This window comes from Salvelinus fontinalis, chromosome 6 (genome assembly GCF_029448725.1).
Source record: "Salvelinus fontinalis isolate EN_2023a chromosome 6, ASM2944872v1, whole genome shotgun sequence".
Lineage (NCBI taxonomy): Eukaryota > Metazoa > Chordata > Actinopteri > Salmoniformes > Salmonidae > Salvelinus > Salvelinus fontinalis.
The window spans coordinates 62,089,954-62,162,042 of NC_074670.1; the positions used below are offsets into that span (position 1 = coordinate 62,089,954).

The following is a 72,089-nucleotide window of genomic DNA, read 5'->3' on the forward strand; positions in this document are numbered from 1 at the left end:
TCCATGTGTTCCACTATTCCATGTCTTCCACTATTCCATGTTTTCCACATAGCTTTCAGCACCATGGACAGTGGTGAAATGAGGCTGTATCACAGGCTGTATCACATCCGGCCGTGATTGGGAGTCCCATTGGCCCAGCATCGTCCGGGTTTGGCCGGGGTATGCCGTCATTGTAAATAAGAATTTGTTCTTAATTGACTTGCCTAGTTAAATAAGCACATTTTTTTAAATAAAGCACCATGGCACCAGCACCATGGACAGCAGTGAAATTATATTCTCTCAAAGATTTCAGCACCATTGACAGCAGTGAAACTATATTCTCTCATAGCTTTCAGCGCCATGGACAGTGTTGAAATGATTTTCTCTCATAGTTTTCAGCACCATGGACAGTGGTGAAACGATAACTGCTTGTCCTTGCTGGGGGTTGACATATCTATGGGTGTCTATGACGTGGACAGTACACGTGCACATCTGTGTTTATAGGGTTAAGTAGTGTTCCTTTTTGACTACATTAAATCTATTTAATCACCGACAGCTGGGGCTTTGAATCCCTTCCACATAACTGAATAAGATATCATTTTGGTTCACACATACAATGTAGGTAACAGTAGAGATGCTGTTTTATTACGTTTAATGAGAGTTATTTTTTTATAAAACATGATCTAATTAGAGACGTGAATAAGTTTATATTCCAGTCAGTCTTTACTAAAAACTATAAACCAGAAATGTCAGATGAGGTTTTGCTCTGTACACTGTGTTGTGATTCAAGCCAAACCACAATATTTAATCTTGATACAAAGACCCTATTACCACCCACGCATATGTTGCTGCGATGTGTAACTGTCAAGTTAATATCAAGTAAGTCATTGGCCTTTTGACAAATGTTTTACCTGCTTTGGGTGGCCATACAGTTGAAGTCAGAAGTTTACATACACTGAGGTTGGAGTCAATAAAACTCATTTTTCAAACACTCCACAAATTTCTTGTAAACAAACTATAGTTTTGGCAAGTAGGTTAGGACATCTACCTTGTGCATGACACAAGTCATTTTTCCAAAAATTGTTTACAGACAGATTAGTTCACTTATAACTCATTGTATCACAATTCCATTGGGTCAGAAGTTACCATACACTAAGTTGACTGTGCCTTTAAAAAGCTTGGAAAATTCCAGAAAATGATGTCATGGCTTTAGAAGCTTCTGATAGGCTAATTCACATCACTTGAGTCAATTGGAGGTGTACCTGTGGATGTATTTCAAGGCCTACCTTAAAACTCAGTGCCTCTTTGCTTGACATCATGGGAAAATCAAAAGAAATCAGCCAAAACCTCAGAAACAAATTGTAGACCTCCACAAGTCTGGTTCATCCTTGGGAGCAATTTCCAAATGCCTGAAGGTACCACGTTCATCTGTACAAACAATAGAACACAAGTATGAACACCATGGGACCACGCAGCCCTCATACTGCTCAGGAAGGAGACGCGTTCTGTCTCCTAGAGATGACCGTACTCTGGTGCGAAAAGTGCAAATCAATCCCAGAACAGCAGCAAAGGATCTTGTAAAGATGCTGGAGGAAAAAGGTACAAAAGTATCTATATACACAGTAAAACAAGTTCTATATTGACATAACCTGAAAGGCCGCACAGCAAGGAAGAAGCCACTGCTCCAAAACCGCCATAAAAAAGCCAGACTACGGTTTGCAACTGCACATGGGGGCAAAAATCGTACTTTTTGGATTAATGTCCTCTGGTCTGATGAAACAAAAATAGAACTGTTTTGCAATAATGACCATCGTTATGTTTGGAGGAAAAAGGGGGAGGCTTGCAAGCCGAAGAACACCATCTCAACCGTGAAGCACGGGGGTGGCAGCATCATGTTGTTTGGGTGCTTTGCTGCAGGAGGGACTGGTGCACTTCACAAAATAGATGGCATCATGAAGTAGGAAAATTATGTGGATATATTGAAGCAACATCTCAAGACATCAGCCAGGAATTTAAAACTTGGTCGCAAATGGGTTTTCCAAATGGACAATGACCCCAAGTATACTTCCAAAGTTGTGTCAAAATAGCTTAAGGACAACAAAGTCAAGGTATTGGAGTGGCCATCACAAAGCCCTGACCTCAATCCTATAGAAAATTTGTGGGTGTAACAGCAGTCTAAGTCGTCCTCCTCCTCAGATGAGGAGAGGCGAAAAGGATCTGAGGACCAATGTGCAGCGTGGTAATTTTCCATGATTTAATTCACACAAAACAAGACACTTTACAAAATGACAAAACAAACTAACCGTCACAGTCCTATCTGGTGCAGAACACAAACACAGAGACAGGAAACAACCACCCACAATCGCCAACACAAAACAAGCCACCTATATATGATTCTCAATCAGGGACAACGATTGACAGCTGTCTCTGATTGAGAACCATATTAGGCGGGACACAGAAACAGACAAACTAGACACACAACATAGAATTCCCACCCAGCTCACGTCCTGACCAACACTAAACAAGCAAAAAACATAAGAACTATGGTCAGGATGTGACAGTAAACCCCCCCCCCCCCCCCCCCCCCCACCCCCGAGGTGCGGACTCCGAACGCACCCCTAAAACTCAAGGGGAGGGTCTGGGTGGGCATCTGTCCGTGGTGGTGGCTCCGGCGGTGGACGAGGACACCACTGTCTTTGTCCCCCTCCTTAGCGTCCTTTGAGTGGCGACCCTCGCCCACGACCTTGGCCTAAGAATCCTCCCCAAGGCCCCCACATGATTTAGGAGGTAGCTCAGGACAGAGAGGTAGCTCAGGACAGAGAGGTAGCTCAGGACAGAGAGGTAGCTCAGGACAGAGAGGCATCTCAGGACAGAGAGGCAGCTCCTCTGGCGGCTCTGGCGGCTCCTCACTGGCTGGCGGCTCTGGCGGCTCCTGACTGGCTGGCGGCTCTGGCGGCTCCTGACTGACGGACGGCTCTAGTTGCTCCTGACTGACGGACGGCTCTAGCGGCTCCTGACTGACGGGCGGCTTTGAAGGCTCGTGGCAGAAGGGCGGCTTTGAAGGCTCGTGGCAGACGGATGGCTCAGATGGCACTGGGCAGACGGATGGCTCAGATGGCGCTGGGCAGACGGATGGCTCAGATGGCGCTGGGCAGACAGATGGCTCAGATGGCGCTGGGCAGACGGATGGCTCAGATGGCGCTGGGCAGACGGATGGCTCAGATGGCGCTGGGCAGACGGATGGCTCAGATGGCGCTGGGCAGACGAGCAGTGCAGGCAGCTCAGACGGCGCTGGGCAGACGAGCAGTGCAGGCGGTGTTGGGCAGACGGCCGACTCTGACCTGCTGAGGCGCACAGTAGGCCTGGTGCGTGGTGCCGGAACTGGTGGTCCTGGACTGGAGACACGCACCTCAAGGCTAGTGTGGGGAGCAGGAACAGGGCACACTGGACTCTCAAAGCGCACTATAGGCCTGGTGCGTGGTACCGGCACTGGTGGTACCGGGCTGAGGGCACGCACCTCAGGGCGAGTGCGGGGAGAAGGAACAGTGAGTACAGGGCTCTGGAGACGCACAGGAGGCTTGATGCGTGGTGCCGGAACTGGAGGCACTGGGCTGGAGACACGCACCACAGGGAGAGTGCGTGGAGGAGGAACAGGGCTCTGGAGACGCACTGGAAGCCTGGTGCGTGGTGTAGGCACTGGTGGTACTGGGCTGGGGCGGGAATGTGATGAAATAAATTCAAGCTGAAATAAATAATTCTCTCTACTATTATTCTGGCATTTCACATTCTTAAAATAAAGTGGTGATCCTAACTGACCAAAGACAGGGAATTTTAACTCGGATTAAATGTCAGGAATTGTGAACAACTGAGTTTAAATGTATTTGGCTAAGGTGTACGTAAACTTCCAACTTCAACTGTATATGACAGTAAAGTGTTCTTCCTTTTTTTAGGGGATTTTGCTACAGAAGCAGCATGGTGTTAGGCCCATAGCTCAAACCAGCAGTACCAACCCAAAGCAGCATGGTGTTAGGCCCATAGCTCAAACCAGCAGTATCAACCCAAAGCAGTATGGTATTTGGACCATAGCTCAAACCAGCAGTATAAACCCAGAACACCATGGTGTTAGGACTATAACCAGCAGTATCAACACAGAGCAGCATGGTATTAGGACCATAGCTCAAAACAGCAGTATCAGCCCAGAGCAGCATGGTATTAGGACCATAGCTCAAACCAGCAGTATCAGCCCATAGCAGGACCATAGCTCAAACCAGCAGTATCAACCCAGAACACCATGGTGTTAGGACTATAACCAGCAGTATCAACACAGAGCAGCATGGTATTAGGACTATAGCTCAAACCAGCAGTATGAGCCCAGAGCAGCACAGTATTAGGACCATAGCTCAAACCAGCAGTATCAGCCCAGAGCAGCACGGTATTAGGACCATAGCTCAAACCAGCAGTATCAGCCCAGAGCAGCATGGTATTAGGACCATAGCTCAAACCAGCAGTATCAGCCCAGAGCAGCACGGTATTAGGACCATAGCTCAAACCAGCAGTATCAGCCCAGAGCAGCACGGTATTAGGACCATAGCTCAAACCAGCAGTATCAACCCAAAGCAGTATGGTATTTGGACCATAGCTCAAAACAGCAGTATCAGCCCAGAGCAGCATGGTATTAGGACCATAGCTCAAACCAGCAGTATCAACCCAAAGCAGTATGGTATTTGGACCATAGCTCAAACCAGCAGTATCAGCCCAGAGCAGCATGGTATTAGGACCATAGCTCAAACCAGCAGTATCAGCCCAGAGCAGCACGGTATTAGGACCATAGCTCAAACCAGCATATGAGCCCAGAGCAGCATGGTATTAGGACCATAGCTCAAACCAGCAGTATCAGCCCAGAGCAGCACAGTATTAGGACCATAGCTCAAACCAGCATATGAGCCCAGAGCAGCACGGTATTAGGACCATAGCTCAAACCAGCAGTATCAACCCAAAGCAGCATGGTATTAGGACCATAGCTCAAACCAGCAGTATCAACCCAGAGCAGCACGGTATTAGGACCATAGCTCAAACCAGCAGTATGAGCCCAGAGCAGCACGGTATTAGGACCATAGCTCAAACCAGCAGTATCAACCCAGAGCAGGATGGTGTTAGGCCCAAAGCTCAAATCCGCAGTATCAACCCAGAGCAGCACGGTATTAGGACCATAGCTCAAACCAGCAGTATCAGCCCAGAGCAGCATGGTATTAGGACCATAGCTCAAACCAGCAGTATCAACCCAGAGCAGCACGGTATTAGGACCATAGCTCAAACCAGCAGTATCAGCCCAGAGCAGCATGGTATTAGGACCATAGCTCAAACAAGCAGTACAAACCAAGTGCAGCAATAGTACTGCACAGTCGGAAATAGCTACAGTACACATAAGTGACTGATAGCTATACATCAGGGGGTGCAAAGCATCATGAACACCCCACTAACTCATGCTACCTCAGTCAACCCAGGGCGCTGGGTTATTATTGTATCAGTCACTGAACCTGGGATGTTGGATGCCACTCTCTCTCTCGTAAATATTCATAGCTTTCTGCTCTAATTGTCTGGTTGTCAACCAGATATCTATATGTATCTGTGCAGAAGAGCAACTACTGGCAGTGTATAATTGGTGAATGGGAGTCTGGGAGAGAAAGTTGGGCTCTCTGCATATTCTCGGTCCCATTCGATGCCAGACACACGGATCTATAAGGAATCTGTCTCGGCATTGACCTCTTGGGCTTCTCCCATCTTCTTTGATATGTTGGTTTGTTTAGGAGCTTACCACTGACTGACTTGGTAGAATATACCTTATTGTATCCAGAGGTAGTTCAATAAGATTACACTCAAAAGTGAGGGGTAGAATAGCTTTAGGAATTAATTAACATTATAACAAGGTTCATGGTCTAAGGCACTGCATCTCAGTGCTAAAGGCGTCACTACAGACCCTGGTTCAATTCCGGTCTCTATCGCAACTGGCCGTGATTGGGTATCCCAATGGACGGCGCATAATTGGCCCAGTGTTGTCTGGATTAGACCGGGGTAGGCCGTCATTATAAATAAGAATTTGTTCTTAACTGACTTGCCTAGGTAAATAAAGGTTAAATAAAAATATAAAATTGGCTTACACATGCTGAATTTACCTAAAAGAAGAGGGGCTAGAACAGACGTGTCAAACATATGGGCTACAGCACAGGTGTCAAACTCATTCCACGGAGGGCCGAGTGTCTGCGGGTTTTCGCTCCTCCCTTGTACTTGATTGATGAATTAACATCACTAATTAGTTAGGAACTCCCCACACCTGGTTGTCTAGGGCTTTATTGAAAGGAAAAACCAAAAACCTGCAGACACTAGGCCCTCCGTGGAATGAGTTTGACACCCCTGGGCTACAGGATCCAATCTGGCCCGTAAATTTAAAGAATAACCCCAAAAATATGGGAAAACAAACTCAATATACTTTCAAATGACTACAACCAAATCAAAACTGTGTATAAATTATAATGGACCTTCATTAATACAGGTTCTTGACTGTGTCCAGCTCCCTAATAATCACAGAAATGAAAGCTAGACAGTCAGGGAGAATTCAGGACATTTTTTGCACATTTTGACAGCACAGAAATATAACCCATTTTCTGTGCGGCCCTCCGGACCTAGTTGAAAATCGAATGCGTCCACCGGGGGAAAATGGGTTTGACATCCCCTGGGCTAGAGGGATCGTTGACTGACAGTTCATTCAACTTGTGCTGACAGGGGAACTAGACACAATGCAGAAAGTGATAACTATCTTTGCAAATGAGTTATACTGAGACAATTGGTAATGGGGGATTATGCAATAAAAACCTACGCTATCTGTTGCAATGCTACACAATGGTACAGTGGCTGTACAGTAGCTGGGGTGAATTGAGCTTCTGTAGCGGTTCATTTCATATCAAAGTGTTCCTACTCCCTCGGGCTCGCGGCTTCATGATGCTATTATATGGATGAGCACAAGAACTTGCACAAGAGCATAGAGAGTAGAGGGGACTGTGTGGTGATGTCTACTTAGGCAGAAACTGCTTGAAGCAGAAAGCAAGATAAGCTTTTACTGACTGAGAAAGGAATAGGCAAAAGCGATCCGGGAAGAATTGGGGTACACTGCAGACCTAAGACTCAGCAAGTTTGTGAAATTATACCCTTTTGTGAGGAACTGGATTTTGAGTATCAACCTGGAATTCAGGGACATTTGTAACCCTGAGTAATAATTTCATAGAACGAACTGACATATTTGCATATTCAGGGCTGAGTCACTGACAAACCAATTCCTGAACGACTTTAGAGGATACACAAATTCCATTCAAATTAAGCTTCTTGGGGAATTTAGTCCACCGCCACCTTGTCAATTGATAATGGAGCTGTGAGGACTAATGGCAGACGCTGATGCCTCAGTGACTGAAAGTTTCCTTGAGCAATATACTGAATACAGCAAGGTGGCGGCATGAATGCACAGAAAGGCACATGAGCCAAAAAATGTTCTAGGCCAAGCATATATTACAAACAGTGAAAATTCCCACGAGCCAACCTACCATGGATCAGCACCCAGGTCAGGAAGAGTGCTGAGATTGGCAACTCACTCTGACTCAGTAGTTTACATAAAATATGTGTGTGAAAGTCTATACTACATTAGAATAGGTCATAGACAGTCTATTGTGTGACCTCATATTACACTGATACCTAATGGTCTCTGTGGATCTACTGTAAAGCATCACACAATAGATATTATGCTATACTGTATGGTTTCTAATGCTATGCGCTGTGCTTGGAATATTAATTGCCCTCAAGCATACAGATTAGAGATAGCTAAACTATAACAGTATAATATTTACATATGCATAAGATATTATAATTGTCCTATAATTTTTCACAGTAAAATAGTGTGGAAACGATTGTAAGGGCCTTAACTAAGAGAAGAGCCCTGAGACTAATTCAGGGAGTGTACATGTCTGAGGTTGGAGACGGTTAACACTATTTATTAATTACATGTTTAATAGCCCTTCCAGCTTTCTAGATGGGTCTTCTCTTCCATTTCTCTCTTTCTGTGAGACTCCACAAATTTGTCATGATTTTTTGTGAGCTATCTTCCTCTCTTTCACGCTCTCACACTTCCTCTCTCCCTTCCTCTCTCTCACACTTCCTCTCTCCCTTTCTCTCTCTCTCACACACACTCTCCTTCCTTCTAACTTCATCCATCCCTTCCTTTCTTCTCTCTCAGGTCTGAGCAGAACTAACTTGTTCACTCCTGGCAACCGAGCCAGGAGTCATGGAAAGTTTGGCAATTGGTTCAGTCTGCTCAGCCCAAGCCCTGCATTGAGCCACCCACGACCCCATTGCTTTACGGAAAGTCCCAGTCAGCACACTTCCTCAAGTCCCATACCTCCTCATGCCATGCCGTACTACAGTCACCAAGGCCACAGCCATCAAGAGCGTGGACATTTTTAAAAGACTCAAAAATTGATTCCCTAAGTTATTTGGCAGGTACATATAAAAAAGAAATGAATCAATTACAATGAATATAATCTCGAGAGACCTTAATTTGATTTGCATTTCATTAACTGAAACCCACACCTTACTCAAATTCAGACTAAGGTACAGTAATATGTGAGTTAACTTTGTTATCAAATACAACAGCAATTTTGAGGCTGTTAAACACATAGAGATGCATTACTCTTTAAATCAAATCAAATTTCATTCATCACATGCTTCGTAAACAACAAGTGTAGACTAACAGTGAAATGTTTACTAACGGGCCTTTCCCAACAATGTAGAGAGAAAAATTGAATAAATTATAGAAAGATAATAACAAGGAATAAAGGCACAATGAGTAACAATATCTTGGCTATATACATCGGGTACCAATACCGAGTCGATGTGCAGGGGTACGAGGTAACTGAGGTAGATATGTACATATAGGTAGGTATAAAGTGACTAGGCAACAGGATAGATAATAAATAGTAACAACAGCGTATGTGATGAGTCAAAATAATTTGTGCAAAAAGGGTCAATTCAGATAGTCAGAGTAGCTATTGGTTAACTACAGTGAACAAAAATATAACATGTTTCATGAGCTGAAATGAAATATCCTAGAAATGTTCCATATGCACAAAAAGCTGACAGTATTTCTCTCAAATGCTTTGCACAAATATGAATACATCCCTGTTAGTGAGTATTTCCCCTTTGCCAAGATAATCCATCCACCTGACAGGTGTGGCATATCAAGAAGCTGATTAAAACCCCTTAGAGTCGATGTCTGCAGGCCTGCGGAAATCTAATTAGGATACGCATTGGATATGTCTCAATCCACCGCATCCGCCACTGTCGCACTTCCGCATCCGCGGTGAAAGGAAACAAAGCTAGAACTGTGTTTGTTAGACCATGAGATATCCCGAAAATCGGTCTTCTCACAAAATCGTCTTTAGCAACCGAATGGTTTGACCTACAAAATTTTACCCCTCTACGGAACGATGAAACTTTCATGAACACGATGGTGTTCTCCATTTTGCATTACCCCCCACCACCGTCTGCAGCGTCCGAACAGTTTGGGCTATACACTAATATGACCCTCTGCACTCTGTACTCGTCTGAAGGTCCCAGTACCAGTTAACAAAAATGTATGGAAGTATAAATGGAGATAGTTTAGTGCCTAAAAAAAGGGGATAAATAAATGTAAAAAAAGAAAGAAAAGGTTTCCCAATTTTTTGGGGGGGGCGACTATCTGTAATTACATGTAGTGAATCTTTTATTCAATGCGTTTGTATGGGCTAATTGCAGTAAACCCCCCCCCCCCCAAAAATCATCAAATATTTTTGGTATTTTTTCTTTTATCAAATAGCCAAATGGTCTTCGGTACGACTTTCTTTAAACAATTCCATATAGCTTAGTAGAACCCCACCCTACCCCTGCTTAGAAAGGGCTTGGTTTTAAACAGCATGATCATTACATAGATCCACCTTATGCTGGGGACAATAAAAGGCCACTCTAAAATATGCAATTTTGTCACACAACACAATGCCACAGATGTCTCAAGTTTTGAGGGACCATGCAATTGGCATGCTGACTGCAGGAATGTTCACCAGAGTTGTTGCCAGAGAATTGAATGTTAATTTCTCTACCAATGTTGTTTTAGAACATTTGTCAGTACGTCCAACTGGCTTCACAACCGCAGACCACGTGAATGGCGTCGTGTGGGCGAGCGGTTTGCTGATGTCAACGTTGTAAACAGAGTGCCCCATGGTGGCGGTGGGGTTATGGTATGGGCAGGCATAAGGTACGGACAACGAACACAATTGCATTGTATCAATAGTAATTTGAATGCACAGAGATACCGTGACAAAATTCCAGGTTTTTGTCGTGCCATTCATCCGACGCCATCACCTCATGTTTCAGCATGATAATACACAGCCCCATGTCGCAAGGATCTGTACATAATTCCTGAAAGCTGAAAATGTACTAGTTCTTCCATGGCCATCATACTCACCAGACATTTCACCCATTGAGAATGTTGGGGATGCTTTGGATCGACGTATACAACAGTGTGTTCCAGTTCCTGCCAGTATATCCAGCAACTTCACACATTGAAAAGGAATGGGACAAAATTCCACAGGCCAAAATCAGCAGCCCGATCATCTCTATGCGAAAGACATGTGTCACGCTGCATTAGGCAAATGGTGGTCACACCAGATAGTGACTGGTTTTCTGATCCACAACCCTACCTTTTTTTGAAGGTATCTGTGACCAACAGATGCATATCTGTATTCCCAATCATGTGAAATCCATAGATTATTGCCAATTTAATTTATTTCAATAGACTGATTTCCTTATATGAACTGTAATTCATGTGGACACCCGTTGAAATCAGTGGATTCGGCTATTTCAGCCACACCCTTTCCTGGTAGGTGTATAAAATTGAGTACACAGCCATGCAATCTCCATAGACATACATTGTCAGTAGAATGGCCTTACTGAAGAGCTCAGTGACTTTCAAAGTGGTACCGTCATAGGATGCCACCTTTCCAACAAGTTAGTTAGTCAAATTTCTGCCCTGTTAGAGCAGCCCCGGTCAAATGTAAATGCTGTTTTTGTGAAGTGGAAATGTCTAGGAACAACAACGGCCCAAAGTGGTAGGCCACACAAGCTCACAGAACGGGATCGCCGAGTGATGAAGCACGTAGCGTGTAAAAATCATCTGTCCTCGGTTACAACACTAACTACCGAGTTCCAAACTGCCTCTGGTAGCAACGTCACCACAAGAACTGTTCGTCGGGAGCTTCATGAAATGGTTTTCCATGGCCGAGCAGCTGCACACAAGCCTAAGATCACCATGCGCAATGCCAAGTGTCGGCTGGAGTGGTGTAAAGCTTGCCTCCATTGGACTCTGGAGCAGTGGAAACGTGTTCTCTGGAGTGATGAATCACGCTTAACCATCTGGCAGTCCGTCTGACCAATCTGGCTTTGGTGGATGCCAGGAGAACGCTACCTGCCCCAATGCATAGTCCCAACTGTAAAGTTTGGTGGAGGAGGAATAATGGTCTGGGGCTGTTTTTCATGGTTCCTTAGTTCCAGTGAAGGGAAATCTTAATGCTACAGTATACAATGACATTCTAGACGATTCTATGCTTCCAACTTTGTGGCAATAGTTTGGAGAAGGCCCTGTCCTGTTTCAGCATGACAATGCCCCTGTGCACAAAGCGAGATCCATACAGAAATGATTTGTTGAAATTGGTGTGGAGAGAACTTGACTGGCCTGCACAGAGCCCTGACCTCCATCCCATCGAACACCTTTGGGATGAAATGGAACTCTGACTGCGACCCAGGCCTAATCGCCCAACATCAATGCCGACCTCACTGCTCTTGTGGCTGAATGGAAACAAATCCCTGCAGCAATGTTCCAACATCTAGTGGAAAGCCTTCCCAGAAGAGTGGAGGCTGTTGTAGCGGCAAAGGGGGGGACCAACTCCATAATAATGCCCATGATTTTGGAATGAGATCTTCGATGAACATGTGTCCACATACTTTTGGTCATGTAGTGTATTTCTGTTCAGTATATTTAAGTAACTATTTAGCAGTCTTATGGCTTGGGGGTAGGAGCTGTTCAGGGTCCTGTGGTTTGCAGACTTGGTGCATCGGTATCGCTTACTGTGCGGTAGCAGAGAGAACAGCTGGAGTCTTTGTCAATGTTTAAGGCCTTCCTCTGACTCCACCTGGTATCAAGGTCCTGGATGTCAGGGAGCACGGCCCCAGTAATGTACTGGGCGCTGTAGCGCCTTGCGGTCGGATGCCAAGCAGTTGCCATACCAAGTGGCATTGCAGCCAGTCAAGATTCTCTCAATGGTGCAGCTATGGAACTTTTTGAGGATCTGAGGGGGCCCATGCCAAATCTTTTCAGCCTCCTGAGGGGGAAGAGACGTTGTCGTTCCCTCTTTACGACTATGTTGGTTTGTGTGGACCATGATCATTTCTTAATGATGTGGACACCGAGGAACTTGAAACTCTCTATCCCTTCCACTACAGCCCCGTCAAAGTGGATTGGGGCGTGCTCGGCCCTCCGTTTTTTGTAGTCCACGATCAGCTCCTCTGTCTTGCTGACTTTGAGGGAGAGGTTGTTGTCCTGAGACCACACTGCCAGGACTCTGACGTCCTCCCTGTAAGCTGTCTCATTGTCGTCGGTGATTAGGCCTTCCTCCATCATGTCATCTGCAAAGTTAATGATGGTTCTGGAGTTGTGCGAGGCCATGCATTCATGGGTGAACAGGGAGTTCAGAAGGGGAGTCCACCCCTGAGGGGCCCCCGTGTTGAGGGTCAGCGTGGCGGATGTGTTGTTGCCTACTCTCCCCAAATGGGGGCGGCCCGTCAAGAAGTCCAGAATCCAGGTGAAGAGGGAGGTGAGTCCCTGGGTCCTTAGCCTATTGATGAGCTTGGTGTGGAGTGCGATTGAGATTGCGTCCTCTGTGGATCTGTTGGGACAATATGCGAATTGGAGTGGGTCCAGAGTGTCTGGTATGATAGTGTTGATGTGAGCTTTGTAAAGCCTTTTAAAGCTTTTTTAAGCATTTCATTGCTACCGATGTGAGTGGTACGGGGCGATTTAGACAGGTTACCTTAGCGTTCTTGGGCACGGGGACTATGGTTGTCTGCTTGAAACAAGCTTGTATTACAGACCGGGTCAGGGATTGGTTGAAAATGTCAGTGAAGACACTTGCCAGCTGAACAGCGCATGCTCTGAGTACGCATCCTGGTAATCCGTCTGTTCCTGCGGTCAATGTTAACCTGTTTAAATGTCTTACTCATACCGGCTATGGAGAACGTGATCACACACTCGTAAGGAATAGCTGGTGCTCTCATGCATGTAGTAGGATTCGATCTTTGTCCTGTTTTTGACTCTTTGCCTGTTTGATGGTTCTTCTGAGGGCGTAGCGGGATTTTTTATAAGCGTCCGGATTAGTGTCCCGCTCCTTGAAAGCGGCACCTCTAGCTTATAGCTCAGTGAGGATGTTGCTTGTAATCCATGGCTTGTGGTTGGGATATGTACATGTACGTACGGTCACTGTGGGGACGACGTCGTCCGATGCACTTATTAATGAAGCTGGTGACTGATATGGTAAATTCCTCAATGCCATCGGATAAATCCAGGAACATATTCCAGTCTGTGCTAGTGAAACAGTCCTGTAGCTTAGAATCCGCTTCATCGGACCACTTCATCATTGCACTGATACTTCCTCTTTAAGTTTTTCTTGTAAGCAGGAATCAGGAGGATAGCGTTATGGTCAGATTTGCCAAATGGAGGGTGAGGGAAAGCGTTGTATGCATCTGTACAGGTGAAATTAAGTAAAACAGATTTCAGCTTCCCTGAATTATAATCACAGTTAGTGCTAGCATCGGTTTATGGTGGTAAATAGATAGCTATGAAAAATATAGTTGAAAACTCTTGGTAAATAGTATGGTCTACACCTTATCATGAGGTATTCTAACTCAGGCGAGCAGAACCTCGAGACTTCCTTAATATTAGAGACTGCGCACCAGCTGTTATTAACGAAGAGACACACACCCCCTCTCCTGAGCTTCCCCAACACTGCCATTCTGTCTTGCCAATGAATAGAAAACCAGCTAGAGAAACACAGGATAGGATAGTCTCGAACGGAGCTCATCCACTTTATTCTCCAGTGATTGAACATTCGCCACTAGAACGGCGGGTAGAGACAATTTATCCACTCTCCGATATATACTCGTAAGGTATCCCAAATGCCTGCCTCTATAGCGCGGTCTCCTCCTCCTTCGAGTGTCGGGGATTCGGGCCTGGTCCGCGAAAGTCAATATGTCCTTCACCCCCCAACTCATTGAAGTAGAAGTCCTCGTCCAAATCGAGGTTAGTGATCGCTGTTCAGATGTTCAGAAGATATTTTTGGTCATAGGAAACAATGGTGGAAACATTATGTAAAAAAAACGTTAACATCAGCGAAAAATACAAAATAGCACAATTGGTCAGGAGCCCGTAAAACATCCGCTATTCCCTCCAGCATCAATTAGGAGATTAGATTAATCTCTGTGGTTAAATATCTCTATTACCATTTCAGAGGACAAGCAACAGAAAAAAATGTAACCCACATTTCAGAATTGAAGATGATCTAATGCCCAAAAATCTCTAGGAAAAATCACCCTACGTTCCATAACCTGGAATCTGTAGGGTTAAGCGGGGTGATCATTGACCACATGTAGTGGAACTCCTATTTGAACTAATCAGCTCTAACTGTCACTCAGGTCTGTTGGTTATCTGTGTCCCCCATGTGGAAGGGGGGTTGGGGAGGTAGACTCAGGTCTGTTGGTTACCTGTGTGTCCAATGGGGGAGGTTGTCCCCCTGTGAAAGGTCAGGTTAGATTAGAAGCCAGTCTGTGTGTTATAGGTTACAGAGCTATGTTAGCAGCAGGGGGGCTGGAGGAGGGTGGGGGTGGTGCAGATACAGAATTATCCCCGTTATGTCAGTGATGAGAGAGGATGAGTCATGAGCAGCATAGATACTCACTTTCTTCATCTCAGATGCCATTGACTATCATAGCATTGCTTTTAGAATAGGACAAATCAAGACAAGTGTTTGCCTCATAATACCGTCTCTATGGGAACAAGGCATCTGACTGACCCAAAATAAAAACCTAGATTGCATATTGATTTTGTAATGTGACATGTTTAACAAGACAGGAAGCTGGTAGCAAGCTTATAGCACCATGTTTTAAAGGAATAAGGCAAAGATACCAGACACACAAGGTGATCAAAATATTTATTTGAGAACCAAGATGCCACATACTCATGCCTATTTTACATGTGATGCGGTGGTATTTGACTTCATATTTCCCCAGCTTCACTTGTTGATTTTCTGTTCCAAAGGAACCTTATCTCCTCCAGCCATTTAAATTAAAGGCAGAAATAGAAACATCCTCTAGTGGGCACTGCAGAGCTCAATCTAATTCTCCCAGGCTTTCAAAATAAGGTTAAAGGGGACATCCATGAGAGGAAATTCCATAGGAACCAGTTAATATTAAAGGCAAACTGATAGATTTTGGGGAAAATCAATTTAACCAACACATTTTGGCCCTAAAAACAGTGAATTTCCTGAGTGATATTAGTATACCTTTTAACCACTAATTTGTCATTCTCGATAAACTCACGTGTTGTTATTGTTATGTCTTTGTCTCACCGTCTGGCATGTGTATTCATTCCAGAAACATTCGTCGGCGAGATTGGTTGCCCTGAGTAACCGCTGAAATCTTCCCTCTGTAATGTCTGTTACCATGACAGCAACAGCAAAGAAGTCAAGATGGTACTTATTTGCTTGATAAATAAGGATATATTCATAACATGTTATTTAAATTAATCTATGGTCTAACCCTACATGTAATATAACCACTGAAATTGCATTTTCTTCTGTACTTTCCATCCTCAACAAACCTGACCAGATCTCCTTCTGCTTCATTTATATGGGCCATTTGTCATGACATGAGGTCAGCATCTATCTTGGTTTATTAAGTCGGAGACAAATCTCATATTGAGGAGTCTTGCAACAAAACTCAGAGGTCAATATCCAAACGCATTTCCAATGCATAATTACTGATGGCCAATTGGGAGATTAGGAGATGGTCAAGCCTCTCATGGAGGAAATAGCTGTGTGCCATGCTTAATGTGCAGGTTGCATGTTGGGAAAATACAGGTCAGCCAATGGGAAAGGAGGAACCCAGTGGGCATACGTCGTGATAAAGACGTCTTTTACTGGTTGAAATCTGGTCGGGACATCTTAAAACCAGATCACAACCAGATTAAGACGTTTTATCAATTCATTTACACCAATCTACACAAACGATAGCTAATTTTAAGTAGCTAACGTTAGTTCTTTGGCTAATCCTCCATGGACATGGTATGTTTTCATTTTTACCTGTGGTAACCATTGGTTGTAGCTAACGTTAGGACATTTTGATATGTGTTTAGTTGACAGAAAAATGAGTGTGTGCGTGTGTGTGTGCATGTGACTGTGTGTGTGAGAGAGAGGGAGATACGAAGAGAGAACCTTGTCATGCTAGCTGTGTGTAGGTGTGTGTTCTGTGTGAGAAAGAGAGGGGGAGAGAGATTACGAATAATTTATAGAAAAGATTGTAATCATGTCAACATTGTGTCATGCTAGCTGAGAGAGAGAGATAGAGAGGTAGAGAGGTAGAGAGAAGTAGAGAGAGAGAGAGAGAGAGAGAGAGAGAGAGAGAGAGAGAGAGAGATGAACATTACAACTCTCAACTGCCTTTTTAAATTTCTGAATCTTCTAGCTTGGATGGGAGGAGGGAACAAAGGGAAGTTATCCAGTCTGCCGGCCAAGAAATGTAAATAGCCTATGTTTTTCTGTTTCTCTCCATCTGTCTGCCTGACGGCCAGATTGCTGAGGGACAGCATAGTCAATGTACTGGCTAGGCTAACTGTGAAGACCTTAGGTAATGATTAATCACGATTTGTCTTTACAGTTCCTGAAACATATATCAGTGACCTGATGCATGGACTCTACAGCAGTGCTTGGCCAGCCACTCAGTTACGAATGACTTATTCAGCCACACCCCAGGGAGAGAGCAGAACCACCCCGCATTCAATTCATAGTTACTGAAGGTAAGTTTTGTGTGCAATTATTTATTTGTTCTGTTTGATACTGTTCAACGTGTATTGATTTCTACTAACCAGCTTTGTAAGAACTAGGTTTGTACTAGCTGTGCTGGAATCAATCATGTTTCTTTTTCTCTGCATCAGGTCTCACTGAGACTTGATTCCCCAAGAGATATGCAATTGAATTTACCACAGGTGGACTCTAATCACATTGTAGAAACATCTCAAGGATGATCAATGGAAACAGGATGCACTTTAGCTCAATTTCGAGTCTCATAGCAAAGGGTCTGAATGCTTATGTAAATAATGATTTTTTTATTTTTACTACATTTGCCAAAAAAATCTAAAAACCTGTTTTTGCTTTGTCATTATGGGGTATTGTATGAAGATTGATGAGGGACGGAAACTATTTAATCCATTTCAGAATAAGGCTGTAATGTAACAAAATGTGGAAAAAGTCAAGGGTTCTGAATACTTTCCGTATGCACTGTACAGTATACGAGCAAGTTTCTCATTTTTGAAGACATCTCTGAGCTATAACTGTCAAAAACTGCTTCAACTAGTACCATGGAAATACTTTTAGCCAGCTGAGTCCACAAACTTTCTTCAGGAATGTCCTGTAAAATGTTATTTTAAAATCTCAAATGTATAAAGTTGTAATGCGTTGATTCTCTTCACTGCAGATCTGCCCTCTCACATCACTTTTCAAGAGGGACACTACGCTCTAGATCTGACCCATCACACCACTCTTCAAGAGGGCCACTACGCTCTAGATCTGACCCATCACACCACTCTTCAAGAGGGCCACTACGCTCTAGATCTGAACCATCACATCACTTTTCAAGAGGGACACTACGCTCTAGATCTGAAACATCACACCACTCTTCAAGAGGGACACTATGTTCCAGATCTGACACATCACACCACTCTTCAAGAGGGACACTATGCTCCAGATCTGACCCATCACACCACTCTTCAAGAGGGACACTATGCTCCAGATCAGACCCATCACACCACTCTTCAAGAGGGCCACTACGCTCTAGATCTGACCCATCACACCACTCTTCAAGAGGGCCACTACGCTCTAGATCTGACCCATCACACCACTCTTCAAGAGGGCCATTATGCTAGATCTGACCCATCACACCACTCTTCAAGAGGGACACTACGCTCCAGATCTGACCCATCACACCACTCTTCAAGAGGGACACTATGCTCCAGATCTGACCCATCACACCACTCTTCAAGAGGGCCACTACGCTCTAGATCTGACCCATCACACCACTCTTCAAGAGGGCCACTACGCTCTAGATCTGACCCATCACACCACTCTTCAAGAGGGCCACTATGCTCCAGATCTGACCCATCACACCACTCTTCAAGAGGGCCATTATGCTAGATCTGACCCATCCCACCACTCTTCAAGAGGGACACTATGCTCCAGATCTGACCCATCACACCACTCTTCAGGAGGGACACTACGCTCCAGATCTGACCCATCCCACCACTCTTCAAGAGGGACACTATGCTCTAGATCTGACCCATCACACCACTCTTCAAGAAGGACACTACGCTCCAGATCTGATCCATCACACCACTCTTCAAGAAGGACACTACGCTCCAGATCTGACCCATCACACCACTCTTCAAGAAGGACACTATGCTCTAGATCTGACCCATCATACCACTCTTCAAGAGTGACACTACGCTCTAGATCTGACCCATCACACCACTCTTCAAGAAGGACACTACGCTCCAGATCTGATCCATCACACCACTCTTCAAGAAGGACACTACGCTCCAGATCTGACCCATCACACCACTCTTCAAGAGGGACACTACGCTCTAGATCTGATCCATCACATCACTTTTCAAGAGGGACACTACGCTCTAGATCTGACCCATCACACCACTCTTCAAGAGGGCCACTACGCTCTAGATCTGAACCATCACACCACTCTTCAAGAGGGCCACTACGCTCTAGATCTGACCCATCACACCACTCTTCAAGAGGGCCACTATGCTCCAGATCTGACCCATCACACCACTCTTCAAGAGGGCCACTATGCTCCAGATCTGACCCATCACACCACTCTTCAAGAGGGCCATTATACTCCAGATCTGACCCATCACACCACTCTTCAAGAGGGCCACTATGCTCCAGATCAGACCCATCACACCACTCTTCAAGAGGGCCATTATGCTAGATCTGACCCATCCCACCACTCTTCAAGAGGGCCACTAAGCTCCAGATCTGACCCATCACACCACTCTTCAAGAGGGCCACTACGCTCCAGATCTGACCCATCCCACCACTCTTCAAGAAGGCCACTACGCTCTAGATCTGACCCATCACACCACTCTTCAAGAGGGACACTACGCTCCAGATCTGACCCATCACACCACTCTTCAAGAGGGACACTACGCTCCAGATCTGACCCATCACACCACTCTTCAAGAGGGACACTATGCTCTAGATCTGACCCATCACACCACTTTTCAAGAGGGCCACTACGCTCTAGATCTGACCCATCACACCACTCTTCAAGAGTGCCACTACGCTCTAGATCTGACCCATCACATCACTTTTCAAGAGGGACAATATGCTCCAGATCTGACCCATCACACCACTCTTCAAGAGGGACACTATGCTCTAGATCTGACCCATCACACCACTTTTCAAGAGGGCCACTACGCTCTAGATCTGACCCATCACAACACTCTTCAAGAGTGCCACTAAGCTCCAGATCTGACCCATCACACCACTCTTCAAGAGGGACACTATGCTCCAGATCTGACCCATCACACCACTCTTCAAGAGGACCACTACGCTCTAGATCTGAACCATCACATCACTTTTCAAGAGGGACACTAAGCTCTAGATCTGAAACATCACATCACTTTTCAAGAGGGACACTATGCTCCAGATCTGACCCATCACACCACTCTTCAAGAGGGACACTATGCTCCAGATCTGACCAATCACACCACTTTTCAAGAGGGACACTATGCTCCAGATCTGACCAATCACACCACTTTTCAAGAGGGACACTACGCTCCAGATCTGACCCATCACACCACTCTTCAAGAGGGCCATTATGCTCCAGATCTGACCCATCACACCACTCTTCAAGAGGGCCACTACGCTCTAGATCTGATCTATCACACCACTCTTCAAGAGGGCCACTACGCTCTAGATCTGAACCATCACACCACTCTTCAAGAGGGCCACTACGCTCTAGATCTGACCCATCACACCACTCTTCAAGAGGGACACTATGCTCCAGATCAGACCCATCACACCACTCTTCAAGAGGGCCATTATGCTAGATCTGACCCATCCCACCACTCTTCAAGAGGGCCACTAAGCTCCAGATCTGACCCATCACACCACTCTTCAAGAGGGACACGACGCTCTAGATCTGACCCATCACACCACTCTTCAAGAGGGACACTACGCTCCAGATCTGACCCATCACACCACTTTTCAAGAGGGCCACTATGCTCTAGATCTGATCCATCACATCACTCTTCAAGAGTGCCACTAAGCTCCAGATCTGACCCATCACACCACTCTTCAAGAGGGCCACTATGCTCCAGATCAGACCCATCACACCACTCTACAAGAGTGCCTCTATGCTCCAGATCTGACCCATCACACCACTCTTCAAGAGGGCCATTATGCTAGATCTGACCCATCCCACCACTCTTCAAGAGGGCCACTAAGCTCCAGATCTGACCCATCACACCACTCTTCAAGAGGGACACTACGCTCTAGATCTGACCCATCACACCACTCTTCAAGAGGGACACTACGCTCCAGATCTGACCCATCACACCACTTTTCAAGAGGGCCACTATGCTCTAGATCTGATCCATCACATCACTTTTCAAGAGTGCCACTAAGCTCCAGATCTGACCCATCACACCACTCTTCAAGAGTGCCATTATGCTCCAGATCTGACCCATCACACCACTCTTCAAGAGGGCCACTATGCTCCAGATCAGACCCATCACACCACTCTACAAGAGTGCCTCTATGCTCCAGATCTGACCCATCACACCACTCTTCAAGAGGGCCATTATGCTAGATCTGACCCATCACACCACTCTTCAAGAGTGCCACTAAGCTCCAGATCTGACCCATCACACCACTCTTCAAGAGGTACACTACGCTCTAGATCTGAAACATCACATCACTTTTCAAGAGGGACACTATGCTCCAGATCTGACCCATCACACCACTCTTCAAGAGGGACACTATGCTCCAGATCTGACCCATCACACCACTCTTCAAGAGGGTCACTACGCTCTAGATCTGATCCATCACATCACTTTTCAAGAGGGACACTACGCTCTAGATCTGACCCATCACACCACTCTTCAAGAGGGCCACTACGCTCTAGATCTGAACCATCACATCACTTTTCAAGAGGGACACTACGCTCTAGATCTGAAACATCACATCACTTTTCAAGAGGGACACTATGCTCCAGATCTGACCCATCACACCACTCTTCAAGAGGGACATTACGCTCTAGATCTGACCCATCACACCACTCTTCAAGAGGGCCACTATGCTCTAGATCTGATCCATCACACCACTCTTCAAGAGGGCCACTACGCTCTAGATCTGATCCATCACACCACTCTTCAAGAGGGCCATTATGCTCCAGATCGCCTTCTGTGCTCAGAGATCCTTGATGAAGATCCACACATATTAATATTAATTAAAAAAAACAATCAGCCTTTATATACTCTGTGTCCCAGTATTTCAATGCATGTAATGTCTGTGGGTGAATTATGAAACCAATTACTATATGCAGATGTGAATAAAATGGTGATGTAGATGTGTTTTTTCCATTGCTTGATCTATTTTAAATGTAAGAATATGTTGCAGATTTCAACTTTAATTCGGGACTATGGAAACAAATATAAATGTAATGAACAATGTTTTCAATATACAACTCTATCCTCTGCAATACTTTCTACAGCAAGTAATAAACTGTAGTCAAGTTATTACCAGGTTAGGATGAGGTCTATGACCAGTACATATTATAGCACATAATATAGTGGTCAGAATTATGACCAGCTGGTCATGTGGTAGTCAGAAAAAGACATAAAAAACCTGTCCTTTTTCAATCAGTTTCCCACTGATAATGCGCAATTAGGAAACGAAGGGCCGAGCTCGCCCCCATTCACATTGACTGGGCTGTAGTGGAGCGGGTTGAGCACTTCATGTTCCTGTGTCCACATCACTAAGGATCTATCATGGTCCACACACACCAACACAGTCGTAAAGAGGGAACGACAATGCCTCGTCCCCCTCAGGAGGCTGAGACTTCTAAATAAGACTGCTAAATAGCAAATCAATTGCACACACAGACACATGCTTACACAACACACTACATACACCCACACACATAACATGCACACACATGCATACTGAAGCCACACACACACACTTCCACACTGTATATATCCATGTTATTACCTCGTACCCCTGCACATCCACTCAGTACTGGTACTCCCTGTATATAGCCATGTTATTACCTCGTACCCCTGCACATCCACTCAGTACTGGTACTCCCTGTATATATCCATGTTATTACCTCGTAACCCTGCACATCCACTCAGTACTGGTACTCCCTGTATATAACCATGGTATTACCTCGTAACCATGCACATCCACTCAGTACTGGTACTCCCTGTATATAGCCATGTTATTACCTCGTACCCCTGCACATCCACTCAGTACTGGTACTCCCTGTATATATCCATGTTATTACCTCGTACCCATGCACATCCACTCAGTACTGGTACTCCCTGTATATATCCATGTTATTACCTCGTACCCCTGCACATCCACTCAGTACTGGTACTCCCTGTATATAGCCATATTATGACCTCGTACTCCTGTGTATTTATTCCTTGTGTCACTATGTCTATTTTTTACATAGAACAAAATCTTATCTTAACTGCATTGTTGGAAAAGGACCCGTAAGTAAGCATTTCACTGCTAGTCTACACTTGTTGTCTATGAACCATGTGACAAATAACATTTTATTTGATTTATTAATCTTACTGTGAATGATCTATCACAAATGTGACTGTTTTTACGAGGAAAAGTTAACCTTTTGATACCATGTGAATAATTTAGGGGAAGGGGTTAATTTTTATGATCTCTGGCAAAATCCTTGAGTTTATTTTAATGAGTAATGGGTATACAACATTTGTTTACTCTCACATTCTTTAGTCATTGTGGTAAATCTGTGATAAATGTGTGTAGAGACAGATTTAGACTACAACAAATAATATCACAAATACATCGTTGAGTGAGTCATATAAACATTTATTTAGTTTGTAAATTGTAAACTTGCAAATCACATATACATGGTCAGTTTGTTAACCCATTTACACATGAAATATGGTGCTGAACATGTAGTGATATGTGAGAGATTGTCAAAAGGTACAATTCTCGTAGTGGCAATGTCATATAACCAACTGAACAACGACACGCTTTTTCATATATCAACTGTAGTCTTGGAGAGAGAAAATAATACCATAGTATTAAAGGTAATATTTAGTATTTAATATTAGAGTTAGCCTAATTTTAGTTTACGTGATAAAACAAGCAATGCATCGTGTAGAGAATCATTGTACCATCCAAACCGCTGTGAAAAACCTTTTCAAACTCCCAAAATATAGCATTTTCAGCTGTTTGAAGCTGGTGTACAAAACCGAAAGTGATAGACGCAAAAACGAAATTAAGAACGGGAAGCATAGAAATAGCGCACATAGAACCGATCTTCCACTTCTTAGACTTGCTTTCAATGAGAATTACAGATCTGTAACTCACTTTTCTACGTGAACTTGGTCAGGTCACCCAAAAAGTTACATATAGTAGCTTTAATAAACTTTCATAGATATAATATACTGCATTTATATTCATATAAGCAATTTTTAACATGCAATTGTAAACTTTGTGCCGATGCCATCTTATCAATCTTGCGAGCAAGTTCCTGCTCTTAGCGACAAAAAGCACCTGGCTATGTACACTCATATTTTTTATTAATTCTTTCTTTAATCTATTTTTAGGGTTGTTTTCACATTTGAAATGCGGTACCCTGGTGCGGTACTCTGGAGCGTTTGAGAGACTTCGACATAATACGTTTGGGTTTCACAATGCAATTTCTTTAACATATCAGAATGCGTTTTGAAATTCTGCGACTGTCTGCGTTAAAACCCTGCTAGCTCAAACATGGAGATCAATTTACAATAATTTGTACTGTCTCTTATGATTTCCTTGAACTAAGTACTACAACAGTATTCTTTTTCCATAAATTCTTAATTATATATTTTTTTATTCTTTATTGATTTTCAAATTGTCAAATCATTTATATCATTCATCTCACGAATTACACTTATGATGGATGTTCGCTCTTCCTAGTGCCAATAATTATGAATTCATGGATGATATAATTGTTCTAGTGCCAATAATGATAGTTAATAATATAAACAGATCAATAAATAAATAACTTAAAAAATTAAGGAAGAATGGATCAAAATACGAGATGATCACAAGCAAAGGTGTGGTCTACTAGCCAAGCTGGCCCAAAACCCTTCAATTCCATCCCTGATCACAAGTACACGGACCAATAGATGACGTTGAAGAAGAGGAAGGAGAAGGGGAAGAGGGCTCGGGCATAGAGGTCGACCCGCTTGGCAGCTGAGGGGATGATGGGCTTGGGCGGCGGCGGTTTCTTTGCCTTGGCCTGGCTTTTGCTCAGGCCGTGGGGCAAGGTGATGGGCTTCCCGTAGCAGTCAAAGTTCGAGAGCTCAAAGTCCCGCGGCAGTGAGCCAACAATGCTGAAGTCGTTGGTGCGCAGGTCCGATTTGGAGGTGCACACCTTTTTGCACCGGGTCTCTGCCCCCTGGAAAAGGGAAAGGTGGTAAACATAACTTTGTTTATGGGAAAGCGGTATTTTTGCTAACAGAGTACCCACCCCACAATCACACCACACACACACATTCACAGAAGGCTGGGGAGAGCCCAGGGTCAGGAAAAAAGCAGTGCCTCTTGAGCAGGTTAGGGGTTAAGTGCCTTGCTCACGTGAACAATGGCATTGGTGGTGAGGTAGTGATGGGAGCAATTGAAAACATTGCATTAGTCCCACTACTCCAAACATTCCCATCCAGTCACTCTCCAGCTCTCTGACTTTCTCTCAGCTAATGGCATCATACATCTCGGCAGCCCATGAACTAGGAGTCAGCTAGAGCTCTAATCACATCCCATGTCATCATCCTCCCTTACTGCCAACCGCCAACACTGAGCAGTAGTGGCCAGAGCCAGAGAGAAATGCCTTCATTCCAATCAAGTAATGCCTTCATTCGTGTGACATTCTGACATTTGTTACTTTATGACTGTGCTTTGCCAACCCATTCAGGACCGTTTGGTGTGGTTTCAGTCAGATACGTTCTATGGTTCTAGTGTGGTTGGAGGGTAGGATGGTGCTAACATGCCTACCTTCTGTAGACTTTGGCTGTGTTGTGCGTTCCCTATGGAGATAGCGCATAAGGTGTCACGCTTCAAACGCCAGAGCGATAGATCAGCTGCATTCCTCTGTATAGGATCTTACTGGAGAGAGACACTTTGAGTGATGCTGGTTTGATCATTATTGGTGTCCATATATATTGGCATATACAAAGGGTGCCATTTTGACCCTGCAGTGGTGTTTTGCATTGGTGTGGTGTCTGGCAGTCTCTTTCTGAATGAGATGACAATGCAACAGATACACAATTATCTTATACATTGTCTTTTGATGGCACCCATAGACAGTGGCAAAATATCCCTAATGTTGCTGTTTTGGAGATGTAATCTGGATGTCTTCTCGTGTGTTTTTTTTGGTGAATTGACATGCTGTTACAATAGATTGATAAATACAAAATCATCTGTGGGAAGTAGCTTCTAAAACCCCAAATTTCAACATCGATCTTTCTCATCGACTTCCCTCAAGGGCTACAGGGCAATTGAGAAACTAATCATATAGTTGCTAGTTTTTCACTCTAACCATTAATCTCATTAAATCGTTGTTCATTTAATTTACATTTGATAAGAAAACATATTTCATCTCTGCGGACGAGTGTAATATTCTCGAAGTCTTGACTAACATACATACAATGTCAAGTAATTTCAATGAAGTGTATGATTAACACAACATTTCAGGAGCGAAATCTGTACCTCAGTGTCAATCTTTATCCGTGCCAGGCAAGAGTGCAGAAGATGTTAGCATTTATGAATGAGTGGATCGTCCAATCTATTTAGCATTTAGATTGCTAACTTCACTCTAATCATGCCTAGGGACAAGGGTAACCATTCGTCATTCAACTAAGTGTGAGGATAGCACACGCGCGCACACGAGTACACACACATGTACGCAAACGTGCACACACGCAAGCGTCTGTATCCATTAGTGACAACTTCATCCTGACTTAGATCAGTGTCAGGAAACAACTACATCCTGACTTAAATCTGTGTCTGGAGACAACTTCATCCTGACTTAAATCTGTGTCTGGAGACAACTTCATCCTGACTTAGATCAGTGTCAGGAAACAACTACATCCTGACTTATATCAGTGTCTGGAGACAACTTCATCCTGACTTAAATCAGTGTCTGGAGACAACTACATCCTGACTTAAATCAGTGTAAGGAGACAACTACATCCTGACTTATATCAGTGTCTGGAGACAACTACATCCTGACTTAAATCAGTGTAAGGAGACAACTACATCCTGACTTAAATCAGTATCTGGAGACAACTTCATCCTGACTTATATCAGTGTCTGGAGACAACTTCATCCTGACTTAAATCAGTGTCTGGAGACAACTACATCCTGACTTAAATCAGTGTAAGGAGACAACTACATCCTGACTTAAATCAGTGTCTGGAGACAACTTCATCCTGACTTAGATCAGTGTCTGGAGACAACTTTATCCTGACTTAGATCAGTGTCTGGAGACAACCACATCCTGACTTAAATCAGTGTCTGGAGACAACTACATCCTGACTTAGATCAGTATCTGGAGACAACTTCATCCTGACTTAAATCAGTGTCTGGAGACAACTACATCCTGACTTAAATCAGTGTCTGGAGACAACTACATCCTGACTTAAATCAGTGTCTGGAGACAACTACATCCTGACTTAAATCAGTGTCTGGAGACAACTACATCCTGACTTAAATCAGTGTCTGGAGACAACTACATCCTGACTTAAATCAGTGTCTGGAGACAACTACATCCTGACTTAGATCAGTATCTGGAGACAACTTCATCCTGACTTAGATCAATGTCTGGAGACAACTTCATTCTGACTTATATCAGTGTCTGGAGACAACTACATCCTGACTTAAATCAGTGTAAGGAGACAACTACATCCTGACTTAAATCAGTGTCTGGAGACAACTTCATCCTGACTTAGATCAGTGTCTGGAGACAACTTCATCCTGACTTAGATCAGTGTCTGGAGACTTCATCCTATTTCTAATTACAGAAAGCGAACTCACGTACACAAGCAACACCCCCCCACCCCATTCCCCACAAACACCCATCCCATCCCATCCCCTCCCCACCTTTCCTTCACCCACCTGCAGTGTGCTGACATGACAGGGCGTCTCGCTGGTACCGTTGACCGTGTTGTTCTTGCCTGCCGCCTTCTCCTTACCCTCTGCCTTCACCTTGGATGCCATCTTGGCCTTCTCGGCCTCGATGCGCTTGGGGCTGTTGAGCATCACCTGCACCACGGCGTACTCCACCAGTGAGGCGAAGCCAAACAGTAGGCAGGCGATCAGCCAGATGTCGATGGCCTTCACGTAGGAAACCTTGGGCAGTTCTGACGCCAGGGACGTGCACTCGGAAGACAGGGAGAGCACCGAGAGGATCCCTGGGAGGTTAACAGGGGGGGAAGAGGTGACCTTGTCAACTAAACATCCAAGGAAGGAGAGCAGAGCTTAGTGTTGGGGATACTTCTAGATGTGTCAAAGGAGTTCAAATTAGCATTTGGACTCGACTCTCTAATGCTCAACATAGAATGCACAGCAGACAAGGAGATTCAACTTCAGACCTTGAGGGTCGCAGTATTTGCTAGTTTTCATCCTTGCCTTTAAATCAGAGGTCTAGTCTTTGATCTAAACCAGGTGAGTGGTAAATAGCAGGGAGAAGACACAGCAGCCCTCGACAGTTGGAATTGAATACCCCTGATGTACAGTACAGAATAATGGATATATGAATCACCTGGACTAGGCAGTGGTACTAAAACACTCACATTCAAACCCATTTCCCAGGATATACAGTACTAAGATCCCAATTATAAACCCATGAACGTTCCTTTACCTTTCTACCTTCCTCATTCTAGTGATGAAGTGGGTTCACAGCGCCACCAATAATAAAGAGCTATTTTCTATTGTCTTCCTCTCTGATTGGACAATTAATCTAGGCCGTTATATAAGTGACTGCAGAAATATCTTGAAATAAAAGCGTGGGGTCCTTATTTCGGATGATTACCTAACCCCATCGGAGTTCACCGAGCTCTGAAATCCTTTTCATCCCAGCATGCAAGCTGGCCTATTTTACATAACACAGGGAAGGTGTTGGCTCTGTTGAAACAGCATAATGCTTTGTTTGCTGACGCTTGGCCCTGGATGGGACGCTGTATTGTGGGAACAAAATGAGTCCAACAAGACACACATAGTAGGAAGTGTACACGGAAATACTCCACACATCTAATCACATGTACGCCAACACACACGCACACACACACACACTCACCCACACACAGAGGTGGATGAATGGACACACACAGGAGATGACTGACCTGTGCTGATCCCATTTACTGAGGTGTCATGAGGTGGCCCTCCAGAGGAGATGGAGGGATGGGAGGAAAGTGACTAACAGCTGGAGGGGAAACAGAGGAAGAGGAGGTAGTGACGGCAGTGGTGGGAGTGGGGGAGTAACAATGTATGGTCCTCTTATCCACACAGCTCTCTCCAGACCCATCAGAATGGATGAAGTGACATCACACGGGGAGAAGTTGCCATTTCCCACTCGTGCAGGCTTGTTGACGATGGACTAGGCGAGTTACTCATACAACATAAATTGTTTCATGATATATTATGTATCATGTAGGGGAGACAGTGGAATGACAATAGATGGTTCCATTGCTATTCACATTGCACTCCCTCAGGCAGACAGTGAAACAGTAAAATGGGACACTAGAGTATATGAAAAACACTAAACCACTCTCATGTCATCATGCAGTGATGTCAAATGGATGGCTATATTAGGCTGCATTTGATGCCTCCATAAGTCAGACCAGCCTCAAAATCTGAATTGAATCACGCTACATTTCACTATTATTTCAATTAGTAAAGCAAAAGAATAACGAAACGTAGGATTATTCAGTTTTAATTTTTTAGGCTAAATTCAGACAACACCACAGTGACATGGGAGACTAGCTACAGTCAGACACAGTGACATGGGAGACTACCCACAATCAGACACAGTGACATGGGAGACTAGCTACAGTCAGACACAGTGACATGGGAAACTACCCACAGTCAGACACAGTGACATGGGAGACTACCCACAGTCAGACACTGTGACATGGGAGACTACCCACAGTCAGACACTGTGACATGGGAAACTAGCTATAGTGACATGGGAGACTACCCACAGTCAGACACAGTGACATGGGAGACTAGCTACAGTCAGACACAGTGACATGGGAGAATACCTACTGTCAGACACAGTGACATGGGAGACTAGATACAGTCAGACACAGTGACATGGGAGAATACCTACAGTCAGACACAGTGACATGGGAGACTACCCACAGTCAGACACAGTGACATGGGAGACTAGCTACAGTCAGACACAGTGGCATGGGAGACTACCCACAGTCAGACACTGTGACATGGGAGACTAGCTACAGTCAGACACAGTGACATGGGAGACTACCTACAGTCAGACACTGTGGCATGGGAGACTACCCACAGTCAGACACTGTGACATGGGAGACTAGCTACAGTCAGACACAGTGGCATGGGAGACTACCCACAGTCAGACACTGTGACATGGGAGACTACCTACAGTCAGACACAGTGGCATGGAAGACTACCTACAGTCAGACACTGTGACATGGAAGACTACCCACAGTCAGACACTGTGACATGGGAGACTACCTACAGTCAGACACAGTGACATGGGAGACTACCTACAGTCAGACACAGTGACATGGAAGACTACCTACAGTCAGACACAGTGACATGGGAGACTACCTACAGTCAGACACAGTGACATGGGAGACTACCCACAATCAGACACAGTGACATGGGAGACTAGCTACAGTCAGACACAGTGACATGGGAAACTACCCACAGTCAGACACAGTGACATGGGAGACTACCCACAGTCAGACACTGTGACATGGGAGACTACCCACAGTCAGACACTGTGACATGGGACACTAGCTATAGTGACATGGGAGACTACCCACAGTCAGACACAGTGACATGGGAGACTAGCTACAGTCAGACACAGTGACATGGGAGAATACCTACTGTCAGACACAGTGACATGGGAGACTAGATACAGTCAGACACAGTGACATGGGAGAATACCTACAGTCAGACACAGTGACATGGGAGACTACCCACAGTCAGACACAGTGACATGGGAGACTAGCTACAGTCAGACACAGTGGCATGGGAGACTACCCACAGTCAGACACTGTGACATGGGAGACTAGCTACAGTCAGACACAGTGACATGGGAGACTACCTACAGTCAGACACTGTGACATGGGAGACTACCTACAGTCAGACACAGTGACATGGGAGAATACCTACAGTCAGACACAGTGACATGGGAGACTACCCACAGTCAGACACAGTGACATGGGAGACTAGCTACAGTCAGACACAGTGGCATGGGAGACTACCCACAGTCAGACACTGTGACATGGGAGACTAGCTACAGTCAGACACAGTGGCATGGGAGACTACCCACAGTCAGACACTGTGACATGGGAGACTACCTACAGTCAGACACAGTGGCATGGAAGACTACCTACAGTCAGACACAGTGGCATGGGAGACTACCCACAGTCAGACACAGTGACATGGGAGACTAGCTACAGTCAGACACAGTGACATGGGAGAATACCTACTGTCAGACACAGTGACATGGGAGACTAGATACAGTCAGACACAGTGACATGGGAGACTACCCACAGTCAGACACTGTGACATGGGAGACTAGCTACAGTCAGACACAGTGACATGGGAGACTACCTACAGTCAGACACTGTGGCATGGGAGACTACCCACAGTCAGACACTGTGACATGGGAGACTAGCTACAGTCAGACACAGTGGCATGGGAGACTACCCACAGTCAGACACTGTGACATGGGAGACTACCTACAGTCAGACACAGTGGCATGGAAGACTACCTACAGTCAGACACAGTGACATGGAAGACTACCCACAGTCAGACACTGTGACATGGGAGACTACCTACAGTCAGACACAGTGACATGGGAGACTACCTACAGTCAGACACAGTGACATGGAAGACTACCTACAGTCAGACACAGTGACATGGGAGACTACCTACAGTCAGACACAGTGACATGGGAGACTACCCACAATCAGACACAGTGACATGGGAGACTAGCTACAGTCAGACACAGTGACATGGGAAACTACCCACAGTCAGACACAGTGACATGGGAGACTACCCACAGTCAGACACAGTGACATGGGAGACTACCCACAGTCAGACACAGTGACATGGGAGACTAGCTACAGTCAGACACAGTGACATGGGAGAATACCTACTGTCAGACACAGTGACATGGGAGACTAGATACAGTCAGACACAGTGACATGGGAGAATACCTACAGTCAGACACAGTGACATGGGAGACTACCCACAGTCAGACACAGTGACATGGGAGACTAGCTACAGTCAGACACAGTGGCATGGGAGACTACCCACAGTCAGACACTGTGACATGGGAGACTAGCTACAGTCAGACACAGTGACATGGGAGACTACCTACAGTCAGACACTGTGACATGGGAGACTACCTACAGTCAGACACAGTGACATGGGAGAATACCTACAGTCAGACACAGTGACATGGGAGACTACCCACAGTCAGACACAGTGACATGGGAGACTAGCTACAGTCAGACACAGTGGCATGGGAGACTACCCACAGTCAGACACTGTGACATGGGAGACTAGCTACAGTCAGACACAGTGGCATGGGAGACTACCCACAGTCAGACACTGTGACATGGGAGACTACCTACAGTCAGACACAGTGGCATGGGAGACTACCCACAGTCAGACACAGTGACATGGGAGACTAGCTACAGTCAGACACAGTGACATGGGAGAATACCTACAGTCAGACACAGTGACATGGGAGACTAGATACAGTCAGACACAGTGACATGGGAGAATACCTACAGTCAGACACAGTGACATGGGAGACTACCCACAGTCAGACACAGTGACATGGGAGACTAGCTACAGTCAGACACAGTGGCATGGGAGACTACCCACAGTCAGACACTGTGACATGGGAGACTAGCTACAGTCAGACACAGTGACATGGGAGACTACCTACAGTCAGACACTGTGGCATGGGAGACTACCCACAGTCAGACACTGTGACATGGGAGACTAGCTACAGTCAGACACAGTGGCATGGGAGACTACCCACAGTCAGACACTGTGACATGGGAGACTACCTACAGTCAGACACAGTGGCATGGAAGACTACCTACAGTCAGACACAGTGACATGGAAGACTACCCACAGTCAGACACTGTGACATGGGAGACTACCTACAGTCAGACACAGTGACATGGGAGACTACCTACAGTCAGACACAGTGACATGGAAGACTACCTACAGTCAGACACAGTGACATGGGAGACTACCTACAGTCAGACACAGTGACATGGGAGACTACCCACAATCAGACACAGTGACATGGGAGACTAGCTACAGTCAGACACAGTGACATGGGAAACTACCCACAGTCAGACACAGTGACATGGGAGACTACCCACAGTCAGACACTGTGACATGGGAGACTACCCACAGTCAGACACTGTGACATGGGAAACTAGCTATAGTGACATGGGAGACTACCCACAGTCAGACACAGTGACATGGGAGACTAGCTACAGTCAGACACAGTGACATGGGAGAATACCTACTGTCAGACACAGTGACATGGGAGACTAGATACAGTCAGACACAGTGACATGGGAGAATACCTACAGTCAGACACAGTGACATGGGAGACTACCCACAGTCAGACACAGTGACATGGGAGACTAGCTACAGTCAGACACAGTGGCATGGGAGACTACCCACAGTCAGACACTGTGACATGGGAGACTAGCTACAGTCAGACACAGTGACATGGGAGACTACCTACAGTCAGACACTGTGACATGGGAGACTACCTACAGTCAGACACAGTGACATGGGAGAATACCTACAGTCAGACACAGTGACATGGGAGACTACCCACAGTCAGACACAGTGACATGGGAGACTAGCTACAGTCAGACACAGTGGCATGGGAGACTACCCACAGTCAGACACTGTGACATGGGAGACTAGCTACAGTCAGACACAGTGGCATGGGAGACTACCCACAGTCAGACACTGTGACATGGGAGACTACCTACAGTCAGACACAGTGGCATGGAAGACTACCTACAGTCAGACACAGTGACATGGAAGACTACCTACAGTCAGACACAGTGACATGGGAGACTACCTACAGTCAGACACAGTGACATGGGAGACTACCCACAGTCAGACACAGTGACATGGGAGACTAGCTACAGTCAGACACAGTGGCATGGGAGACTACCCACAGTCAGACACTGTGACATGGGAGACTAGCTACAGTCAGACACAGTGACATGGGAGACTACCCACAGTCAGACACAGTGACATGGGAGACTAGCTACAGTCAGACACAGTGACATGGGAGACTACCCACAGTCAGACACAGTGACATGGGAGACTACCCACAGTCAGACACTGTGACATGGGAGACTACCCACAGTCAGACACAGTGACCTGGGAGACTAGCTACAGTCAGACACAGTGACATGGGAGACTACCCACAGTCAGACACAGTGACATGGGAGACTAGCTACAGTCAGACACAGTGGCATGGGAGACTACCCACAGTCAGACACTGTGACATGGGAGACTAGCTACAGTCAGACACAGTGGCATGGGAGACTACCCACAGTCAGACACAGTGACATGGGAGACTAGCTACAGTCAGACACAGTGACATGGGAGACTAGCTACAGTCAGACACTGTGACATGGGAGACTACCTACAGTCAGACACAGGGACATGGGAGACTACCTACAGTCAGACACAGTGACATGGAAGACTACCTACAGTCAGACACAGTGACATGGGGTTAGGATAGGGGTTAGGGGTCAGTGGGTAGGATAGAAGTTAAAGGTAAGTGGTTAGGATAGGGGTTAGGGATCAGTAGTTAGGATAGGAGCTACGGGTAATTAGGATAGGGGTTAGGGATCAGTAGTTAGGATAGGAGCTACGGGTAATTAGGATAGGGGTTAGGGGTCAGTAGTTAGGATAGGAGCTACGGGTAAGTGGTTAGGATAGAGGTTATGGGTCAGTGGTTAGGATAGGGGTTAGGGGTCAGTGGTTAGGATACAGGTTATGTGTTAGTCAGTGGTTAGGATAGGGGTTAGTGGTTAGGATAGGGGTTAGGGATCAGTGGTTAGGACAGAGGTTAGGGGTCAGTGGTTAGGATAGGGGTTAGGGGTCAGTGGTTAGGATACGGGTTATGGGTCAATCAGTGGTTGGGATAGGGGTTAGGGGTCAGTGGTTAGGATACAGGTTATGTGTTAGTCAGTGGTTAGGATAGGGGTTAGTGGTTAGGATAGGGGTTATGGGTCAGTCAGTGGTTAGGATAGGGGTTAGGGATCAGTGGTTAGGATAGGGGTTATGGGTCAGTCAGTGGTTGGGATAGGGGTTAGGGGTCAGTGGTTAGGATACAGGTTAGGGGTCAGTGGTTAGGATACGAGTTATGGGTCAATCAGTGGTTGGGATAGGGGTTAGGGATCAGTGGTTAGGACAGAGGTTAGGGGTCAGTGGTTAGGATAGGGGTTAGGGGTCAGTGGTTAGGATACGGGTTATGGGTCAATCAGTGGTTGGGATAGGGGTTAGTGGTTAGGATAGGGGTTATGGGTCAGTCAGTGGTTAGGATAGGGGTTAGGGGTCAGTGGTTAGGATAGGGGTTATGGGTCAGTGGTTAGGATAGGGGTTATGGGTCAGTCAGTGGTTGGGATAGGGGTTAGGGGTCAGTGGTTAGGATACAGGTTATGTGTTAGTCAGTGGTTAGGATAGGGGTCAGTGGTTAGGATAGGGGTTATGGGTCAGTCAGTGGTTAGGATAGCGGTTAGGGGTCAGTGGTTAGGATACAGGTTATGGGTTAGTCAGTGGTTAGGATAGGGGTTAGTGGTTAGGATAGGGGTTATGGGTCAGTCAGTGGTTAGGATAGGGGTCAGGGGTCAGTGGTTAGAGGTTAGAGTAGGGATTAAAGTGCATACCCAGAGGGACCCTGGCAGCGCTGGCATCAGGGTTGATCCAGAAGGAGAGCCAGGAGAGGACCACAATGAGAAGTGTGGGGGCATAGACACCCATCATGTAGAAGCCCACCTGCCTCCTCAGGGTGAATATCACCTCCACACACGTGTAGTAGCCTAGAGGAGTAAAGCTAGTGTTATAGAGCAAGGCTGGAACAAAAGCCCGCACAACCAGTAAGGTGAGGGTTGGCACTCCTTGGTTTAGGATGAGTATAATATGTATATTCACAAACTAAAGTGTACAAAGTTTTTCAAGCTACCGGTAGGGTCAAATATTCATAACAAAGTAATATAAAATGAATTTGGGTAGACAATAATATGAACACTAAATGACTGTTGTGATGACTATCGGTCTGTGAGTGAAAGAATGAACGAAAGAATGAAAGAATGATACAACAAGTATTTTCCAAGAGTTTGACTCAGGACAAGCAGAAAGAGAGTGCATCATCATCAAGGTACCCTATATTCCTGGATGTGCATGTTCATAAACTCGTCTAACACCGGGGGCTATTTCCTCTTGGATTATTCTTTCAGAAGCAGAACAGAAGAGGGGAGGGGCAGCCCATGGCGTATTCAATTTTGTCAGCTTCCTCTCTCTCTCTCTCTCTGATAATGATCTACTGTTTAATTGCCTTTATGAATAACCATCATATCTCACATCCCAGACAGACTGCTGTTTCACTGTTTCTTTCCCTCGTTATCTGCTTTGGAGTAACTATATTAAAGGCCCAGTGCAGTCAAAAACGTGATTCTCATGTGTTTTAAAAGATCTGTTTGAAAATACTGCCTGAAATTTCAGCCTGTTTTGGTGGGATGGAGTTTTGCCCTGCCTGGTGACATTAATAAAATAAAAATCTTGTTTGAGAAATTGTTCTTTGCTAAGAAGCTATTTTTGTTTATTTTTTAACATTTTAATTGAAAATAATCACAGTAAGGTACTTAATTGTTCCTCCTAAATTATTTTATATTGAGATAAAAAAAATGCTGCATTGGATCTTTAAACATGTCTCTCTTGTGTTTTCACACCCTGTTTCCTAGCACCTGCACCTACCATTCCCTTAAGTAGACCCTGTAGCGATGCCCCTGCCAGTCCTCTAGGTCAGGTGTTCCCAAACTTGTTGTTTTTGGCCCCTGACCCCATTTAGATATCAAACATTTTTCATGACCCCACCATGTAAAAAAAAGTGATACAATAAATGGCCAATGCTTACTTTTTCAATTGGGTAAAAAGAAATCAGGCGTCCCTTAGTGTGGGAAACGCTGCTCTTGGTGGACCCTGTAGGGAGGCCCCTGCCATTCCTTTTGGTGGACCTTGTAGCGATGTTCCTGGGAGCAAATTATTTTAACGGAGCCCCTCATGACTTTAATGAGAAACAATTTATGTTTTATAGTATTTCTCTGCAATTCTGCACATTTTGCAATGGGGCATACAGAGAATGTTGCTGTTTTAACCTCTACGGGATCGGTGTCCCCCCGCGGGACGGTTGAACTAACGTAGACTAATGTGATTAGCATGAGGCTGTAAGTAACAATAACAAAAAAATCCCAGGACATAGACATATCTGATATGGGCAGAAAGCTTAAATTCTTGTTAATCTAACTGCACTGTCCAATTTACAGTAGCTATTACAGTGAAATAATACCATTATATTGTTTGAGGAGAGTACACAATTAGGAACTTGAAAAATGTATTAATAAACCAATTAGGCAACTTTGGGCAGTCTTGAGACAACATTTTAAACAGATATGCCATGTTCATTGGATCAGTCTAAAACTTTGCACATACACTGCCGCCATCTAGTGGCCAAAATCTGAATTGCCCCTGGTCTGGAATAATACATTATGGCCTTTCTCTTGCATTTCAAAGATGATGGTACTTTTACCAGATCGAATGTGTTATATTCTCCTAAATTAATTTCTAATTTCCACAAACTTCAAAGTGTTTTCTTTCAAATGGTACCAAGAATATGGATATCCTTGCTTCAGGTCCTGAGCTACAGGCAGTTAGATTTGGGTATGTCATTTTAGGCAAATTCTTTAAAAAGGGTCCGATCCTTAAGAGTGTATTAAAGCAAGTTTGCTGAAATTTTTTCTACTAATTTTCTACTAATTTTGCAATAGGGTGGAGGCAAATAGGGTGGAGGGTGGAGGCAAATGTTTGCATTCTTGAAAATGATAACTGTTGATCAATGGGCCCCACCCCGGTCGTTAATTCAACCCTGCTGTGTATTTTATTATTCTAACTTTCAACAGTTTTTTTTTGGTGGGGTGGGGGGGGGGGTTGGTCAAAAAAGACTGTAAAATCACCAGGAACTCAGCTAAAAATTTGTTTATTTAGGAAATATCTTCCCAAGTATTCCCACGAATAAAAAAAGCGACACACTGTATGTGATTGTCTCAATGTAATCAAGGTGTGAAATGATTGTTAAACCAGGCTTTGAGACCATGTAGGGGTTTGGGGTGGACATAAGCATAAGGGTGGCAGGTAACCTAGTGGTTAGAGCGTTGGGCTCTAACGAATTTGTTCTTAACTGACTTGCCTAGTTAAATAATGAGGCAATGTTTACACACCTCTGTCTCTGTGTGTGTGTGCCATGCCGTAGGGGTGGGGGGAGCTGTGTCATAGAATGGGCTCCCCCCGGTGATCTTTGTGTCTCGCTTGGTTGTCACAACAACCCCATTAAAGGTTGCCTCGCTTCCAGCTGTGTTGCTCCCCTGTGTGAGTGTGCAGGGGTCGTGCTAGAACTGAGTGCTAACGGTGCTATGCTAACCTCCAGTGACACTCGCTGCTTTGTTTTTAGAGTTAACATTTAGCTACTCACACTGACAGGTGAGGAAAAGGCCTGGATTTTTAAGGTGCTTTAGCGAAGCATGACCTATCAAAGTTTTAATATCTCCAGGCTATATTGAGCATGAGGGCAACCAATGTAGACTACTGTGTGTTTCTTCAATGTGCAAGTGCAGGAGTAGCGTAAGAGACACCATTTTAAGCTTTGGCCAAAGCTAGTTAGATAGATTAACTACATACAACTACATGTGCTACAGTTCTCATTAATGAAGAACTTACAGAGATAGAGATGAAAAACCGTTGTATGTAACACATGCAAATACAACATTGAAAAGTAAAATAGAACACTGGTTTATTTTGAGGCCTTTGGAGTCTTTGAAGTTTATGAGAAAATGATATCTTAGTGTTGGTATCGAGCCACGTAAGCATTTCAATTTACAGGGAATAATTAATGAATGGATGAAATGGAAAAGCCAGAGCTTTACATTGTTAAGCCAAGATTATTAAAGTCTCTGACGCTCCAGTTAATGGCGAAGCTTAATCAGGAGACTGGAAGTTCATTGGTTCAAAGGATTTCTCACTGTGCTAATTTCTTATTTTCTTATCAATAATTATTGCCATGCAACTGATGCCAAATGCAAGAGAGAGTCTGGCATGAGTAAAATAGAGCAGTCCAATATGGTTTCATTGCATATTCTTTAAAAAATAATGAGTAAAACATAGTAGGTCGTTTTTATGTCTAGCCGTATAGGCCTATAGTGCAATACACCCAGCATATTGCACACAGCAGTAGAATGACTGTATTGACAATTGATTTGCAAACCCATGTGTACATGCTTATGACAAGTAATAATGCGTTATACCTGTAGTTAGCACAGTTTTCACCAGTGATACAGTTACATATCGGGATATTTTTTTTGACAATATCGCAATATTATTTCACGCTAGTTGGCTGTAACTGCACCAAAACTCGAGTATTTTTTCCTTCATAGCTTGTTCTCCATCTTCATTTTAAATAGGGAGCCAATTTGTTTAAAGTACAAAAAATAAATACATGTTTTTATTGTCATATACACCAGATAGAGTTAAAGTCGGAAGTTTACATACACTTGAAGTCATTAAGGTTGAAGTCATTAAAACTCGTTTTTCAACCACTCCACAAATTTCTTGTTAACAAATTATAGTTTTGGCAAGTGAGTTAGGACATCTACTTTGTGCATGACACAAGTCATTTTTCCAACAATTGTTTACAGACAGATTATTTCACTTATAATTCACTGTATCACAATTCCAGTGGGTCAGAAGTTTACATACACTAAGTTGACTGTGCCTTTAAACAGCTTGGAAAATTCCAGAAAATTATGTCATGGCTTTAGAAGCTTCTGATAGGCTAATTGACATAATTTGAATCAATTGGAGGTGTACCTGTGGATGTATTTCAAGGCCTACCTTAAAACTCAGTGCCTCTTTGCTTGACATCATGGGAAAATCAAAAGAAATCAGCCAAGACCTCAGAAACAAATTGTAGACCTCCACAAGTCTGGTTCATCCTTGGGAGCAATTTCCAAACGCCTGAAGGTACCACGTTCAACTTTACAAACAATAGTACGCAAGTATAAACACCATGGGACCACGCAGCCGTCATACCGCTCAGGAAGGAGACGCGTTCTGTCTCCTAGAGATGAACGTACTTTGGTGCGAAAAGTGCAAATCAATCCCAGAACAACAGCAAAGGACCTTGTGAAGATGCTGGAGGAAACAGGTACAAAAGTATCTATATCCACAGTAAAACGACTCCTATATCGACATAACCTGAAAGGCCGTACAGCAAGGAAGAAGCCACTGCTCCAAAACCGCCATAAAAAAGCACAACTATGGTTTGCAACTGCACATGGAGACAAAGATCGTACTTTTTGGAGAAATGTCCTCTGGTCTGATGAAACAAAAATATAACTGTTTGGCCATAATGACCATCGTTATGTTAGGAGGAAAAAAGGGGGAGGTTTGCAAGCCCGAATAACACCATCCCAACCGTAAAGCACGGGGTGGCAGCATCACGCTGTGGGGGTGTTTTGCTGCAGGGGGGACTGGTGCACTTCATAAAATAGATGGCATCAAGAGGTAGGAAAATTATGTGGATATATTGAAGCAACATCTCAAGACATCAGTCAGGAAGTTAAAGCTTGGTCGCAAATGGGTCTTCCAAATGGACAATGACCCCAAGCATACTTCCAAAGTTGTGGCAAAATGGCTTAAGGACAACAAAGTCAAGGTATTGGAGTGGCCATCACAAAGCCCTGACCTCAATCCCATAGAAAATTTGTGGGCAGAACTGAAAAAGCGTGTGCGAGCAAGGACTCCTACAAACCTGACTCAGTTACACCAGCTCTGTCAGGAGGAATGGGCCAAAATTCACCCAACGTATTGTGGGAAGCTTGTGGAAGGCTACCCTAAATGTTTGACCCAAGTTAAACAATTTTAAGGCAATGCTACCAAATACTAATTGAGTGTATGTACACTTCTGACCCACTGGGAATGTGATGAAAAAAATATAAGCTGAAATAAATCATTCTCTCTACTATTATTCTGACATTTCACATTCTTAAAGTATTGTGGTGATCCTAACTGACCTAAGATAGGGAATTTTTACTAGGATTAAATGTCAGGAATTGTGAAAAACTGAGTTTAAATGTATTTGGCTAAGGTGTATGTACATTTCCGACTTCAACTGTAGGTGCAGTGAAATGTGTTGTTTCACAGGGTCAGCCATAGTACTGTGGAACTCCTGGAGCAAATTAGGGTTAAGTGACTTGCTCAAGGGCACATCAACAGATTTGTCATTGTGTCAGCTCAGATATTTGAACCAGCAACCTTTAGGCCCAATACTCTAACCACTACACTACCTGCCATCCTATTTCATATCCATGAGTCATGGCTCTCTCTTGTCCCTCTACAGCACACATATGGTGAGCAATGGAATAGCAATAAAATCACAGTATTGAACAACAATACAGATCGGATCAGTATTGTGATAATATCATATTGTGAAATCCCTGGCAATTCCTAGCCGTAGTTTTCACTCAAATGAAAACAGAATACTTGTATTTCATGTCTATGCGGAGCTTACCTGTCCCTGCATAGAATTTGGTGCAGTTTCCATACTCTATGTCCTCCTGTTTGATATCAAACTGGGGCAGGGCGATCTCCTCCATCTGGACAGGGTCCCCTGACTGCCACATAAACTGCAGGTCATCCGTCGTATAGCCAACTGTAGACACAGAGAGACGGGTACACACACACACACACACACACACACACACACACACAAACACACACAAACACACACAAACACATACACACACACGTGATAGCATCCACAGGCACGCACGCACAAACACACAAACACACACCGTCGTCGTCAACAACAGTTAATAGTCTATATAAATCTCCATCCTGACACGATTACACTATATCTAGAATGTTATTTGAAGTACATTTTTATATTAATAGTAATCACACTCTGCTAATAATACGATTGTCCAGTAGTCATCTTTAATTACTTGTAATCCTTCCCTAACAAACATGAAATAAAGACTGATTTACATGTCCTATACATTTGCTAGCGTGATTACATGTATTTTATTTGTTTAGGCAAGTCAGTTAAGAATAAATTCTTATTTACGATGACGGCCTGGGAAGTGGTGAAGGGCAAGGGCAGCGCTAAATAAATAAATAAAACGAGACAGGAAAGAGACAACAGGAAAGACATCACAACACGTAACAGACAGTTCCAACAATGCATAGTAAAACAACCTGGATATAAATGAACCCAATTGGTCTGTAACTAAAAAACATAATTTACATGAATTCGGGAATAACTATAGCTCTCTCTCTAACAGATACCATATATGGTCATGTGAAACTGAGCCATTATCAGTTACTCACAGCTCTCCAGCTGCATCTTACAGCGTTGCGTATCCATGGGGAACAGGGTCAGGTCCAAAGGACAGGATAGAGTGACAGACAACCTGGCAAAATGCAGAACCCTTTAATGATTTCATCATTAATGCTATTGATGATTTGTTTCATGTCACGTTGCTCTTCAGCCAATACCACCCTATGCATGTGGACATAATTAGAAATTATGAATGTTTTTAAAACCCATCAATTGAGATCTATCTGATTGAGGTTGAATTCATTGTGACCTACTGCAATAAAATGCTTCCTTCTAGTGAAAAGTAGGCTAAACTGGTCAAATTGACTGAAGAAATATATTAGAAATGTCTGTGTCCTTGAATTTAAGTATGAGCTGTAAGCTAGATGGATGTAGAACGAGAATTACAGAGCTGCTGGGGATTCAGACTTTCATCTAAAAACGTTTCCTCCCAAATCTGTTCATCAATACAGCAAAGCTATATCATTTAAGAGACAATGGCGACTACTGAATGATTGAAAAAGATGCTTCCTCAGCTCTGGGAATACATTCTTAATGTGAGCAACACCTGTATTGTGCAGAGTTGCATATGTATTTCCCAGCAGTCCATTTGCACATGAAAGCTTTGGGTTTTGGTTGAGATTTTAGAGGAGTGCTATTTTAGTATTTTGACAGCTTTCCCCATCATGTATACACAGTACATAGAGTACATCACCACAACAACACTGTAAGCTTGGGGAGTGACTCATAGCTTTTAGCCCTGAGTGACATAAAAATACACATAGGGTATCCAACATGGGATCAGGAGTAAGCAGCTGAGCAGCCAAGCAGCTGAGCAGGCGAGCAGCCGAGCTTCAGTACTTGGGAGTGTAAGAGGACTAAACATTCTCCTTTCTCTATACTATAGTTCTTACAGCAGCTAGTGCCACCTTGTCACACAGCTTATACGGACAAGACTAATGTCGAGGCTCCAGATGCAGTAAGTAGAGGGAGAACTGACTGGGGAGATTAACATTGGACAGTATTAGTGGGGGGGAAAGTCTTATTAATGTGCTAATCTTTGGGCTGGGTGGAGTGGAGTGGGGCATTGTGGGAAAATACAGGCTGCCATAGGTTTTTAGCGTTGTCATCCTGTGGACATTACTCTCACTAATAACATAGAATATTGGCATTCCAGATCAGTAAAAAGGCTCAACAGATGTATCACATCTCCAAATCTCTGATTACTCTAAGTCCCTAAAGCAGGATTAAAGTATTACAGAGAGATTTTTATGTGCACCGGATACACAAACACAAATGATGTCATGACATGATTCCTGGTGGATGTTGTGTATTAATATAGTACTAATATATATATATATATTTATCTTGTTCATCTACATAGCTGTATAGTCAATGTATTTTCAACAAAGTTTACCAGAGTGAACGTTAACATAAAATAACCATATTTTCAATCAATCAAATATATATATATATATTTTTTAATCATCAGCATTTGTCACAAATAGTTTTCTGAGGTATATTGTATTCTAGTTGCTGTGGTCTGATTTCCAAAATCATAAAAAAAGCTATGTTTAATTTGTTAGTGCATGGCAGTGCCAGTAAATCTAAGAGAATACAAATGCTTTAGCTTCAAAATAGTGCAGCAATTTCTGTGAGCCATCAGATAACAATGTTAAAGCACTCTGAATGAACAATGAAGGTATGGACTTGATTATACCTCATTTGAACCTAATTAGGTTGTTAGGACTCAGTTTACTGTAACTGTGAGGAAATGGCTGTCTCCAAAGCTGGCTTAAAGGAGAGCAACCACTCTACAATTTTAAAGACACATGTATGTTCAGATAGCTATACCGTGATAATCCACACACTCATTAGACAAAGAAGAATAATTGACCATACGCCATAGGATGATTAGCAATACACATGTTTATCTGAAAGTTTATCTGCTAAACTATATTTTAAAAATCTTAATGGCATCATCTGTATAGGAAAATAAATCAGTAAAAATGTATAACAGTACGCCAACACTCACCTCATGCTGATGAGGACGTCACCGTTGCGGAAGATGAAGAGGAGAATGTTCTCCTGGGTGACGTCGTGGAAGTTGGCGCTCTTCTCGTTAGCGAAGAACAAATCAGGCTTCCACAGGCATTTGAACATCTTGGGATCAACGGTGAGTGAGTCAGACTTAAAGTCCCGAGGTAGCCTGAGTCTGGGATCATTCCATCGCTGCCTCAGAAAGATGTTCACTCTGTAATCCTGTTATGTTCACAGTCGGGAACACAAAAGCACAACAAAACCCTAGTCCTGCAGTTATTGTCACTAATGGAGATTAATCCATTTGTGAAGGCTCTAGTTGTACAAAATGTAAGCTAAATGTAGGCAAAAAGACAATAGAGAAACACAGTCCCACATCTATGCTAACCATGGATGAGCTAATGCTAAGGTTTATGCTAATGTCAAGGCTCAAATATCACTAATTGTAGGCACAAAGTAGGCAGACATGTGCTCTGCTAAATGGTTGACAAGCAAACCTGACTTCATGGAGTTACATGTAATAAAACTGTGTGGTTACTATCAATCATTAGTCAACTGGCACTGTTAACAGGGAATCCAGATGGCTAACAAAATGGCTGACTTCTTCCCACGAACTCTACCCACTAATTATAAACAAACCAGTTTGATCAAAAGTGTCTGAAGCCTTCTTAGGTAGTTTGAAATTAGATAGAAATCTGATTCCTGGCCATATGACTTGTGTCTGAACAGTCAAATCAGATTTATTTGCCCTCAAGTGGGTTTTAGACTGTTATTTGCCATATCTTGTTGCTTGCTAGCTACTCTGTTAACAGTTTGACAAGAACATGTGGTAGTTTGACAAGAACACAAGCAAATGAGTTAATGTGCTAGAAAGTAAACAGCTACCTAACTAGCTAGTTGACTCTTGTGGTTAGCCAAAAATGACTTGTTTTGAAAGTTGGATCATCTTATCCTTTGTTCTTACAGTATGATTTTCAAAATTCAAAGCAACTGGGAGACTTCTATGGCAGGCATTGTTGTCAGTCACCTTAGCTTGCTACATAACTTCTGCATGAGAGGAAGCAGAACACCATCACCAATCAGCCTACAACACTGCGCACAAACCCATCATTACTATGACAACTAGTGTAGCCATGACAGCAAAGAACTGCAGTCTGAACACACACAAATCTGATTTGGTCACTTCTAACTTGCTGTTTGAACATTCAGTATCCCAAAATGGAATTGAAAAACAAAACTGATTTGTGCATTTAGACCGGCAGTGTAAACAAGGCTTAGGTTCTACAGATATGCAGAGAAATGCTGATTCTATTTTGATTAAAATCAATCAAAGAAATGTTGACATTAAAGGATCTATTGAAGGATGTTGCAAAGGTTCAAGGGGTTACACGAAATTATGCAAAAGCCTCATTAAGAGCTTCAGTAAGAGCTTAGACCATGTTGTTTAAGAGAACATGTCACTCAGTGACGTTTTATGTGCCATTGAGTTTTGGTGTACTTCAAAATTCTGTTGGAGAGCAGGTGTAGGGGGGGCTATTAGTTAATTTCGTGAAGACGAATGACCTGTCAAATAATCCCCAAACACACCAACTGTGCGTGTGTGTGTATGTGTGTGTGCGTGTGTGCACTTGGTGTTGCCTTGTTAAAATTGTGATCAGTTTAATGACAATGACCATCTTCATTCATAATATATAGTCAAAAACAAAATGTCCAATAGTTGTTCCGCTGCACCAATGTATCGTGGCCTTAACAACTGACCATAATGTTTAACAGGCCTATCTTTGACTGTACCCTGACAGAAACTCAACCAACCTCTGTTGCGTTCCAAATTTCACACCTTGAATTTTGTAAATCTCAAAAGATTACATGTATTCTCTGCGGCCGGGTATCAACCACCCATCTGCCGCTGTGAATTTGGCAAAGATTTAACACATCCACCAAGTGTAATGAAAGAGGAAAGCTCAAGACGGAGAGGCCTTATGAAACATGGTGGCGATTTATTGCCCGCTGCAACATCATATTAGTCATTCTCTCCAGGCGACTGTGCCTCATAAAGTGAAAATGGATGTGTTAACTAAGGTGGGCGTGCAGCGGATTGGAGCATTTAGCTGAGGTGTAAATGACAGAACAGTATTTCAAAAGATCAGATGCCCCGTCGAGTGATAAATGGAGAACTAGAGGTAACCAGCTGTCTCTCTTCATCCCTCTCTCTCTCTCTCTCTCTCTTTCTCTGTCTTTCACTCCTTCTTAAACTATCTCTTGTTCATGCTGGGATATAACTAAGTGGAAATATGGAAAAGATGAGCGCCTGTCTGTCTGTCTCACAGCTAACTCTTGGGTTTTGACTGTTATCGTTTTCATGTGACACATAGCATCACCTTAATCGTCCCCGGTGTGAAATTCCCCACTGTTGGTATTAAGTGCACCGGTAGACCGCAGACACACGCCACTGATCTCTGGCCAAGGGAAATATTTTAGGTGGAAACCCAAGACATTCCAGGATACAGGATCTAAGCTTTGTTATGGGTGTCCCTCCCCATGAAGTGCAAAGACATTGGAACAGGAGTTGACTCTGGAGAAGACATACACACCTGCCTCAGCAAAACAGAGCTAACATAAAGCTCCGAGGCCCCAAGTGATACATAGCTGGATAACAACACCCTTGGGTTAACAGACACTGGCTGTATGTCTGTCTCCATCCACCCACCGACATACTTGCCATTCCTGTATCCACAGTATCTACAGTGCAGCAGGTCTATTTGCATCCCAAATCCATCTACAGTAACGCTCACTCGCAAATCCATTAGCCTACATAGGGCCTGAGTCGCTAACTGAACAGATTGTTAACTATTCTACTCCTCCCATATGTGGAATGAAAAGACAACATTAGGTAGGTTATTAGGAAGTTTAAACAGCGTTCTCTTTAATGTCTCTCAAAGTGAGTCAGGGTCAAATCATCTCGTCCTGAGTTTAATCTACATTCATTAGCATTCGGAAACACAGTTCTTTCAGCAATGAAGCCATCAGATAAATGAGGCATGAAAGCCTTTGTCCTAATAATGATTCACCGTTAAATCATCTGACGCACTGTAGTCTGCGTACAATACAACTTCCCCAATCCCCTATGCTTATTAATAATGTACTATTATAATAGTGATTGATAAAATGATATGTTGATCAGATGTAATTGAACCATGGAGAGTTTTAGTAGGTTAAAGATGCACCTAGATGATGACCTAAGGTCAGTTGTTTACCCTAATGGTTAAGTTCAGGAACTGGGGAGGGTAAACAGGGAACTTCTATCACACAGTGAGGAAGTCTTACCATAGTGGTCTCCTGGATTGACCCAAAGCTGTTTATAAATATGTTCACTTTGTCCTCCACAGGAATGCCTAAAAAAACAAAACAAAGTTAGAACAGTAGCAGCTGAAAAGAGGCAGCATGAGGACCTCTCATTCACAATCTTACTGAACTGAACAGGCTTAACCTACGTTTCAATACAATCTTAGCTAGCATCTCATATTCATAAGCTTCATGAGGAAAATCTACTCGATGTAAACGTTACAATTCAAAATGCATTTCAGAATATCAGCCTATAGCTGTGACTATAGCCAACGAAGTTGAAATTCAGAAAACACAGTAAAAAATATCTCCCGTCACACAAAACGGCGAAGGGATGCCCGAGAAACAGCTTCAAATTTAATTTCTGAGATTAGAGCGCTGACTTTAATGGATGTCAAGATCTAGCTTTCGTCTGGCCTTGATATGAACACCAGATGTGGGCCCAGTGGGAGGAATAACCAGGCCGTCATAGAGGGAATTCACATGGCACGAACCACATCAAACAGTCGAAGTCTGGGAGATGCATACAGAGCCGAGGCCAGGGAATGAGGATGGGTCTGCGATGGTCTAAAGAAGACCACCCTGGACCCATTACATCATTAGCTGGGGTTTCTATTGGGGCACAAAACATCTTAAAAGCCTGGGAGCGCTGGTTATTTTGATAAGGTGTATAGATTGAGTTCAATCAAATTGTGAATTACTGTAAAGGTCTTCTCCAATAACTGCCTTTAACATAGCTTCCTCAACATGGAAACTTGGATGATAGAATAAAAAAAGAAAGAGAGAGAGAGAGAGAGAGATGGAGACAGAGTGAAAGAAATAGATAAAGGGAGAGAGAGAGAGAGAGAAAGAAAGAGAGAGAGTGAGGGAAAGAAAGAGAGAGGAAGAGAGAGAGAGATGGAGAGAAAAAGAGAGCGAGAGAGAGAGAGACCTCCTGGCAAATGTATGACCATATTAGAGACACATATTTCCCTCAGATTACACAGACATACAAAGAATTCGAAAACCCATCCAATTTTGATAAAATCTCATATCTATTGGGTAAAATACCACAGTGTGCAATCACAGCAGCAAGATTTGTGACTTGTTGCCAGAAGAAAAGGGCAACCAGTGAAGAACCAAGAACAAACACCATTGTAAATACAACCCATATTTATGTTTATTTATTTTCCCTTTTGTACTTGAACTATTTGCACATCGTTGCAACACTGTATATAGACATAATATGACATTTGAAATGTCTTTATTCTTTTGGAACTTGTGTGAGTTTAATATTTACTGTTCACTTTTTATTGTTTATTTCACTTTTGTTTATTCATTTCACTTGCTTTGACAATGTAAACATATGTTTCCATGCCAATAAAGCCCCTTGAATTGAATTGAGAGAAAGAGAGAGAAAGAGAGAGAGAAAGCAGGCTAACCTTTGAAGTTGGGCCTGATTCGAGGATCATATGTGATCAGTAATCTGTTCAAGATGTTACTGGTTGAATTCTCAGGGACCCGTGCGAGATCCTCAGGTGTCAGCTGTCTGCAAAGAAGAAAGAAAAAAGGAGGAAACTCTAAAGCACATTACGTAGCAGGTCAAATTCTCCTGGATTAACTGTGCAGACGGAAGTATATCTTTGTGTTTCCATAAACTGAGAACTACCAGTTGGTGATTCAAGTAGCTTCGGTAATAGGACCTCCCCAGCAAACGATGCTTGGGGTCTCAGAGCATTCCTGGAATGTCTGCAAAATTAGAGTTAAATGTTCACAAGATTATGGGAAGTGTTCTTGGTTCTCATAGCAGAGTGAAAAATAAAGGAAATTCCTCAAGAATTCAAGGAATGAGTAGTTTATGGCTGTATATTTTGCTTTAATGTCAGCAGCTACTGTAAATGGCAACATCCACAATGTTGCTGAATATTACATTTGCATAATGCTTCCTGCAACGCTAGCATGACATTCTTGGAACGTAGTGTGAAAATCTGTTGCATTTCTGTCAACAAGCAAAGGTTCTTAGTGTATTTGTGAAAGATTCACATCAGTTGTGACCTTAGAAGAATGTTCAACTTTCAAGGAACATCTTCTGCTTTCTGAAACTGATTTGCTGAAATAACATTGACCTGAGGAGAGATGGATGGAGGGAGCAGGACTTGGCAGAGGAAAGAGGGAAAATCCACTCCACGTGGGTGGCAACTGAACTCTGCCAAGGAATTCAACTTGAAAAGCACATTACATATGATTATGTAAACCTCATCAGGCACTGAGGATGAGTGAAAGTGCTCGGCTGGAATTTGCGTGTGCCAGTTTGCAGTTCCCTTGATCAAGGTGTATCCCCTCTGCTCCACCATAAGTTCCCCACCAACAAAACTTTGTTTTCTCTCCAGTTTAGGCATTCACTGTGAATATTGCAATGAAATGAAAGGTTTCCCTTCAATTTCAATAATCGTTATGTTTGATCCCTTTTATGATTTAATACAGTAAGACATCAAACATTGCATGACAAATTAGGATTTGAAGCTAAAACAGGGATAGGGATGACAAATAATTTTTGGGGAGAGACGATACTTCTGGCCAGCTGTCCTGATTTCTAATGTATCAAACATCTGTCTCTTCTTGGATTGCATTTTCAAACACTAAGTATTTGAAAATGGTCAGAGTAACTGATCGTATTTTTGAGTTTGAGCAATTTAGGCAATGCCGCAGGGAATCTTGTGAGGTGGGGTGAAATTCTGCACTTACGAAGGACAGTAGACTTGCTTCCCCTTCTTCCCTTTCTTTGTCCCTTTTTCTTTAGTGCATCCTCCCTCTATCCAGACCAAGAAGACGAGGAGAAGGATGGCCAGCTTCTTGACGCCCATACTGGTCAACCCCTGGGCCTGAAAAGAGAGAAAGAAAATGTAAAAATAGATCTCTTCATGTCTTCAACTCACTCATGCTTAATGTGTCGACATTCACACGCTCTTTCCAAATGTTGTCTTTTAGCCATCCAATAAAACTTGAAGTTGATTTGCACATATGGAGCAAGGCTACCCCATTTGTAAGTTATATAAGACTAAAGCCCATTCTGCTAACCCATATGAATACAGTAGGCACACATTTGCATGCTCTAGTTTAAATCCCTTCCTGTAAATAAAGACTGTAGATCTATCACATCTATTGTTCTGTCAACAGATTGGTACTCCATGGATATGACTCGGACGAGATTCTATCACCAATATAATCTGATTCCATTCATAACTTTGAACGTTCTGTGTACTTTTAATCTTGTGGCTCAGTTGGTTGGAGAAGTACATACACATACTGTACACTGAAAATGCATTAATACACTGAGGGTACAAACAACACCTGCTCTTTCCACAACATAGACTGACCAGGTGATGTCATTTGTTAAATTCACTTCAATCAGTGTAGATGAAGGGGAGGAGACAGGTTAAAGAAGGATTTTCAAGCCTTGAGACAAAGGAGACATAGATTGTGCATGTGTGCCATTCAGAGGATGAATGGGCAAGACAGAATATTGAAGTGCCTTTGAACTGGGTATGGTAGTAGGTTCCAGGCGCACCGTTTTGAGTGTGTCAAGACTGGTTCCCTACACAAAAGACATCTAGCCAACTTGACACAACTGTGGGAAGCATCGGCCCAGCATCCCTGTGGAACACTTTCGACAGTCCATGTCCTGAACGAATTGAGGCTGTTCTGAGGGCAAAGAGGGTGGGGGGATGCAACTCAATATTAGGATGGTGTTCTTAATGTTTTGTACACTCAGTGTGTAAGAGTTATTGTGTCATTTCATGTAAGAGTGTCTGTTAAACAACCTAATCACAGCATTCTTAAAGTATAATGTCTTCCTCTTGCTGAAACGGTTGTTTTGGAGAGTTTCATAAATTGAAAATAATACAGCAATTTTACTAAATTCAAAGCTGTCTGCTACTCCCACATTGATCATCATCAGCAGTAGCAGAACTGTGTCCCACTTTGGTTCCCTCTGTACCTCAGCACTAAAACCTCTCCTAGCTCATACAGATGTATGATCTTAATCTGATCACCCTTTTGTTGCACAGCAGGAAATGCAAACTTTTGGTGTATTTTAGTTTTAAAAAGGCTTCTAAAGTTTGTTATTTCCACTTTGAAATGTAAAATTTGATTTGCCCTAATGAAAGATGTATTAACCCAATGAAAAATGTCCATTAATTACAATCCACATAATAATTCACATTTGGTGTTATTTTCCCGCTGTAGCAAACTGGCTAAAATTAAGATCCTACATCTGTATTTCACACATGATTATTGATTCCACACAGCTGAAGTGTTGGTGGTTTATTTGACATGACACCTATCCCGTCATGTACTTCTTTGTGTACGACCCAGAATTCCATTGACCTAGAATTACTCCTAATCATTATCTTCCAGTGAAATATAACCTTAATTCGTTTTTTTTTTCTCGTTTTTTTTTTCTTTCTTTTTTTTCTTTCTCTCTCTCTCTCTAAAGTGATTTACAGTCAAGTTCACAGAGCTGTGCAAAGTTGTGCTATTGCTGGTATACCCTGCATATTTTATAAGCTTTTAGTCACTTTGCATTGGCGTGGTCCCTGTTTCCTAAATATAGTTTGTTCGAGTATTTTCCCTTTTCACTGAGTGAGGACGGAGGAGGCAATCATTGCTGCTCTCCTAATATAATGTAAATAATATCTATTTTATTTAACTTTTATTTCAAATGAAATGTAAAAAATGCAGGGAGACACATTGAGACCAGCACACAAATAATTATATAGAAAATACACATACAATATACACATTGCCATTATAATCAATTAAAAGAAACACATTTATCACTATAAAAATTCTTAACCAATATCTAAAATTGACCCAGGGACACTCAATGATCGAAACAAAGTGCCAACTGGAGACTATTCCTGTCACGACTTCCACCGAAGGTGGCTCCTATCCCTGTTCGGGCGGCGCTCGGCGGTCGTCGTCACCGGTCTACTAGCTGCCACCGATTCCTTTTCCCTTTTCTGTTGGTTTTGTCTTGATTGTTTTCACCTGTACCTTATTTGTAGTTAATTCGGGGCTATTTAAGCCTCCAGGGCCTGCCTGCTTTTGTGCGGGCTTATTTCCTTCCTGTCAGTGGATGTTTGTGGTTTGTTCCTATACGGATTGTCTGCTGTCCCGTTTTTGTGGTCATTGTGCCTGTTGTTTTGGCTTGACCCAGCTTGGAATAAATACGTCTCATTTGAAAACTTTGCTCTCTGCGCCTGACTCCACACCCACCCCTCCTAGCTATCGTGACAATTCCACACGAGGTACCTGCTTTGAAAAAGCAGATCTCCTGAACTCTGTGGTTACCATGGAAGTCATCATTGTAATCCAACCCTGTGACCTTGAATTATAACCTGAAATTCTTCATTTCAACAAAGATGTTAAGCATGTTGGAAGCTTGTGGAGTAGGGATTTATAAACAAAAAGAGAGAAATGAAGTGATCTACTTGCCTTTAAAGAGGTCCAGTCAACTTTTTGGTAAAGGATGCAGTGAAGAATATTAACTGCCAGATCTAATAAAACGAAGGGTACTATGATAAACAGAATCAAGGGATTTTAGAGTAGAGTCAGTTGCACTTCGGTCAAGAACAGGTAGAAAAGTTGATTGAGAAAACATTGCAAATAACCTAAAAAACCCCAGTTTTAAGAGAGTTGACCACCATGTCACTCCATTCTTACTGATCCATTCTTAGCGTAAGAACCTTGTGTTGTTTATACAGTGTATTCGGAGAGTATTCAGACCCCTTGACTTTTTCCACATTTTGGTACGTTACAGCCTTATAAAAAAACTAAAATATCACATTTACATAGGTATTCAGACCCTTTACTCACTACTTTGTTGAAGCACTTTGGCAGCGAATACAGCCTCATGTGTTCTTGGGTACAAGCTTGGCACACCTGTATTTGTGGAGTTTCTCCCATTCTTCTCTGCAGGTCCTCTCAACCTCTGTCAGGTTGGATGGGGAACGTCGCTGTACAGCTATTTTCAGATCTCTCCAGAGATGTTAGATCGGGTTCAAGTCCGGGCTCTGGCTGGGCCACTCAAGGAGACTTGTCCTGAAGAGACTTGTCCCGAAGCCAATCCTGCGTTGTCTTGGCTGTCTGCTTAGGGTCGTTGTCCTGTTGGAAGCTGAACCTTCTCCCTAGTCTGAGGTCCTGAGTGCTCTGGAGAAGGTTTTCATCAAGGATCTCTCTGTACTTTGCTTCGTTCATCTTTCCCTTGATCCTGACAAGTCCCCCAGTCCCTGTCGCTGAAAAACATCCCCACAACATAATGCTGCCACCACCATGCTTCACCTTAGGGATGGTGTCAGGTTTCCTCCAGACGTGACGCTTGACATTCAGGCAAAAGAGTTCAAACCTGATTTCATCAGACCAGAGAATCTTGTTTCTCACTCTACAATAAATGCCTGATTGGTGGAGTGCTGCAGAGAGGGTTGTCCTTCTGGAAGGTTCTCCAATCTCCACAGAAGAACTCCAGTTTTGCTGGGCGGCCAGCTCTAGGAAGAGTCTTAGTGGTTCCAAACTTCTTCCATTTAAGAATGATGGAGGCCATTGTGTTCTTGGGGACCTTCAATACTGCAGAAATGTTTTGGTACCCTTCCCCAGATCTGTGGCTACGGACAATTCCTTCCACCTCATGGCTTGGTTTATGCTCTGACATACACTGTCAACTGTGGGACATTATATAGACAGGTGTGTGCCTTTCCAAATAATTTCCAATAAATGTAATTTACCACAGGTGGAATAAAATCAAGTTGTAGAAACATCTCAAGGATGATCAATGGAAACAGGATGCACTTGAGCTCAATTTCGAGTCTCATAGCAAAGGGTCTGAATACTTATGTAAATAAGGTATTTGTGTTTTTTATTTTGAATACATTTGCAAACAGTTCTAAAAACCTGTTTTCACTTGGTCATTATGGGGTATTGTGTGGAGATTGATGAGGGAGAAAAATAATTTAATCTATTTTAGAATAAGGCTCTAATGTAACAAACTGTGGAAAAAGTCAAGGGGTCTGAAGACTTTCCAAATGCACTGTATGTAGAGTTAAATTCAAATGTAAAGTCAGTGACACAAGATCCCACATAGAATGACTATTGGTATCATCAGGTCAATAGGAATTATGTTCACCAAACACAATCTTCTCCGTTAGTGCTTTAATTGCACTATTGGATTTGTGACCTTGGAGGCATATTAAACGGCTCTTATTGCCTGTGGAGGATTACATACAGTATGCACAATGTAGCAAAAACACCGCTATTATTGAACAGCACAGAAATGCCCATTTAATTTGGCTACCCAGGCACTGCAAAACATTTTTCCATTCCACATTTGATAGTCTGCTGAAAAATAAAGTATCATATTGATAGTATAGAATAGATACCGATTTTTTTTTTTTTTACTGCTTTGCATGACATTATTCAACTTTCCCTCATTTTCATCTTTGTGTCTTATCGAGACGTTTACTGTGCATCTCCCTATTTAAGTCAAGCAAACAAGCGATACAATTCCTTCTAATAGCCTACCAATTTCAACAATCACTACCTGTGGCTGCCTGCACCTCGCATCAGGTCTAATCGCAACAAGAGAAGACGCTGCCACTTGGCCAAAGATTGAGCACCACTTGCAAAAGAAGGAGAATATTATACATAACGAAGCGACCACCACGATATGAGTTGATAGGGGAATAGGGGGAAATGTCATCAACTACATACTTCGGGGTCATGCATTTCACATTGCCTACATTGAAGTGAACATAGGCTACAACGACGTTTTGTTTAAAAATACAAGCATTTCACTTACCATTTTGTTTTCTTTAATAGTTTATTCGTTACTAGACCCGCAAAAGCTGACAGTGTAAAAGGTCGTTAGTCTTCCTTGACCATACGCAGTCGATATTCTTCATTCTGGTCTCCCTCGTCCGTCATTCATTCGAAGTAGCAGTTGTTGATTTTTATCTCTAATTTACATTTCGGGTATATGCCTGTTTTTCTCTACGCGCGGTCAGATTTGTATTTGTATTGAATGTATATGGTTGATGCCCTTTTGCCTCAGTTCGGGATGCCCAAGATGGAGGATTGCGTGTGCACCTGTCATGCAACATGCGCAGAAGCGGGATGCACATATTAATACATCATTGCCTCAGCACCACGGGCAGCCGCTTTCTGCCCCCAACGATACATGGAAGCCCATTACGTTTGGGCAATAATATATATTCATGTGAAGCGTACAAACTTCCTATTATTTATTATGTCATATTCATGAGCAACGTTTAGCGCCAACTGAAGTGTCGGTCGAGCGCTTGTGAAGATTGCACATGACGCCATAGGCTATTTAGCAAAACAAATGACAGCATCTAATTAATTATGTTTTGTTGGATTGTAGATACATACATGTTAGTAAAAGTAGGTCAATTATATATTTTAATATTGTGTTGAGGTGTTAAAACGTTGATTGATTGATGACTGAATGCCTATCAAGGTCAGAAAGGCTATGCTCTTGTTGGGGTGATCAACAAAATCCAACAATGACTGAATAAAGTAGGTTAGTCTGTAACATTTATTGTGTCATTTTCTGTCAACAAGAAGCCAAATGGAATGACTATTGGTATCATCAGGTCAATAGGAATTATGTTCACAACACAGCATCTATAACACAGCATCTATAACACAACATAACATATAGAACACAACACAATATCTATAACACAACATAACATCTAGATCACAACACAACATCTATAACACAACATCACATCTATAACACAACATAACATCTAGAACACAACATCTATAACACAACATCACATCTATAGCTCAACATACCTGGCAAGTATTATCTATTTAATCTCTCTTAATCTCTGTCATTTCTATATCCATGTCTCTACACTAAATAAGGATCCACTGAACAAAAATATAAACCCAACATGCATCAATTTCAAAGATTTTACTGAGATACAGGTTGTATAAGGAAGTCAGTCGATTGAAATAAATTCCCTAATCTATGGATTTCACATGACTGGGAATACAGATATGCATCTTTTGGTTAGATACCTTAAAAAAGGTAGGGGCATGGATCAGAAAACCAGTCAGTATCTGGTGTGACCCCCCTTTTGCCTCATGCAGCACAACACATCTCCTTCACATATAGTTGATCAGGCTGTTGATTGTGGCCTGTGGAATGTTGTCCCACTCCTCTTCAATGGCAGTGTGAAGTTGTTGGATATTGGTGGGAACTGGAACACGTTGTTGTTCCTATCGATCCAGAGCATCCCAAACCTGCTCAATGGGTGACATGTCTGAGAAGTCTGCAGGCCATAGAAGAAAGGGAACATTTTCATCTTCCAGGAATTGTGTACATGTGACATGGGGCCGTTTATTACATGCTGAAACATGAGGTGATGGCGGCAGATGAATGGCACGACAATGGGCCTCAGGATCTCGTCACAGTATCTCTGTGCATTCAAATTGCTATCGATAAAATTCAATTCTGCTCGTTGTTCGTAGCTTATATCTGCCCATACCATAACCCCACCGCCACCATGTGACACTCTGCTCACAATGTTGACATCAGCAAACCGCTCGCCCACACAATGCAATACTGCCCGGTACAGTTGATTCCGGAATTAATCTGTGAAGATCACACTTCTCCAGCGTGCCAACGGCCATCGAAGGTGAGCAGTTGCCCACTGAAATCGGTTACGACGCCAAACTGCAGTCAGGTCAAGACCCTGGTGAGGACGACGAGCATGTAGAGGAGCTTCCCTAAGATGGTTTCTGACAGTTTGTGCAGAAATTCTTCGGTCGAGCAAACCCACAGTTTCAACTGTCCGGGTAACTGGTCTCAGACGATCCCTCAGGTGAAGAAGCCAGATGTGGAGGTCTTGGTCTGGCATGGTTACAGGTGGTCTGCGGTTCTGAGGCTGGTTGGACGTACTGCCAAATTCTCTAAAGCAACGTTATGGTAGATACCTTAACATAAAATTATCTGCAAACAGCTCTGGTGGACATTCCTGTAGTCAGCATGCCAATTGCACGCTCCCTCAAAACTTGAGACATCTGTGGCATTGTGTTGTGTGACGAAACTGCACATTTTCGTGTGGCCTTTTATTGTCCCCAGGACAAGGTGCACTTGTCATAATGAATCATGCTGTTTAATCATCTTCTTGATATGCCAGACCAGTCAGGTGGATGGATTATCTTGGCAAATGAGAAATGCTAACTAACAGTGATGTAAACAAATTTGTGCATGTGGAACATTTCTGTGATCTTTTATTTCAGCTCATGAAACATCAGACCACACTTTACATGTTGAGTCTGTGAGGGAGAGGGAGTTTGCATGAGCGAATACATGCTTGTTTGCCAACAAACCCAGTGCCAGTGTGTATGTGAGTGTGTGTGTGTTTCGCTGTGTGTGTGTGTGTGTGTGTGTGTGTGTGTGTGTGTGTGTGTGTGTGTGTGTGTGTGTGTGTGTGCGTGCGTGCGTGCGTGCGTGCGTGCGTGCGTGCGTGTGTGTGTGTGCGTGCGTGCGTGTGTGTGCAGGAATGCATGCATCAGGACATTGGGAGTTGAGGTTCTCTACCATATATGGTGTGCAGTGTACCTCCACATTGTAGCCAGGCCAACAGTGAATCAAAGCTGATCTCTGAGGTGGAGACAATCCTTTCTCTCTCACACAGTCTGATATCAAAGAGAATCAAACTATGTGGTTTATGACCCTCGACTTTGTACGTCTAGCCAAGAGGTATTACTGAGGAACAGTTTGCATCACATTTTTAAATGGGCCTTATGTAATCTATTCCAAATCCCATTTCACATATAACCCAGAGCTTCAGTTCCTTTAATATTATTCAATGAGTCTGGGGCAGATTAGACAGGTTCCCCACGTTGGTACCTTTCGTATCAGTCTGGGGAAGATTGGGCAGGTTCCCAGATTGGGCAGGTTCCCCACGTTGGTCCCTAATAGTCGAGCGGGTCAAGAGCTTCAAAACTATCATGGTCCAAACATACCAAGACAATGTATATTCCCCCTCAGGAGACTGAAAAGATTTGGCATGGGTCCTCATATCCTCAAAAAGTTTTACAGCTGCACCATCGAGAGCATCCTGACTGGTTGCATCACCGCTTGGTATGGCAACTGCTCGACAACTGACCGCAAGGTGCTACAGAGGGTAGTGCGTACGGCCCAGTACATCACTGGGGCCGAGCTTCCTGCCATCCAGGATCTCTATACCAGGCGATGTCAGAGGAAGGCCATAAAAATTGTCAAAGACTCCAGCCACCCAAGTCATAGACTGTTCTACCTGCTACCACATGCCAAGCGGTACCGGAGTGCCATGTCTAGGTCCAAAATGCTCCTTAATAGCTTCTACCCCCAAGCCATAAAACTGCTAAACAATTAATCCAATGGCTACCCGGACTATTTGCATTGACCCTCTTTTTTACACTGCTGCTACTCTCTGTTAATTATCTATGCATAGTCACTATATCCCTACCTACATGGACAGTACATATTACCTCAATTACCTCGACTAACCTGTACCCCCACACATGGACTCGGTACCGGTATCCCATGTATATAGCCTCATTATTGTTATTTTATTGTGTTACTTTTTTAAACTTTAGTTTATTTAATTTGTATTTAATTATTTTAGTAAATATTTTATTACTTAAAAAAACTGCATTGATGGTTAAGGGCTTGTAAGTAAGCATTTCATGGTAAGGTCTACACCTATTGTATTCGGCACATTTGAAAAATACAATTTGATTTGAATAGTATCGGTCTAGGGCAGATTGGACAAGTTCCACACATTTGTCCCTATATTATCGGTCTGAGGCAGATTGGACCAGTACCTCTACCTCTGTCAAGGGCTTTATTTTCATTAAAACAAAGAACATGTCAACACAAAGTCCTTACTGATAACAAAATGTGGCCTGCATGCCAGATATAATACCACATTATATTTGTTAATCCCATATTGACATATTTTTGTCGTGGCCTGTCAATCCGACCGACACTATAGGGACCAATGTGGGGAACTGGTCCAATCTGCCTCGGACCGACACTATGGGGACCAATGTGGGGAAGAGGTAGTGGTAGAGGTAGTGGTAGAGGTAGAGGTAGTGGTAGAGGTAGTGGTAGGTGTAAAGGTAGAGATGGAGGTAGTGTTAGTGTTCGAGGTAGTGGTAGAGGTAGTGGTAGAGATAGTGGCAGAGGTAGTGGTAGGGGTAGAGGTAGGGGTAGAAGTAGTGGTAGAGGTACTGGTAGAGTTAGTGGTAGTGGTAGAGGTAGTGCTAGAGGTATAAGTAGTGGTAGAGGTAGAAGTAGAGGTAGTGGTGGAGGTAGTGGTAGAGATAGTGGTAGTGGTAGAGGTACTGGTAGAGGTAGTGGTAGAGGTACTGGTAGAGGTAGTGGTAGAGGTTAGGGATGCATGATACTGTATATCGGTAAGCATATCGGAATCGGACGATATTAGCAAAAAATGCCAATGTTGCAAAACCAATGTCAAAGCTGACCTGCATACCTATATAACGTAGGTAGATGACATAATGACGCCGCAAAAAAATACAGCGCTACACAGAACAAAAGCATAAAAATACTAAGCGCGCACTTCCAACAACTTAACAAGTTCAAGTCGATCAGTCATTTGAAATGAGTAACAAAATTTCAGTGAGACAACTCAAAGGCGAAATCCATTAACGCCAAGATAATGAAATTCATTGCCCTTGACAATCAGCCGTTCTCTGTCGTGGATGACACTACCAAGTAGGCGATTTCAGATGTTGCCCTACCGGAGTTACACAGTATTGTTGAAACGCACATCTATGAGCTACTTGCTATGGACGTCACTGCTATTAGTTTCACGACTGACATTTGGACCATCGATGTCAGCCCCATGAGCATGCTGAGTCTGACAGCACAGTGGGTCGACAAGGATTTCGTACTGAGGAAAGCCGTATTGCATGCTCCAGAATGTGCTGGTTCTCACACCGCTGCTGCCATTTCAATTTTTCCATTTGAAATTCATTTCAATTTTTCAGTCGTCTGGGTTAGGGGAGGGTTTGGCCGGCAGGGATATCCTTGTCCCATCGCGCACTAGCGACTTCTGTGGCGGGCCAGGCGCAGTGCACGCTGACATGGTCGCCAGGTGTATGCTGTTTCCTCCGACACATTGGTGTGGCTGGCTTCCGGGTTAAGTGGGCATTGTGACAAGAAGCAGTGCGGCTTGGTTGGGTTGTGTTTTGGAGGACGCACGGCTCTCAACCTTCGCCTCTCCCGAGTCAGTACGGGAGTTGCAGCGATGAGACAAGACTGTAACTACAATTGGATACCACTAAATTGGGGTGAAAAATGGGTTTAAAAAAACAACTGAGATAGTGGTAGAGGTAGTGGTAGAGGTAGTGGTAGAGGTAGTGGTATATCACTTTGATTATTTGGGAGGCCTTTGTTTAGCCCTAAGGATTCAGTCTTCAATTAGTGATTCAATTAGAAATGTGGTGTGTGAGTGTATCAAATAAAATACAATTTTATTTGTCACATGCGCTGAATACAAGAGGTGTGGACCTTACAGTGAAATGCGTACCTACAAGCCCTTAACTACCAATGCAGATTTAAGAAAAATAGGTGTTAAGAAAGTATGTACTAAAATAAACTGAAGTAAAAAATAAATATACGAAATAGAAAAATAACAAATAATTAAAGAGCAACAATAAAATAACAGTAGTGAGGCTTTATACAGGGAGTACCAGTGCAGAGTCAATGTGCAGGGCACCGGTTAGTCGAGGTAATTGAGGATAATATGTACATGTAGGTAGCGGTAAAGTGACTATGCATAGCTAATAAACAGAGAGTAGCAGGGGTTTGAGTTTATTGAGTTCATTTTATTTTTACAGGGACAGTGCACATTAATAAACGTTTCAGTAAAAGTGCCAGTTTTAGCCAGCCGGCTATTTTCAACCGCAGTCCCTGGGCAGGGTGTTGGGGGGGTGGGTCAGGAGTCTTATGTCTTAGAGGTAGAAACTGTTAAGAAGCCTTTTGGAACTAGACTTGGCGATCCGGTACCGCTTGCCGTGCGATATTAGAGAGAACAGTCTATGACTAGGGTGGCTGAAGTCTTTGGCAAGTTTTAGGGCCTTCCTCTGAAACCACATGGTATAGAGGTCCTGGATGGCAGAACCTTGGCCCCAGTGATGTACTGGGCAGCACGCACTACCCACTGTAGTGCCTTGCGGTCTGAGGCTGAGCAATTGCCATACCAGGCGGTGATGCAACCAGTCAGGATGCTCTCGATGGTGCAGCTGTAGAACTTTTTGAGGATCTGAGGACCCATGCCAAATCTTTTCAGTCTTTTGAGGGGGAATAGGCGTTGTAGTGCCCCCTTCACAACTGTCTTGGTGTGAATGGACCATGATAGTTCGTTGGTGATGTGGACACCAAGGAACTTGAAGCTCTGAATCTGCTCCACTACAGCCCCGTCAATGAGAATAGGGGCGTGCTCAGTCCTCCTTTTCCTGTAGTCCACGATCATCTCCTTTGTCTTGATAACATTGAAAGAGAGGTTGTTATCTTGGCACAACATGGCCAGGTCCCTGACAACCTCCCTACAGGCTGTCTCATTGTTGTCAGTGATCAGGCCTAGCACTGTTGTGTTGTCGGTAAACTTAATGATGGTGTTGGAGTCGTGCTTGGCCATTCAATCATGTGTTAACAAGGAGTAAAGGAGGGGACTGAACACGCACCCCTGAGGGGCTTCCGTGTTGAGGATCAGTGTGGCAGACGTGTTGTTACCTACCCTTACCACCTGGTGGCAGCCCATCAGGAAGTCCAGGATCCAGTTGCAGAAGGAGGTGTTTAATCCCAGGGTCCTTAGCTTAGTGATGAACTTTGTGCGCACTATGGTGTTGAACGCTGAGCTGTAGTCAATGCATAGCATTCTCACGTAGGTGTTCCTTTTGTCCAGGTGGGAAAGGGAAGTGTGGAGTGCAATAGAGATTGCGTCATCTGTAGATCTGTTGGGGCGGTATGCAAATTGGGTGGGTCTAGGGTTTCTGAGATAATGGCGTTGATGTGAGCCATGATCAGCCTTTCAAAGCACTTGATGGTTACAGACGTGAGTGCTGCGGGGTGGTAGTCATTTAGGCAGGTTATCTTGGTGTTCTTGGGCACAAGGACTATGGTGGTCTGCTTGAAACATGTTGGTATTACAGACTCCGTGAGGGAAAGGTTGAAAATGTCAGTTGCCAGGTTGCCAGTTGCTCAGAGCATGCTCGGAGTATACGTCCCGATAATTCGTCTGGCCCTGCGGTCTTGTGAATGTTGACCTGTTTAAAGGTCTTACTTACATTGGCTACGGAGAGCGTGATAACACAGTCATCTGGAACAGCTGGTGCTCTTATGCATATTTCAGTGTTGCTTACCTCGAAGCGAGCGTAGAAGTCATTTAGCTCACCGTCAAGCTTTGTGTCGATTGGAGCTCGCAGCTGTGCTTCCATTTGTAGTCTGTAATAGTTTGCAAGCCCTGCCACATCCGACTAGCGTTGGAGCCGGTGTAATACGATTCAATCTTAGTCCTGTTTTGAAGCTTTGCCTGTTTGATGGTTCATCGGAGGGCATAGCGGGATTTCTTATAAGCGTCCTGGTTAGAGTCCCGCTCCTTGAAAGCGGCAGCTCTACCCTTTAGCTCAGTGTGGATGTTGCCTGTAATCCATGGCTTCTGGTTGGGGTATGTACGTACGGTCAATGTGGGGACGACGTCATCGATGCACTTATTGATGAAGCCAGTGACTGATGTGGTGTACTCCTCAATGCCATCGGAAGAATCCCGGAACATATTCCAGTCTGTGTGCTAGCAAAACAGTCTTGTAGTTTAGCATCTGCGTCATCTGACCACTTCCTTATTGAGCGAGTTACTGGTACTTCCTGCTTTAGTTTTTGCTTGTAAGCAGGAATCAGGAGGATAGAGTTATGATCAGATTTGCCAAATGGAGGGCGAGGGAGAGCTTTGTACATGTCTCTGTGTGTGGAATAAAGGTGGTCTAGAGGTTTTTTTTCTCTGGTTGCACATGTAACATTCTGGTAGAAATTAGGTTAGCAGATGTAAGTTTCCCTGCATTAAAGTCCCCGGCCACTAGGAGCGCCGCCTTTGGATGAGTATTTCCTTGTTTGCCTATGGTCTTATACAGCTCGTTGAGTGTGGTCTAAGTGCCAGCATCGGTTTCTGGTGGTAGATAGATTTCTACGAAAAATATAGATGGTAAATGGTGTGGCCTACAGCTTACCATGAGATACTCTACCACAGGCGAGCAAAACCTTGAGACTTCCTTAATATTAGATTTTGTGCACCAGCTGTTATTTACAAATAGACACAGACTGCCATCCCTTGTCTTACCAGAGGCTGCTATTCTATTTTGCCGATGCATGGAAAACCCAGCCAGCTGTATGTTATCCATATCGCCGTTCAACCACGACTCAGTGAAACATAAGATATTACAGTTTTTAATGTCCCGTTGGTAGGATAGTCTTGATCGGAGCCTATCCAGTATATTATCAAATGATTTCACGTTGCCTAATAAGACTGATGGTAGAGGCGGATTACCCACTCGCCATCGGATCCTTACAAGGCACCCCGACCTACGTCCCCGATGTCTCAGTTTCTTCTTCATGTGAATGACAGGGATTTAGCCTTGTCCGGTGTCTGAAGTAAATCCTTTGTATCTGACTCGTTAAAGAAAAAGTATTCGTCCAGTACGATGTGAGTAATCGCTGTCCTGATATCCAGAAGCTCTTTTCGTTCATAAGAGACAGTGGCAGAAGCATTATGTACAAAATAAGTTACAAATAACATGAAAAAACACATAATAGCACAATTGGTTAGGAGCCGGTAAAACAGCAGCCACCTCCTCTGGCGCCATTCAACATGTGTGTGTGTGTGTGTGTGTGTGTGTGTGTGTGTTTGTGTGTGTGTGTGTGTGTGTGTGTGTGTGTGTGTGTGTGTGTGTGTGTGTGTGTGTGTGTGTGTGTGTGTGTGTGTGCACGTGCATGTGCGTGAAACGTGTGTGTACCTGTCTAGTTATTGGTAGTAATAATGGTGCGAAATATGAGCATTGACAGGGACAAGCACTAACCATGTGGCAAATAGTGCTGATAAAGTGGATGAACAGTTGATTGGTGATTGAGGTGGCAGAGGCACCAGGAGAAGTGATTCATATTCCTACAGTATATGTTGAAGATGCAAAGATTGAAGACGTTTAGAGGGAAATGGATTAGAGGTGATGGCCTACCAGACACTATCTAGATCTCAACCGATCAAATATTTTTGGTAGTCTTCTCATTGACAAATGGGTCTTATTTAGAGAAAGAGGTATATGGTAATCAAAAGCTGATTGTTGATGGCTAAGGGAGAGGCCTGCTAGCTAGACGTATCAGTCAAGGCCATTGGTAATCAGGTTTTTCTAAGAACACAGACATGCACGGAATTGGTGTTTTCTTCGTTGCTGAGTTCTCCCTTTCCATATTGATCACATGCTTTTTTCTCTCGTTATCTCTTCCTTGTCTCACACAAGGTCTCACACTCCCTCTCTCCATCACACACAGGCTGGGATTCAATCCGTTCGAGGGTTATAGGCATTTCTTTTTTTAAATGCAATTTCCTATTGAGTCGACATACGTAGAGTTTACCGTGCCGTACCTGCCCAGCGTATTGGCAGTGTTTACCTGTTGGATCAGTATACAGGGATAACACATTACTAACAGTTATGAAATTGAATACCATTTTCCATATATTTGACTGGACACTGTAACTATATGACATACAAAACTCTTCTGTGCGATTGGAGATTGCCCATGAGTAATGGTCTCCAACACCAGACACATTGTCAGCCATTAGTCAAGATTTGACCTGCAGCTTCAGGGGCTACCACCAGGGGGCTCTAGCCTCAAAGCAAAACTCCACTGTAACAAAATAATACTGCTGAAGGACATTTGTGACTGTGACATACTGTAAGATTCAAGGAGAGTCACAGTTTTGGTTTTCTGTGGAGATCAACATCTGACTTTAAAGGTGCTCGATTATTTCTTTGTAGCTTCAAATGGTAACGGCTCAGCGGAGCACTCAATAGCCAAGGCTGGTAAAAAAAATAAGTAACGTACAAATGAAGTCAGCAAAACAGCCTAAACCTCTCCTCAAGGTACGATAATGATGTACTATGATTTGAATACTCTATAGTAATGTCCATTCATACGGTTTTCACTGTAATTCACCTCTAACAAAATAATATCTCACATTCACCGTGACGAATACATAACGTATGGGGCATTTATTTGACAGTGTGTCCCAAAAAGGCAACTGGACCGTAATGGGATTTAGCTCTGCTAGAGGCTGTGGATTTTCTCTTGTATACATTTACATCCAGCCTACTGCAGAGCCTTCTGGCTTGCATGTCTTTGTATGCTTGCAGTGACCCAAAGGTCCGTCTTGTTTCTAATTTCCTCTGTTTATTGCATGTTTCGTATCAGTCTCTGTGTTTCAGGAGACCACCATGGAAGCAGCAATCACATGTGGACAGGGAGACAAAATACCAAGCTTTCACAGACAAAACCTCCAGGGGTGAAAGAGTATGTGCCTGTGTGTGAGAGAGAGGGAGAGAGAGAGGGTGTATGTGTGTGCATGCTTAAGCGTATGTGTGTGTGATGTGTTCAACTATTCTTGTGGAGACCAGAAGTCCCCAAAAGAATAGTAAACAAACACAAATTTGACCAACCGGGAACATTTTGTTTCTCCCCACAAGGTCAAATGGTATTTATAGAGGGTTAAGGGTTAAGGTTAAATTAGTGTTAGGGTTTGAATTATGTTTAGGGTTAGGAGCTAGGGTTAGGTTTAGGGTTAAGGTATGGTTTCTTGGTTAAGGTTAGGGTTAGGGTTAGGATAGGAGTACGATTAGGGGTTAGAGAAAATAGGATTTAGAATGGCACTGAATTGTGTGTCCCCACAAGGTTAGCTTTACAAAGGGAAAGGGGGATACCTAGTCAGTTGTCCAACAGAATGTATTCAACTGACATGTATCTTCCGCATTTAACCCAACCCCTCTGAATCAGAGAGGTGCGGGGGGTTGCCTTAATCGACATCCACGTCTTCGGCGCCCGGAGAACAGTGGGTTAACTGCCTTGCTCAGGGGCAGAGACTGTGTGTGTGTGTGTGTGTGTGTGTGTGTGTGTGTGTGTGTGTGTGTGTGTGTGTGTGTGTGTGTGTGTGTGTGTGTGTGTGTGTGTGTGTGTGTGTGTGTGTGTGTGTGTGTGTGTGTGTGTGTGTGTGTGTGTGTGTGTGTGTGTGTGTGTGTGCACAAGAGAGAGGGAGATAGAGAGAAAGAGAGAGAGAGAGAGAGAGAGATTCCACAATGTAAAGTGCTGACATCTGCTGCAGGCTTTTGCAGGGGTGGAATGTGATACTCTTCTTTACACAAAGGGACTTGGCCCTTACAGAAGGCACAAGAGGACCTCTATATGCCACACTACATGGAGGCAACACACCAACCCGTGTATCACAGCCATGCAATCTCTTATCTGCCGTTAACTTTGATTAAAAACATTAAAACCTCTCATACTTTTCACGTGGCGATATCTTTAGGCTTTCCCTCCCTCTGAGGCTGCAATGTCTCACCAATGTGAGACAGGGCTAAGTTGCTCTGCCATTGCATCATGTGTCATGGTGAATAGGTTCAATGTGTCTGCAACTCCCTTTGATTGCTTTGTCTGCTGGTATACTTACACAGGGACACACATATGAGGATTCCACTGACAATGAGATGAGAGTAACCACATGAAACGCATATGATGAGGTACAGCATTGTGCTGGAGAGTGGAAATTGGGAACAGAAGGGGGAAATGGTAACAGCGGTGTCTACAGCTTTGAAATGACATATTTTGAGTTCTTAAACATTTTCCCAAACAGGCATTAGGCATTGTTCTAACTTCCCCATGATGAAAAGTTCTGGGCAATGATGGTGAGATTAAGGAATGAGTCCAGGGGGAGTGTTTATGGTACAGTATTCACATTGTTGAAATGGGAAAGTTATGTGTAGCCTTCAGTGCCAATATCAAAATTATATTAACCCTTAATGGCATGATATCACAAGGGATACGTTTAACAGCAATGGGTAGGAAAAAACAAAGAGAGAAAAAGAGGACTAGCTGATCGAAATTATATTTTATACATTACATTGTGGCCTATTGCATTAACATTGCTTGACTCAAATGTGCCATTCTTTATCGCTCTATTGATGCAAAATCTAGCTGATTTAATTTATGATGTGATTATATTGAAGATTAATCATCCAATTTACAGTAGATACTGTAGTTCAATACAGGCACAATGCATTATGCATCATGGACACACATGGTTTGTTACTGTAGGCTACTTTATCAGGGAATATGTTTGCAAAATCAGTTTATAAGCCCTTAGATTGCAACATGTACTAAGTTAACATATAGAATTGTTTTAATATGTTCATAAAATTTATAATTTAGCCATTTGTTTTTTTATTTTAGGACCCCTGTAGGTATAAAATAAATATTTTATATAACATTGAATTTTGCCTTTAGAAACCATAGAAACTTAGAAACATAAATGGCAAAACAGACAGTCAAAAAAAGGTTTTAAAGTGTCTGTCCTATATCTAAGAGATATAAGAAAACTTTTTAAGAAAGACATATTTTAGACCCATGTTTGGTCACGTTATTCATGGCACATTTTAACCCAATGCCCTTTTTGCAATTTTTACAGACGGTACTTGGCAATGCTCCCTATGAACTGGGCACAGCTCCGCCTGGGACTGCAGCACAGAAATATCAGTTGACAGAGAGAAGCACGATTGAACTTCCCTCAACTTCCTAGAGCAGTGGTCACCAACCGGCAGGTCGCGATCGACTGGTCGAAGCCTTGTGTTCCTATTTTTTTTTATTTCTCTAGTGCAGGTGCACCTGATTCAGCTGCCCAGCACACCGGGTAGGCAAAATGCTGCCATTTTGAACCATTGCATGTGTCTGAAGGCACAAACTCTGCCTTCCCGGGGGGCCCAGAGAGCAAATATAGTGCACTGTAGGTCTACCGCTGGCCAATCGGATGGCTCAGATAACCGTGTCTGCAGTTAGGTAGCAGGCATAAAAGAAAGCTACAGCAAAGCTGATACTGTGAGATTTCAAAATGTTTAAAACCATGACTAGAGAGAGACGGTCAAATAATACAGCAAAGAAATGCTGTTTTTATGAATGAATTCATGTTTAAGTTATTCAGCACTGTCAACACTTTTATAAGCCATAAAATGTGTGTTCTTCCTATTTCCACTCAGCGCTACAACAAGCACTGCAACAGTAATGAATGGGTTAGAAAGTGTATCTATAGGCTTGCGTTTTTTTAAATCGAGGAATATTTCACTTTCTCTGTTCCTAGGAGTAACAACATGAACTTGAGCATGAGGCAGAAATAATGTGGTGCGACTTGAGTTTCGCTATCAGCTGGAAGACGCTGTCCCTTTTTAGTCAGTGACAGTGGAGGAAAGGGAGAGCAGAGGGATGTTGAACGACGGACCCTCAGTCTGCTGTTCTCTCCCTCCGCTGAGACAAAAAAATAAATATTTAACCTTTATTTAACTGAGACTGATCATTAGATGTAGACACAATCAGCCCAGTAAAATAAAAATAAAAAGCTAATTATTTAAATGTATGCTCACTCAGCTGTGCTTCACAAGTAGATAATAGATATTTTACCGGTGTGATCATATAGCCGACCTCAAATTTTGGAATATAATTTAAAATTAAAATTTATAATTTATAATTTAAAAAAATGGCCCGAACAACAATGCATTGGTAAGGCAATTCAAGCAAAGCCAATATGCGGTGATAATGTATTGGGCATATAGCTTACTGCGCAAACCTCATTGCTACAGTACTGTTTTTAATTGCAAAGGCTTAAGTCATGAGCGGTAGATCTTGCATTTTGACTCAAAATGATCTTGACTCAGAAAAGGTTGGTGACCACTGTGCTAGAGTTTTCGCTGTTAACACTATCAATGTTTCCCATTACTGTGGCAATTGTGACACACATAATTAGCCACTTTCAATACAAAATACCGAAATACTTATTTTCCACCATAATTTGCAAATAAATTCATAAAAAATCCTACAATGTGATTTTCTGGATTTCTTTTTCTCATTTTGTCTGTCATAGTTGAAGTGTACCTATGATGAAAATTACAGGCCTCTCTCATCCTTTTAAGTGGGAGAACTTGCACAATTGGTGGCTGACTAAATACTTTTTTTGCCCCACTGTAAGACAAATGTCTGTTTGAGGAATTTTAATTATGAGATTTCTGTTGTTTGAATTTGGCGCCCTGCACTTTTACTGGCTGTTGTCATATCAATCCCGGTAGCAGGATGCAGCCATATTAACATCAATGGGGCTATAGTGGAGCGGGTTGAGAGTTTCAAATTCCTTGGTGTCCACATCACTAAAGAACTATCATGGTCCAAACTCACCAAGACAGTCATGAAGAGGGCATGACAACACCTTTCCCCCCCCAGGAGACTGGAAAGATTTGGCATGGGTCCCCAGATCCTCAAAAAGTTCTACAGATGCACCATCGAGAGCATCATCACCGGATGTATCACTGCCTGGTATGGCAAATGCTAGGAATCTGACCGCGCTACAGAGGGTAGTGCGTACAGCCCAGTACATCACTGGGGCCAATTTCCTGCCATCCAGGACCTATATACTAGGCTTTGTCAGAGGAAAGCCCGAAAAATTGTCAGAGACTCCAGTCACAAGTCATAGACTGTTACCGCACGGCGTACTCTGCTACCACACGGCAAGCGGTACCGGAGCGCCAAGTCTAGGACCAAAAGGCTCCTTAACAGCTTCTATCCCCAAGCCATAAGACTGCTGAACAATTTATCAAATAGCCACCGGACTATTTGCATTGACACCACCCCCCCTCCATTTGTTTTGTACACTGCTGCTACTCACTGTTTATTATCTATGCATAGTCATTTCACACCTACCTACATGTACAAATTACCTTGACTAACCTGTACCTCCGCACATTGACTCAGTACCGGTACCCCCATGTATATAGCCTCGTTATTGTTATTTTATTGTGTTACTTTTTATAATGTTTTACTTCAGTTTATTTGGTCAATATTCTCTTAAATCTTTCTTGAAAAGGTCTACACTTGTTGTATTCGGCGCATGTGACTAATAAAGTTTTATTTGATTTTAAGCAATCAGAGCTGCACTAGGCCTATATGCAAATATACCATTGCCATATATGGGTCTGTGCCATTTACTTTGAACTGGACTGTGTTTACAGCATTAGCGGTCGTGAGTAGATGCTCTTGTTTTGAGATCAGAGCGAGAGCTTCATGTAGCCACGTGTGCACATTTTGTTCATATCCTTTGCTAGTTAGTGAGTTATTAGCCCAGTTATAGATCATTTGTAGTCAGCAATAGGGGAGTGATTGCTTCCTACAAGTGTACAAAATATATCAGTTTCTAGACAAGCGAGTCAGGTAAAAAGCGTTTTTTTCTGTCTTAAAGGGGCAGTGTTTTTTTTTGAGACAGGCTTCAATAAGGGTAGCATAACTAGTCTGATTCTCTGTAATAATGGTATGGGAATAATAATGCTGTTTATTAATAATAATGTTTATTTTGTGAAGTGGTTTATTGCATCAAACAACACAACAACATGTCCAGTCATCTTCTTGTCTGAAGGACAAGTGGATAAACAGGTTCATGTCAAGCCCTGCATGTTTTTTTGAATCAAAAGTCTCATGGAATGTAGGCCTACATTGAACACCACACATTGGATGCTACTGTAGGCTGAATAACAAAAACAGATATTTCCATGTAAAAAAATTCTGGGATGCATTTTCTTTCTTTTTTTTCTTTAGACTACATGGCCACTGTTAAAACTGTAACTTAAAATGGGTGCAGCATCAGTGCTTACAGTAAACGCAAGCTGGAAGTTGCACAATGTTCAAGTTTGCGCTCAGCATACCTGAAATTTGCTCAGTG

At 43.3% G+C, this 72,089-nt stretch overlaps 1 protein-coding gene across 1 annotated transcript; it reads right to left on the minus strand.

The window, feature by feature from the left end:
- Window positions 1-23,498: 23,498 nt before the first annotated feature.
- glrbb (glycine receptor, beta b) lies at window positions 23,499-56,175 on the minus strand. The gene is made up of 10 exons (XM_055927376.1): window positions 55,832-56,175; window positions 50,725-50,861; window positions 49,422-49,528; window positions 47,983-48,050; window positions 44,654-44,880; window positions 42,630-42,712; window positions 41,812-41,952; window positions 35,861-36,013; window positions 27,816-28,111; window positions 23,499-25,101 (listed from the first exon to the last, which is right to left on the minus strand). The coding sequence occupies exons 1-10, from the start codon at window positions 55,832-55,834 to the stop codon at window positions 24,808-24,810; spliced, it is 1,509 nt and encodes a 502-aa protein (XP_055783351.1). The 5' UTR covers window positions 55,835-56,175; the 3' UTR covers window positions 23,499-24,807.
- Between the last annotated feature and the right edge of the window lie 15,914 nt (window positions 56,176-72,089).

Coding starts and splice junctions, on each gene's coding strand:
- glrbb (XM_055927376.1), bottom strand. Junction 48,051..49,421: donor AATCAGGCCCAACTTCAAAG/GTTAGCCTGCTT, acceptor TTGTTTTTTTAG/GCATTCCTGTGGAGGACAAA. Junction 44,881..47,982: donor CAATCCAGGAGACCACTATG/GTAAGACTTCCT, acceptor TGAACATAACAG/GATTACAGAGTGAACATCTT.